The sequence below is a fragment of the Diadema antillarum genome, unplaced genomic scaffold, assembly GCF_040938485.1.
Source record: "Diadema antillarum isolate AM-2024a unplaced genomic scaffold, OU_Dant_1.0 scf00000058, whole genome shotgun sequence".
Taxonomy (NCBI): Eukaryota; Metazoa; Echinodermata; class Echinoidea; order Diadematoida; family Diadematidae; genus Diadema; species Diadema antillarum.
The window spans coordinates 97,089-155,000 of record NW_027270947.1 but is presented as its reverse complement, the minus strand read 5'-3'; the positions used below and the strand labels follow the sequence as shown (position 1 = coordinate 155,000).

Genomic DNA, 57,912 nt, shown 5'->3' with positions numbered 1-57,912 from the left:
CCTGGATCCGTCCCTGGTATGCCATGCAGAACTGTTGATTTTTGCTCTAAAATGTACACATATGCCTAAGAAATGCGTTAGATAACTCTGTCATAATATGATTTCAATCAGGTAATGACTAAAATGCGAAATATTAGCCAAAAGTTTCGCCGTAAGTACTTTAACCTCGAACTTACCCGATCGTGGTTACATTCAATTAAATCGATTACAATGTTTCGGGCTACAGCGGTATCCATCGCTCCCGAATCTGCATGCAATTTATGCAATGCACGATTGATCATCACGTACTATTTATAGCACCGTTCTGCATACCCATTACTAAACGGGGAGGGCGCGTCAGGAATAAAAGTCGATCGGTATACCGACTTTTATCATTTCACATCTTTATCTCAAAATACCACAAAAGTTTCTTGGTAGAACTTTCCAATACATTGCAAGCAACTAGCAAATGGTGGAGGAATGAATGTTTGAGCTCAATCAAGCACATAAAACGATGAAAATTTCACCAAGTTCACAGACCCCCACAAAAATCTGGTATTTCAAATGTCTCCAAGAACAGAGATCACTGAGTCGCAAAAGCAAATAATGGAAGATGACGGTTTTATCGCTGCGCTAGTCTCCCGTTCTCTTGCAAACAAATCTTCACGAGAGGCGTTTTTTCAGTGAAAACAAGGAATCAAATAGAATGAAATCTCGAGTTCAAACAATTTAGCATTGCCGACTTTGTAAAGGGATGAATGTTATCACTTATGGAATTAGTAATGAAAATTACGATTTTTTTATTGCGCTATTTTGTAAACCAACAAATCGGAAAGCTGTGAGTCGATGACATCATCAACTCATGTTATCTGAATACTGTGACTGGCCGATTTTACTGTTCTATATATAGGAAAGAAAGAGAAACTTTAAGATGCAGGGAATTTTTCATTTTCTATCTGATCTTAAACCATCACCGTTTGCATGACTTTTCTTTTGATGTACGAATGAACACAGTACTTTGAACACAGAGTGGATTTTCCCCTCAAAGGATCTGTGCAGTGGAAATCCATGTTGATTTGCGTTGATTCATGGTACCCTCAACATTACATATTGTGGCGAAACAAATATCCCGTTCCATACTGTTATATTCAATGATATTTTTTTCTATTTTTTTTTTCAGATTACTTGGATGGGCCCACAAAAAAACAACAACAAACAACAAAAACAAACAAAACAAAAACGCCCAAACCAAGATTCTGCTCATGTGACCTCAACTGTTAATCAATGGTTAAGTTCCAATATTAATAAAAGACGTTGGGATGCATCTTCCCCTATAGATCGAGCATAACTTGCATTTTTTTTTTATTCATATTAGTAGGCCCTACTTTTGTAATGACTGACAGACTGATGAGGTCACCTGAGTGGAATCTTGGTTTGAAAGTTTTTATTATTATCTTTTTTATTTGTGGGCGTATTCAAGTAATCTGAAGAAAATATTAGAAAAATTATCATAGAATATATGGAACGTATCTAGATTTTCATTTCCCCACATAAGTAATGTTGAGGGTCTTATAAATCAACACAAGACAACATGGATTTGCATGGTATAGTTCCTTTAAGTCTGGCAATGAAAGCCTCGGATGAGATGTCTAGTGGTTGACAATGGTGACTAATCGCCTTACATTATTCATTCGTCGTACTGAGGATGTGACTTTTATTCACGCCATGCAGCTACCAAACACATTTATTATGATAATCGTATCATTGAAATGAACAGCATTCGTAAAACAAACAAACAAACAAACAAACAAACAAACAAACAAACAAACAAACAAACAAACACCCCCCCAAAAAAAAAAACAAACAAACAACAATTTCATACAATTTTAGCATATTCCACATAGTCTACGTAAGGTGACAAATAGTGTTACTCTTAAACGTGTCTGACATCACAATAGCAATGCGTTTATTTAATTTCAATGGAATTTCTGTTTTGAGTTGATGGATTGAATGTCTTTTGTCGCTTGTTTTATGACTATGCGAATGTCTCCTTCATACCAGTATGAAAAGAGACGAAAAGCAATATCTTGTCCAACTTTTTGTGATCGTCTTAATCCGTATAAGATCTAATGCAGTCCAACTTGCCTTGGCGGCTTCCTGTCTATTTAGCGGCCACAAGCCGTATGCGGCCACTAGAAAATCCCTCCGAGAGAAACACCATGTCAAATAACCTGTCTATAGTGGCCACCTCAGCTGTTTATAACGGACATTTTCGTCCTTTCGTGGCCGCTCACACACAGGCTTGACTTGTTCATGCAAAAGCGTAATTCATCTGTTCGTCCCTTCGGTGTTTCAGTAATCTGAACCATTAAAGTTTATATAGAAAGTATTGTTATACTTCTGCAATATTCGTGTTGAATCACTCATAATTTTACATCACCGATTTTATCTCTGTCTTTCCAGTTGACATGGTTACCCTGTGCATGAATTCTTCATACGCGCAAACGTTCAACGCAGAGGGCAGCATATACCTTTCGCTTCCTCTGGATGACGAGGACCGAGGCCTGATGGAGGCCTCACCGCACGATTCGCCTTCGTGTTCCTTCCAGCTCAGCGGCCAGTCCTCGTCCGATCGAATCATCCTCGTTCTTCCAAACGTCACGAAATCCCGCCACGCCGCGTGCTCCGAGTCGACGGCCGAGGACGAGGTCCACCTCATACTGACGAGACCAATCACCAACGAGGTGGAGAATGACGATTCCGCGTTGGTCTGGGACTTGTGTACGACCGCGACCACCACGACGACGACGTCGAGGGGCGGCAATGGGACCAACAACACGGTTCTGAACGACGAGTCTATGGCATTCCAAAATATGTTCTTCACTGCAGGCTCCACCGTCACCGTGATTATTAATTACTCCTCCGTCGTCGGGAATAACCCTGCGTACTGGCTGGACTCTTTTGACGGGAGGGACAGTATTTCAATCTACTTCAAGTCTTTCAAGAGTAACGAACGTTTGGAGGAGGGTAAGAAAAACATTTACTGCTAGAAGAGATATGCATTGTCAGTCTGATTCTACTGCATTGATCTTTATTTGGCTCTAATATTCATAGGATCTGCTTCTGTTGCTGCTGCTGCTGTTAGTTATTTTAACATGTTGGAGTCTCTGGGTTTAGTGTCACCAATGTTGTCGGATCGTGGACATATACAATGGCAAGCATTCCAGACTATTAACCCAGAATGAACCAGAAGAACAGACTACAATTGAGTTTTCTCCTTAGTTTAGGTAATGAATCAAATCAGCAGGCTATTATAAAGTTTTAAGGATATATATTACGATGTAGGTGTAACATGCACTCACAATAAATAAATGAATTAATAAATTATTATTACTTTAGTTGGTAATCGACGGAAAAAACTGGACCTGCGCAAAAGCGAGCTTTTACAAATCAAAGTGGTTGCAACAATCAGTACCTAGGAAATGATAATTGTGATGTGGAAGTCAAAATTACTGTTAACATTCTTTTGAGCCTGCAGAGATTATAAAAAACGGTTAGAGTGCTGTGAGGAATACTAACAGCTGTCCAATCTGTCGTTCTTTTGTAACCATCAATAGCTATGATTTCTGCAGTCTGTAAAACTCTTCTGCATTCTTAGATACTCATAACAGCCGCATTTAAAAGAGTGGAACTGAACAAAGTACACATGAACTTCAGAAGACTGCTCCGGGTGTTGGAATAATTCCTATCCAACTGGATAGAATATCCGAATTATTCACAGGCATTGGTATCAAAACCTACTAACTGATTTTGATAGGAAGGGACAATGAACAGTTAAATTGACGACGATGTCACACATATTCAAGGTCAAGTTTTTGTTAGACACTGTAACCCATCTTCCACTTTCATCTCCTTCCTTTATCAAAGTGAAATTATGTTGTAATTATCATCAACGCCTAACTGCGCCTAACCCTTTGTTTGCCGTCATGCAACAATCAGTATTGTAACAAGAGTGAGGAGGAAAGGTCACAAGATGGCGCTCTTTCACTCCAATGCGCATCTTTTCACCTCTTGAAACGCTTGTCGGAGGTGGGGATGGAAAAAACGTAAGACACGAAAAAAGAAACAGGGAAAGCAGATGAGATGCTGGGCAAGTTAAGGAAGTCAGTGTAAAGGCTAACCATGAAAACTGTCCAGAAATGTCCTCAAGGCGCCAGGTCTCTTCGAGTTGAAACCCCCTGTATAATATTACTAGTATGTGATTGTTACAGTAGCGGTATTCATAGTATGCGTTTCATTGAGAAATCAACGCCTGCGAACCAAAGGGAAATCCTAAGGACGATCACTAGATGGCGCTATTTCATACATATCGGTGATGACAGATTGGGCGGGCGGATTTCTCTGACTTACAACGCTTAGTGATTCTCCCCTATGTTATTGTAGTAAGTATTCACTGTATGTACTCATCTGCCGGTGTCGCATTGCACAGCAATGACATCAAAATCCACTGAACAGACAAGAAATTCGTTTGTGAGAATACGCATGAATCCAATGACAAAAGCATGGCTTGTTAGCTGGTTAAATGATCGAGTTGCACGCAGGTTCCAAACTTTGCAGTAGAAAACAAGGGATGAAAACGACGGTGAGCGACGGAAATTTTTTATAGAGATACACTCAGGCCTATGACCGTGAGTTAGTGTGTACCATCATAGTGACGTAGTTTCATATCGGCAATGTTGGCTGCACATCAAGTTATTTCAAGTCAACAACCCCCCCCCCATATCCAATATCTAGATCTCAGTCAGTTGTCAATATGATGTCTTCGTATACAATTGTTATTCACATTGCATTTATGCGCATGATCATGCATAAAATTTGCATTCATGAGCACACACTTAATGTAGAGACTAATATGCGTGAATACGTATGTATATGTCCAGATGTCCAGTACAAATTAGATTTGATCTTAAAACCGGACACATTTACAAATTTTGATTGCAGATTGCATGTAAGGGTATTGCTCAATGAAGCATATATTTGAAGAGTTTGTTTGCAATAACCGATATTGACCTAAATCCATTTTTGAAGATTTTGAAGTACGGTCTCTGTCATAAAGAATATTGGTCACTACATGTAAAGGTACATTTTTGAAGTTATGGTCAAAAGAAGCAAATATTTTCTTATTATTCTCTTTATTTTCTTGACCTTTAATCGCAAATATCTCCATTTGGCAAATATGGACGGTTTTTGAGAATAAACTCTTCATTTGTTTAACTCCACACACAATCATACATGTATGCATGTATTCTATCTATCTCTCTATTTTGTTCCCACCCTATATAGATCTATGCTTACAGTGCGACCAGAACGACTCATGGGCGTGGCACGCGGGCATTTGTTCGGACTTCGCCCTGGATTGTACTACGTCCACCCCGGAACCCACGGAGAAAACGAATGTATTGATCACATGTATTCCAACAGGTATAACGACGGTTTATCACACATGAATGGATATATATTCTTGATGTTCTGCTTCTTTCTTTCCTTCTTTCTTTCTTTATTCCTTTTTTCCCTTTCTTTTTTTTTCTTTATTCACCTATTTAATCTTGTCTATTTGTTTAGATTTCTACTGGACATCGAAATTCGTGTTGAGGAAAAAGAATTACCTGAATTGCAATGTGATTAGAAAGAATACTCAGTAAAATCATATTTCTTGACTTCTGACGTAAAACATTGCATTTATTGCAGCATGAAGTGATTAAACGCGAACCCAAAGAATAAGCGATTGATTAAGATAAACCTTATGATTCTCAAAGTGCACAAGATGCGCATTAAACTTGGTAGTTTATTTGTACTTGTAAACACACTTATTCAAATTTATGAAATTCCTGCGTCCAGATGTTTTCATTGCAACTGACTGACAAATTACCCTACATCGACATAACTTAGCAGTACCCGCTGCATGCTATAAGGATTCGAACTAGCAGTAGCTGTCGGGCGGAAGCCCGGCGTTCTGATGGATAAGACGCCTGTTCGGTGATCAGGAGATCGTAGGTTTGAATACTGCTCTAGAATGTATATGCCCATGACTTCTTTTGCCTTGGCTACTACTAAAACGCTGATCAATTATTATCTGTGGCATAGTGGGTAAGACTCCCGACTCCCGAACGGAGGACCGTGAGTTCGAATCCCGCCCAGTGCTTACATCCTTGGACAAGATGTTTTTACCCACAATGTCCCTCTCGACCCAGGTGTATAAATGGGTACCTGGCAACGTTAGGGTAATAATAATAGCAGGGCCCTCTGGTAGAGCAGTGGCAACACTGAAGAGGCTACCCTGGGTAAATAAGACCTTATTATTATCATTATCTATGTCGATGTAGGGCAATTAATATTATTGTCGATCATTTGCAATTGTATACACACTGCCACCACATTAAGTTGGTCTTGCATCCGATAAGGGGCATCAAAAGTTTCTTGAACGTATCTGTACAATGTTTCCTCACGTTCCTCGCTTCTTTTCGTTTTGATTATGATCAGGACAACTATATGTAGGTTATCCCTGTCAGTTTCATAATTTTGTCATTCAAGTTCATATTCCGAGCATTAAATTTCACGCATTCCACGCTCGAAGCACTGAAGGTTTATTGCCACTTGGTCTACTATCAGATGGTCTACTTCCCAGATCGTTTAACACCACAACGGCTAAACTCGCTTTGTCTACTATCAATTTCGCCTAATGCCCATTTGGTCTACTTTTCACTTGGTCTAATGCCTAGTTTGGCTACTTATTGTTTCGTCTGATGACCAGATGGTCTAATTGCAGTAGTGTCTCCTTAGACTTTTTACTATTTTGTCTAATAAGCTGTGGGTATTAGACGAATTTGACATAGCCCACCTGGAAGTAAACCAACAGGTAATGAGTCTAAGTGGCAATTGGACTAAATGGTCATTAGACGAACTGGTTGTAGTGAAAACAGGATTAGACCATGTGGGTTGAGACTAAATGGCTATAAGACGAAATGGGAGTAACCCAAGTGATAGATCACCGCACTGAATCAGCAATCAAATTCAAAATCCGGTCATTCAAATTTTACTGTGAAAACAATTGCGCCATTCAAATCTAAGATAGGAGCATGCATTTCTGCAATGAGCATTCATATTCAATTCAAGCGGGCAACTGAATCTCGTCGGTCATTCAAATCCGTGAAAAGGCAACCATGTTCCAAATAAGTAAATTCAATTTAAAAGTAGTCTAGCTTGTAGTTAGCTTGGAGTCGAGCAAGTGTGCTTTGTTCACTTACTTTGAATAGATTGGGCTTCATGATGAAGATTGATTATTTTGTCGTGTAGATCCACCCGTTCATCCTAAAAATAATGGCATCTAAGGTAACGCGAAGGAATATGTTTTCCTGACGTTGTGTTGTTTGGATTCACTGTTAATTGAACCTGATCATTCAAAATTTCTTGAAATAAAAAGAATACAAAGAAAAACACATAGAGCACCTTAAAACATTATATAATTATTTGCATAATCGTAAGCTTTTCTAAGTTGTGCATACCTATGCGTTTGTTCAACACTCTTAAAACATCCGAGTCAGAACTGACCCGGAACTGGGTCCGTTGGGGTCACACACCGTTCCGGGTCAGAAATGACAAGGAATGGGGTCAGATATGACCCATTCAGTCATGAATTGGGTCAGAGTGATCCCATTCGGGGTCTTCATGACCAAATTCCAAGTCATTTTTGACCCGGAACGGTGTATGACCCCAACGGACCCAGTTCCGGGTCAGTTCTGACTCGGATGTTTTAAGAGTGAATAAGAAACGTTCACCCTATCTCCCCCCTCACCCTATTACCCCTCCCTCAAAAAAAAAAAATCTATTCTATTCGTTTCATTACATTGATTGCACGAAGTAGGAAATTGATAACCTGAAAATGAAAAAAATAAAAGCTCACTGGGACTATCGCGTGAAGTTGAATGCACATGGAAATGTAATGCTCTCATTTGAAAATTGAACGCACATGCGTAAATTCAATTTGACGGAAATGAAACAGAGCTCCTACAAAAGAATAATTGGGGTTGTTCTGGGGGTGTTTCATCAACGTTTGTCAGCGCTGACAATTTCAGCAAAATCCTTGGTTTTGATTGGATGAGATGCTCTGGTCACTGACTGTTACTATGGTGATTGTCAGCGCTGACAAACGTTGATGAACCCCCCCGAACCAGTTCCCACGGCGATGAATGGCTATGATATCACATTGTGGTACTCTAACAATCCTCGTTCCTTTTTTTCTTTATTCTGCCTGAAACATCGGCTTCCTTGACAGATATGGCGGAGAAGAAGAAGCGTTCTGAGTTATACAGCATCATGATGGCCGGCGCCATCGTCATCACTCTCCTCATCGTCTCCGTCCACTGCAGCGCCAGTCAAGGTCCCGCGACACGACGACCCGCAGCCATGGACATAATGCTCCGGGACGACATATCGCGGAGAGGAGGTGGCGGCGGCATGGGCGGTGGGCGTGGCCCCTTTGGAGGCGGACGCAAGCACGGCAACGGGCCAGTCGCACACGTATGACGACGACATGGGGAGGGGTCGGCGTCGAAATGAGGCGGGACTATTGTTTGGCGTCACAATTCATGAGCGCGCTATAACGAACGTGAGGATTTCGATGCAACCGCCATACATACACGTCAGTTTTGGGCGTTCCTTGGATGACTGACAGTAGTGATGAGCTGCCTGAAGATTCGTCATTCTTCAACCATTTCGAACGTTTTCATTATTCTACATACTATGAACTTCACACTAGCCCTGGGTCCCGGTCCAGAAACCACTTTACAAAACTTTCAATAGCTGCAGTTATCACCACCGTAAGGGCATCAAGTTAGACATCAGCCAGTTGTTGTCATACAGTAAACTACTGCTATTGCGATTGTGGTGGTACAGGAGAACACAAGAACAAACAACAGTGTTTTGTTTTTGTTTTGTTCTGTTTCTGTTTCTGTTTTTTAGTTCCAAACCATTCCTACTGTCGAAAGTGGATACTGGAAGGCGCCGTTGATATCACTTTTCTTTTACACCCATTTTGTGACAAACTCTTTAGGCACATTTTCCTGTCTCGAAGGCAGCGGCCAATTTATGTGCATGGAGCACAGTGCTAATTTTGAAACTGCCTATGGTATGACACTCTTGAATGAATATTTAAGTTTTAACACAACTTTGTTAAGTCTTCTCAATTTACATTTTGTGAGCTCTTTATCACCCTAAACAGGTCTTAAAGAAGTCAGAAATCCAATAAAGAGTTTGGAAACGAGGACTTCTTACATTTTGTCATAGATTTACTGGAGCGGGGGAGGAACTGCAGCCGACAGGACCGAAGTTTCGGTTCATCGAACAGTGACCCAGCTGCACCGGAACTAGTTTCATCATGATCAATGTGCACTCTTCCCATTGTCTCAAAAGATCTCCGTTGGACTGCACACTGTCAGGCTACGTACTAATTGCCAAGAGGCAATGGTCTTCTTTGCAGAACATTCTCCCCATGCTCAGAAGATGTCAAAACAGGGCACGTATGAAGAGCTTGTTCGCCCACAGCTAGAGTGTGGATCAGAGGCATGGAAGCCATAACACACCAAAACAGTACAAGGCCTTGAAGGAGTCCAAATCAGTGATCCAAAAAGCTGCTCGCTCCGCTTACCAGTCCCGACTACAAATGGCGTAGTATACCTCAGTCACGGCAGCCCTTGTATCCAGACTGGGATGGGATACCCTGCACACACGACGCTTCGCTGCACTATGCACCATGTTCTACAAAGTCCGCTACAATCTCGTCAACATTTCACTTCCGCCTTCCATTTCTCCAACCCCTTATAATCAATAAGCAGACACGACCACGAACCCAGCAATGCATGATATCCGAAGCTACCATATTGACCCCTACAAATATTCCTTCTATCCACGCCCTGTATGGGTCTGGAATCACTTACAGTCATGTACCATGGAGCGCCATGCGGTGAAGCGACATTTGCTCCTGCGACAAGTGCTCCGGTCTGATATTTCCCCCAAGTACTTAGGGTTAGGGTTAGGGTTAGGGTTGTGATAGCTAGGGTGTTTGGTTTAATTTGATGTGAAGATTAAAGGAGTAGGGTTAGGGTTATGTATTGTGGGTCAGAATTTATGTTTGGCTTAACGTGCATAGAATATTTCATGGGAGCATGTCGCAGGAGCAAACTATGGAACCGCGCCATAACATGCACCATGCAACGCTGTCACTGCACCTACTGCTGATCATACCTTTCATAGAGGGCTGCCCTACCAATCATCAGAAGGTTGCAGCCTCCCTCCTGTAGGATCCAAAACGGTGTAATCCTGACAGCTTGATTTCTACGCACGCATTTGCCATTTTATTGTAAGTAGTGAAAAAACTTCAGCCCAATGTCAGTAAAATCTCAATGTCGCCACGGCACAATCCATCCCAGTTAAGCTTTCTACGAGCTGCTGCAGGGGTTTATACCCATTCAAGGTTCAAGGTTCCCAATTTGATCTCGCCATTGATTGAATCAATCGCAGACGATCTCTCACAACGGTGATGCACGATTATGACGTCATGTTGGATTGCAATGAAACCAGAGCGTGCACACACAATATCATGCTTAGAACAGTGTGTGCCGTGATTACTGACACTGCCTGTCATGTCCGTTACCTGTGGTTGTTGATGAGACCTGATTGTTACGCCTCAATGCACGATTTCGAAGCATTGTCGCGTGCAGCTCTGATCCACTTTGAAATGAATATCACATAATGCATTGAGTAATGTGATCGAAGTTACATCAGTCTGATATTGATCGATTGCCGTATGACGCCTAAAGCTGCAGGAACATGACAGGAATTCTTAGGCTGCAGTCAACGAGAAAAAAAAATGTGATGGTACGTAAGTCGATCCATGTGAGCCCTGAAACTTCAAAAATTTGGCGTATGTACACTTTTTCCAGCAGGTAGATGTGTTGTGAATTAGACAGTGTTGGCTACAAATCACACAATATAACGTTTTACGAAAATTAACATTTTGATGAGTGTTACGTGGTGTAAAATCAACGTAGAGTTAGGATAGTATGAAATCGTTAATCAACAGCGCAACGTTTTTCCAGTGTCTGTGTTGGCTGAAATCAAAGTTTCATATACACTGTACACGTATATCTGCCTGTATATATTTCAGTGAGCCAAGCATGTGGACCGTATTTTGCGAATTGATCTATGACCCAACCTGTTTTCTCTTCTTTCGACATTATTTCATCTCTCTTCCTCTCTCTCTCTCTCTCTCTCTCACTCTATCTATCTGTCTATCTATATATTTATCTATCTTTCTATCTACATACTTATCTGTCTCTCTAGATATTTATCTATATTTCTACCTATCTACCTATCTATCTCTTTCTACCTATCTATATATCTCTCTATCTCTATAATTCACTATCTATCAATCTATCCATTTGTCTGCCTATCCATCTGTCTGTCTATCTTTTTATCAATCCATCTATCTATCTATCTGTCTATCTATCTATCTATCTATCTATCTATCTACCTATCTATCTATCTATCTATCTATCTATCTATCTATCTATCTATCTATCTATCTACCTATCCATCTGTCTTGTTTTCACCATCAAATAAGTCCGAAGTCAGCGGTTAGAGTAAAATTATGATACGTAACTTTGATATGCTGCCATAAAAAAGCGCCGGCGTGGATTGCCTAGTGTATCGTGGAGCACGAATAGAAATATGCCAAATAAGCGATACAAAGTTTGAAATACCTCCCCCACACCAGAGCTCCAACATCTTTCATTGGAAAGCGTCTGTCAATCATTAGTGTTTCCATTTGAAATGATATATCATACTAGTAGTTGATGAGAATAGACACCGTCCTTCACATTGTTTTCGGATTCAGCACCGAAATTTTTACTGTGAATAATGACACGTTAGCATGGGTCAAACTTAAAGTGCACATAAAAATGTATTCATGTATTCAAACGATGGAAATGTGATTAGACTTTTGACCTCAATATTTCATTTTGTTTAGATGACTGAGGCGTTCTCCGATCATGTCATAACGGAATTGTCAAATTGTCAGTTGTCATACTCGTCTGGTATACCGATGTTTCTGGCAGCACGATTTAAAATTTAGATGTTATGTCTGTCTGCCACGTGGGTTGTATGTATAGGGTAAAGTGGAATGCCTAGTCAGCAGAGATTCACATGGCATCAAAGCGACGAACCGATATAAAATAATCATGTAAGGTACGTGCAAAACAGTATAAAAAGATTGATGTTGTTCATCTAATAAGGTTGGTAAACTGTGACTTAGAAAATAAAAATGGTCGTCTGGCTTTTCTGATTGTATGGTCGCCTACCTGATATTTCGAGGTTCCCATACGGCGCCATGTTGCATAACGTACTCGAGGTAATCTGCCGTGATTCTGCTGATTATTTTGCAGCAAAGGTAATTTTAAACGATCGTTCTTTTTAAAGCGACGATGGTCAGAAAACGGTAGATCGCGCCTGGCCAGTACGGTGACAAACATACTACTAGTATGTACGAGTCGATCACATTCATACGGCACTGATCACATTCATTGCCGTGATGGCACTGATCACATTGTTGCAATAGCGCCCCCTTACGACAATTTTTGCACTTGGTGTAGGTTTGCTGCAATTGAAGTTTACAGCATTGTGTTAAGTTTTTTTTTTCTTTTTTTAATATGAATAGTAAGTGATAATGATATGTAGCGAGTTTGTACTAATTTATTATATCAAATCTTCTTTTGTCTCTTAAAGCAACACAACACATCATCACACACACTTTGCCAGCAGACATTATACCGCCACTATACTGTACTACTACCACGAATCCTGCTCTTTGCACAATATCGATCCCTGGGGAGAATAATGCTGATCCCACTACGTCCCTCTCGACAGAGGTGTGTAATGAAATACCCGGTAATGTGGTGGCAATGACAATGACAGCGTTCCTTGGAAGAAGGATACACCCACTTGATAATCTCTCCAGGGAAAAAAAATAAGACCACAGTTTGATTTTTATCATTATCATCAGAGCAAACAGTGTTTAAACTCTGCTTCGAAACGGGCTGTGAGCAAACAACTTCTCAACATAAAACGAATTATTTCGGTCCGGGGCAGTCCGTCCACTTGATGAAATTCAGAAGATGGGAATAAGTAGCGTTTATTTCAATACGAAGAAGGATCCCATTAAGCCAAACGTCAAGCCAAACATAAGAATCCATTAGAGCCTCACAGTAACTGGGAAGAATTTGCTAGGTATACATGGCTGTGAGCGAAAATGTTGGTATGACTGAAAATAATTGTCTGTTCTTCTAGCTATATACATGTACAACCGACAAATTAGTTTGTATACCCGAAGTTAGTGTACATTAAATTGTATGTGAAGGGGTGCGGAATTGTTATTATGATTTGATATTGCAACGTGATTGAGGAAATGAGTACATTATGTTCGCAGGTTTGATGAACAGTTTCAACTGCTCGACCCCATAGAGCCATCACAATTTTCTTGCTTGACAGTAATTGTTTTCATGTTTTCAAAGAAATACCAAATCGTTGTGTGTGTGTGTGTGTGTGTGTGTTTTTTTGCTGTTATAGGTGTCCATCCTTTACCAACAAGTAATACTTCTTTTACTTACTTCCCTACGTTAAGTAGCACCCATGGTTTTATTGTGAATTTTGACGTGTTATGTTACTGCAACATTGAACAAAAATAATTTGCCTTATCCTGATGCAATATTGTAATTTGATTGACTTTATTTCATTGCAACACTGGTGAGCTGAAATTCCCATCTCATTGTGTCTGTGTCCGTTTCAAGACTGATATCAAATTTAATTCCTATACTATACCGTAACCATGGTAACATAATTTGGAATCAACAAAACAGAAGAAGCTTCCATATTTTCTCTCCTTTCTAGTTTTTCTGGCTTACGTCATTATGATGTACATTTATAATGAGTACGATGGTTTTGAGAAGAAAACGCCCTAAATTGCGAGAAAGTTGTCTATTTACTTGTTGATTTGTTGATTATTTGGTATGGTTTAGTTTGTTATTTCAACATGATTATTATTATTGTTTTCTCAAAGGCAATGAATAAGGAACTATTGATCAGTCGTGATTTTATCAAATCGTGTAAGCTATTAGAAAACAACCCGCACACTCACCTCGTAATGATGTCTTTTTATAGTCGCCCTGAATCCGCGACAGTATTTAGATTGTTTGCACCACAGTAGTCTCTGTGTAGCTTCGTTGAGGAATATCTTTATTTCTTCGACACTAATGCGTTGTTATTGTCTCGTTCAGGGGAAAACTGTATAGAGCGGTATCCATGCATGTGTTTCAAAGAGTATATCACATCATAAAAGGCGACATTTTTGTGTTTCTTCTCTCCGAGTTACTTTCAAGAGATTAGTTGCTAGTGATTACTTTTTCGCCTCACAAGGGATATTGGCATACAGCCAGAAAAATACAGCAAAGCCTCCTACATTATTATTTACCATCGATCCGGAGGGCATGCATGCAGGATTAGAACTAATGTACACATATAAATGAATCATGACTCCAGGTTTTCAGGGTATTTTCTTCTTTGTTTCTCTATTTTTTCTCGATCCTACAGGAAAATATCGCAACTGATAGAGATATGAATCTATAGATACAATACAGTGTATCCACTGTTCGTAACTTTGTTGGCTTTTCCAGGTGAATATTTTTTGGGGCATTTATGTACGTATTCTAGTGTATAAAACTAATATCATTAAATATCCTGCTGCATGAATACCAGTATAGATAGTGTCCCTCTACATAAGGTTACTTTCATTAGGAAATGAATGATAATTTGTCAATTCGAAGGCTGGGTGTTTTTTGTTTCTTTTTTTAATCTGCCTATGAATTTCGTTTTTCTTATCCTGATACATGCGACACGCATGTTAATGCAGCAATACGCCGTATTCGTGCTATTGTATTTTTGCCTTATTATACGCGGGAAAGTTCGCCTTTTGGGGGAGTGTATTTCTGACCTTCTGACATAGACACGCAAGATTCTTTCATCTGCTGTCTTTATTTTTTTTCTCACTGTACTATTGATTTTCTGTCTGGCATTGTATATGTGTTATTCTAGTTTATTTTTTATTAATTCACTTGAAATAGCAAATTGACATGGGATATTGTATTATTGTATGTAGCTGTACAAGGTGCCCATCTACATAATATGCCTAACTATGCCACATTGCTTACGCATATACATGTAATTATGATTACTATGCTTCATCTTTATAATCGATAGTGCAGTGTAATGTCGAACAATGTTGTAAATCTATATCCTTACGTGAACACGTGCGTTGGATTTACAAGTGCAGTGGTTTAACCTATCAACCATGTATGATATTGCACCAGAAAAAAAAGAAGCTTCCAAGACTTACGTTATTCATTACACAGTGCAGAGTTTGGCTGGTATATATTGCGACTTTTTGCACAATGCAATGCATATATATACTACGCAAAATTATGATATCGCCATTGTGAATTAAAGTGAAATTTATGATGTTGCAAGAAGTTACGTGTCATGTGTTGTTCATTTAGCAACGTCAGGACTAACGGCCAAGTCGAAGAGACCTTTCTTAATTGTTTACGCTGGAATGCCAAAACCAGGGAGGTGAGACACTAAACCTAGCTTGATTTCCACCAGCCACGTCTTATGCACTGTGCCAATAAAGCGATCTCTGTTTTGTGTGTTCGGGTGTATACAAGCTTTATGTATGTGTGTGTATGTGTGTGTTTGTGGGTGTGTGTGTCCGTGTTGTTCGTCCCGCTTGAAAGGAGCAGCTGTCAAGGCAGTTTGGTGGGTAATTCAAAGTCACGCACATGATCTGTAACGTGGACCTAAAATACAAAAATGCAAAATGATGAGTGTGACCAGGGACCATGGACCTAGGTAGGTCCATGGTGTGACTGATCATTATCCCTGTCGAAATAGAAATGACAAGGGCTACACAGTTCACTGATTATACTGTTTTTCGTTAGTCATGATTACAAAGCGGAGGGAATGACGACTTGAAGACTCTCGTTCCTTGGACATAATCTCACCCCTACCCACCCCCCCCCCCAAAAAAAAAAAACAACAACAACAACCAACTATCTAATAAACAAACAAACAAAAAACAACACCTTAAACCAGTCTTCCATACCCAGTTCGTCATTGTAATTAATAATAGGCACAAATCAAGGGCTCTTCTACGATTATTGTGAAACGGATAGACAGAAAAAAAGACAATTCAACTACAGGTATGTTCTTTGATATAAACTAAACATTCAATACATGTATGTGGGTATCTTTCAAACATTCATAAATTAACTCGCACTTTTGAAATAAAACGTGTTTGATAGACTTCCTCGAGCCTTCAAGGTTTCCAGTAAGTACCAGACGTGTCGCAGTGTATAGACCATACCCTGTATACGCGTTCACTTCAGTATACAAGTAACTTATGAAACTGCACGTCTGACTCAAACTTATACGAGCTCTGAGCTCCATGCTTTGACTAATTGTGCTTCGCTACATGAGTGCAGTATTTACTCGGACAGGTCTGCGCTACTATAGCTCCATGCATGGGTCACACTACTATAACACCATTTCACCTGTCGAGGACGTCCGATTTTCAATTTCCCGCCACTTCCTCCGCTGGCGCGAATTGGACGCGGGACTCAAACAACACTCACGTGTGTGTGACCCTAGAACGAACTGATCGATCGGTGCCCTCATCTGGTCAATTCAACGAGTGACAATACAAGAACCCGTCGTTCGCGAAGTGTAAATACCAGCAATTAGCATGACAAAAGACTGGCAGGTCAGAATATCGCGGGAACTGAAAGCAACAGAGCAAGAGGAAAGAGAGGGAAAACAGAATGAGGAGAGAGGGGGAGAGAGAGAGAGGGGGGGGGGCGTGGGAGAGTTGGGGGAGGGAATATAAATAGATTTACACTGATATGATAGCGATGCACCTGACTCATTGCATCAACCACTGAAAAAATCTTCTTATTTTGGAAGCGCCACCCCCCCCCCCCCCCCCCGTTGCAACTCACAGTGTTTTAAACCCGAATAGGTCTGTAGCGAAGAAATTGGAAGTAGGATTGCACAGTGTAGTTATGAGGCTTACTTCATCACCACTGTTACTCCCCCTTCAAGAACGAGTTGGAGAGAGGGAACGTGACTTTGAACTATACACCCCTCTCCCTCCACCTCTGAGCTAGCTCATGGCGTTACGCCAGGTATATGATACACCATAGTACTTCTCTGAAGACAAAGTGCGGAATGGTGTGCGTCCTGTGTGCTTCCTACGTGCATTGTCTTGAACACGTGAATGTCACTTGATCTAGGTCACACCAAGGAGCTTCAATCGCAGTTTGCTTGTTATTTCTCATCAGACATCATTGGTTTTTGAATGAAACTTTTCCTCTTCTTCTTCTAGGCCTACTTATTTTCTTCCTGTTTTGTCTTCATCGTTTCTCCTCCTCCTTCTCTCCCACTTTCTCCCCTTCCCTCTTTCTTCTAAATCTTCCTCCCCGATTCTATACAAGTCATCGTTGTTACATTCTCTTTCTTCCTTCTTCTTTTTCTAGTTTCTAGTCATCTGCTTCTTCGTACATGTAAGTTTCTTTTAACAATAGCCGCTTTCTTTCACAATCACCATATATATTTAATTTCTTACTTACTTTCTCTTTTTCATTTTTGCCCGTTTCGATCAGAGCTTCAGTGATTTTTGTCCCCTTGATTCTTTTAAGGAAACGTATCTACACTGGCAGCTAGCTGTTTTCCAACATTTTTTTTTTTTCCATCACGATGCTCATATTTCTGTCCCAGGTCTTTGTATCTCCACCTCCAGTTAGAATGTATGTGAAACTACACTGCAAAAAGTCACACCGAACTGGTGTTAAATTTCTGGTGCTCAGGTGGTGTTAGATTGACACTTCCAGTTGTCATTTCAAATCCTAAAATTGTTATTTTCTAAATATTTTCTTAGTTATTATACTGTTCTTGTTGATTTTCAACTTCAACAAGAATTTTCCGATAAAGCACTCGATTTTTTTTTTGAAGTGCGAACACATTCACACCACAGTAACACCAGTTGGTGTGGAATCCTATTGAAGGTGGGTGGGTGTTATTATACTCATTGACATTAACACCAGCAATTATATCAACACCATGCGGTGTCATTGTTGAATTAACACCAGCGCAGTGTCAAAAATATCACCAGTTACAGTGTCAAATTAACACCACGAAGTGCCAGATGAACACTTTTCAACACATCACAATATACTTTCTACACCTGTGGATGTGGTCCTCTATAAACACTTGATCCGCGGTAGATTTAGCACACCTGGTGTTAAATCTAACACCGAGTTTTTGTAGTGTAAAGCCCCCAAATACGTCAAACAATATGCATATAGACGACACGAACTGACTGTCAGAAATCAACCTAATCCGACATATTGACTGTTCTATGTGAGAAATAAAGAAAGGTGAAAGGCTGGCATATAATGTTACAACAATAAGTTATACTAAATTCCATATGAGATTCACGCTTTCACTGAAAATTCACAAATTAAGCTGAAATATACATTTACATCACTATTCCTCAGGATCTACTAGTATATTTTCATAATACGTATGATATCCTGCAGTCTGTAATATATCAGTATACATGTACAAAGCGAAGAATCTATGTACATATCTATACATACATATCAAGAACTCCTATAGCAAGCTTGAACAAAAACGGAACAGTTAGAAAGGGACGTGTTTAAAGTCTTTATTTGAATATTGCCACAGTTCGGATTTCCTGATTTCTAATATATTCATCCCACAGCGTGGGGCTATAACAGAAAAATAGTGCTCGATATCCTAATGTTATTTTTGTTTTGCACGTGTGTATGTGTGTGTGTGTATGTTATTATAGGTTTGAGTAGTAATGGTAGGCCCCTACTGTAATAGTTAGGGGCTTGATGAACAAATTAGTGCCCTTACTATGATAGATACACACACATAGATATAATTCATTTATACATAATGCATTGTATATAATTATGTATAAATATGTAATATATGTATGCCATATATATATATATAATATATATAGAGAGAGAGAGAGAGAGAGAGAGAGAGAGAGAGATAATATATGTATCTTCTAGTATACATATATAATTACATGTATAATTACATACATATAAAATATATACATATATCATAGTAATATATCACAATCATAAATAAGAATAAAAGATAGAATGATATGAAAAATCAAAGTTAAAGGGATCGTATAGTTTTGGTTGAGACCTGATTTCAGGTTTCTAACATTTTTTTTATGAGATAATGAGAAACCTCTTATGAATTATTATGAAAGAGCATGTAATTCCATGAGGAATTCCATGTTTATTTGATGAAAATTGGTTTTGAAATGGCTGAGATATCCAAACCAGGGCGATTCTAATAAAATGTGAGACCCACATTTTATTACAATCGCTTTGTTTTACTTTGTTTATTGATGTTTAGTCATTCCAAACCCGATTTTCATCAAATAGACTTTGAATTCCTCTTAAGATGGTATGCTCTGTACTATTTGATAGTGTTTTCTTGGTATCTCGCAAAAACTTAAAAGCCCAATTTTCATCCCCACCATATTGTACCATCGCTTTAAGTAATTAGAATTGCATCTAACAGAAGTAAAGCGAAGTTTAACTTAGTGTTCGACTAATACATCTCAGTAGTTCTTGGTATTGATCAAAACTCACATCTCTGATATTGATAATACCTCCCGTGTTGGTCTTCTGCCAAAAATGCCCGGTATTATAATAATGTAGAAGTCACGAGAGCTTGGTGCATCCGTGACGACGCTAATACAGACGCGGCGTTAACTTGCATGTAGTCTGGCTTCTAGGCGTTAAAGTGTTTATTGCCGAAATATTGACGACTGGATAGATCGCATACTACATGCGGGCACAAACAAGAGACGTCCCAACAGATGGAGTGATCAATGTCCAATGCATTATGTTCCCAATGCAATCCTAGATGTTGCATGATTTCTTCTTTCTGAGAAAGATATGATTTAATATTTATACATGTATACCCAAGAAATTATCTAGACTGTGAGAAACAGTTTTCTTTCATCTGGCGGTCATATTGTACTAATTACAAGGGAATCAGACATTGAGAGAAAGCTGATGATAGAAATATGAAATTTTAGTTTACTTTTTGTCATACTTTTTAAAAATGAAATGAGGAATTGTTTCGGTCTGATCTGCATATCGTAATGAAATAAGGTCTGAAAAAAAGACTCAATTTGCCGTAACCCTGGACGCCAAAATGCCCATGCTGCCATTCAATACGTGTTGTATTATTTGAAATACAAAACAACTGGGGTGCGTTCAATCAATAACAAAGCTATAGGGTTGAGTGCGCAGTGCACGAGCGGACCTTAGGTTTTGTGTTTGACGAAATCACCCTATACCATCGTTGTGTGTGTGTGTGTGTGTGTGTGTGTGTGTGTGTGTGTGTGTGCGTTAGAGGAGAGAGAGAGAAAGAAAGAAAGAGAAAGAGAGGGAGAGAAGCGGTGAGAATTGAAGGCAGCAGAACAAACAGGAAAAATCGACTTGGTTTACGTTCATTCAGAAAGACACAGAGTAGATTACAGACTCTAATGAGTTTCAAATATTCGGTATTCCTTCAAATTCATCTTCTTCTTTTTTCTTGTCCGTACAGGAAGATGTAGAAAATATCAACAAGACTCATGATCACATGGCAATTCACAAGGGAATATGAATTCCCTATAACCCCTCGCTCACAGTGGTTTGAATATAAAGCAAGGCGCCCAGATCACTCGTGCGATACACAAGTAACGTGGCGGAAAGAGGTCTGCGTCGGTAAGAACTAGAGTCTCGCCTGGCGTACATGCGCACTCAGCCGCCAGGCACTTCCCTCCAATCGCTGCCAGAGCGGGTCCGAGCGGGTAGCGGGTAACGTCACAGCTTCGATAGAAGTCAACAGATTATTGTGATGAGGGCAGACAGAGGACAAGGGGGAAGTGGGCGTTGTCATTTATAATCTCCACGTGTATTTCGACAAGTATTTATAGTTCAGCTATATCTTACGAATTACTATCTCTCTCTCTCTCTCTTTCTCCACATAATTATTCAGTACATGGACATTTCAACCTCCGTACAATAGGCTAAATGTGATATTGACAAAAACAAAAATAGTCTCATCAAGACTTGTCAAGCATAATTTATTTCAAGGACAAGTACGTAGAGGCGTATCTTTCTCTCTCCCTACTTATATTTTCTTCATGATAATCATGACGATAAGTATCACAATTTTTCCATCCTATTTCTCCCTTATACCAAAAATCTGTCCTTCGTCAAATATGGTGAGATGCAAACAGGAGTAAAATGATGTAAATGAAAGTCATTATCAACACGAATGGTAAAGTATAATATGCATAAATAAAATAAAAGTCTCTAACCTGATAGTCTCAAAGGGAAATAAGACCTATACGTATCCAGAGGCAATATACAGACAACATTCTTCATGGCAACAATGGCAATGCTCTGCTAGCCACCTCAAAAAAACTTCATTAGCAGATGATATTTGGTAAGAGCAGCAATTTGGCGGCTCATCGGGAACAGTGTTGAGCTCACCGTGAGTTACATAAAATATTGTATTATCCCCAAGTTACACAATAAGATACGCCTACGGGAGATATGTCTGTTTTGTATCACATTCGGGAAAGTATAATATACCTCGGAGGAAGAGATTTAACAATCAGCTGACATAGTTGCAACCTTCGCCTTGTTATAAATCAATTTCCGGTGTCATCTCAAGTGCGTGTATAGCCATAGATGGTAGCATATCAAAACGTCATCTGGTGCAAAATATCCCAAAATCCTTTTAATGTTGAAACCTTGTGATGGAGGCAATGACGTGACATAAGTAAAGAGATGAACTCATAATAATAATCTATAGGGTCTTTTTTTACCCAGGGTATAGCCTCTTCAGTGTTCACTGCTATACCATCGAGGGCCCTGCCATTATTATTACAAAGAAAAAACAAACAAAAACGTGTATTCTCTCCTGTTTATTTTTCGTTCTTGCTTGTATATCTTTATACCCATAATATCTAAACAAATTTCTTCTTACATACCCATATCGGTACCCATTGCAAAATTATATGCGTATACATTTTTTCAAAGTTTGTTTGTAAACACGTGATTGTGTATATCAACCTTATGCATGTACATTGTATATCATATATCCATCTGTTCCTGTAGATATAATAGTATATATATATATATACATATATATATATATATATATATTCATATATGTGCGTGTGTATGTTCAAGTATGCGTGTGTCTGCCTGTATATATATCTGCACATGCATGATGTCACTTTTTTGTATTCTCAGTTGAGTTGGAATGTTTATATCATTTACCACTGGTTATTTCTTTAAACACTTTTCAATGTTCGATTTTTTTTTATTTCATTTGGAATCATAACAATATTTCAGACCTGACCCTCAGAGTGCTCGCCAGTGACACAGATTAGAATTACTTTTATAGCAAAACTATGTTGAGTAATAGCCTATAAATCAAAGTGTTTATTTGCAAATGCGTTTTTGTTAGGAATGAAATAAATGAAATGAAAAGATATGAAATGAAATAAAAAAAAAGATCAGCATTTGACAAAGTGACAATATTCTGGCAGTGACACCAACCAACTTATTTATCTATATTTCATTTTTGAAAACATTCATTATGTACGTTTATAATATTTATGGAGAAATGTTTAAAATCTAGATATGCCTCATGCACAATCATATCGATACGCTTTAACTGTTATGATCATACAAAGTTATGAAAGAAATCGTATGAGTCGAACAACTCCTTATCGTTTTTACTTTAGAGCATTAAATCTATACTATCAATCTGTAGTGAAGTTATACCTGGGTCACACCGATGCTGGTGAACAAACTACTCAAACGCAGTCGGCCGTTTCTTCTTGTTGGGCAAAGCAACGATTAATTTTCTTTTTAGACCCATATAAACATAAGACTTGACAAAGTTGTATGTAATATAATGAATGCTGAAAAAATAAACAAAAAAATAATAAGTGTGATGCTTATTTGCTTGGATCTTGCATTTCATATTAGGCCTATAGGCCTACCTAAACGACGAAGACCTACACTTCAGTTCTGACGTGGTGCACCAGCTGTTGGCGAGACCGATGTAATCTGCTTTTGGGTGCATACACACCAAAACAGGCAGTGGCGTACAATCTTAACTAAAAAACTGGCTACTTGTATCAAAAAGTGGTTAAAATGAAACTCTGTACGGGAATTCCAAGGGAAGTTCAGTGTCAATATCATAAATTCTATGAAACTTGGCAGGATCTAGTCGTTCTCATAACACTCCAAAATGCATTACGTAATGCTTGGCGTACAGACGCGACGCTGTCTCCGTGCTCTGCCGAGTACTTTTCCACTCAGAAAGAGCCTGATAAAGTGGGGAAAATGCTTGAATAATGACTCGATGTTTGAAAATAATCACAATTGAGACATATTATCACATATTCATGTGAAGTTGGAGAGATTAAACTCGACTGAACAATAAAACATGACAAATACTAAGCCAAATCAGAGGGCCACTATGAAGTGTACCACGATCGAGGGAGCTTGATTTTCGTGATCACTGTCTTGCGACTGAATGCAAAATACGCCCAAATAGCAATCGGCGAGAATAACTCGGTATTCCAGTATCGAAAACTTGCCAAATTTCAGGAGAAGATACATTATATTAATATTATGTCATAAGGTGTGTCAAAATGAATGTAAAAGTCCTTTTCCGATAAAAATATGTCATTTTAAGGCGTTTCTGTTGGACAACACTGGCGGGCAGAGACCGTAGCAACCTATGAATCGAGCGGGATTTCTAGCGATTGCTCTGTGTTGCACCCCTAACATTTCGCGCTTTGCAAAGTATAGAAATGGAAAGTCTGCAAGAAAATATTCATTGATATCGTAAGAAAAGTATCTATTCTCAATGTTTACATACTTTTTAAGTTGGAAAAAACAATATTTATATGATTTTTTAGTGGATGTTTTGCATGTTTCAATTCCAGTTCTGAAATTTCTAGTTTGTCACGGTATTTCCACGAAAATAACATCCAAAGTACCTAAATTTTGGTATTAAACTGAAGCTCAGATGGTTTTCTATCTAGTGATAGCAATGTTCTTTCCAGGGCAGGTCTCAGCTGAAGAGAAAATAAACATTTTCAAATAGCATACTAACACAGTTTATCACACGAATGCCAACATTGTGCGTACACATAGAGAATCAGTGTACGTATGGCCGCACCGAGGGAGAGGCTTTCCCCCACGTCCGCATAGAGCTTACTTATACCATGGAAACCGGGAAGTTCAATCAATTGTTGTATCGCACTCTCAGCACAAGCAACGAAACACTCTTCAGCCATGGCCCAGGTCAAGAAACCCCGTGCTAAGCCAGCACACCCCAGCTCTTCCGCTATGGTGGTTGCCGCCATCACAGCCCTGAAGGAGCGTGGTGGTTCATCTCTGCAGGCAATCAAGAAGTACATTGCTGCCAACTACAAGGTTGACATCCAGAAGCAGCTTCCTTTCATCAAGCGCGCCATCAAGACCGGAGTGGCCAAGGGAACCCTCGTCCAGGTTAAGGGCAAGGGAGCCAGCGGTTCCTTCAAGCTTGGCAAGACGAAGAAGGCCGGAAAGAGCCCAGCCCAGCTCGCAAAGGCCAAGGAAAGGAAGGAGAAGGCCAAGGCCAAGGCTAAGGAGGCCAAGGCAAAGAAGGCCGCCAAGGCAAAGGCCAGGAAGGAGAAGGCCAAGGCTAAGGCTGCTGCAAAGAAGGCTGCAAAGAAGGCAACAAAGAAGACCAAGAAGCCCGCCAAGAAGGCAGCAAAGAAGCCCGCTGCCAAGAAGCCCGCAAAGAAGGCAGCCAAGAAGCCAGCAAAGAAGGCCGCCAAGCCAGCCAAGAAGGCAGCCAAGAAGCCAGCGAAGAAGGCCGCCAAGAAGACCACAAAGAAGGCCAAGCCCGCCAAGAAGTAAGAAGCTTGCTTCCTTCTGGCTTGCACCCTTCTGCAACAAAAACCCAACGGCTCTTATCAGAGCCACCCAAATACCCAAGAAAGAATCAAAGAGTACTCTCTAAGTCTGTATACCAGTACATTGTATAGTAATTTTACTGTTACACTATTCCTATCCTATCCCTCTATTACTATTCCTATCTACTATCCCACTTACTTTCTTTTTTAAAGGTAGGATTTTTTTTCATGAAAAAAAATATTTTTGGGTTGAAATATAGAACTGCAGTTGCAGAAGTGCAATACAGTGCTATGCAGGTGCTTTATAATCTCTGAGACATAATGACTGTATAAATCAAGCAGTCTCTAGACTTATGCCTCTATAAAAAGTGACCTTTTTAAGATCCGAGAAAAGTTAACGAAGCACCCAAAGACACGCCACAAACCAGGGAGGTGAGTCTCACCTCCTTGCACAAACCATGGAGGTATCAAGTTCTACCTCCATGCACAAACATAGCAGTCGAGGCCGAATAGTGGTACGAAATACATGTACATGTACGTACGTGCTTTTATTACAGTAGACAAAAAAAAAAAGAGAAAAAGACTCGGACACGGTACAAAAGCGAGCCACTATTCAAAGCGTGTGGCTAATTTACCATGTAGCTGTGATCTTTACACTTTACTAGCAGGTGTCATACAGCTATAATGTAACAATACTGTAAACAAAATGGGAAGGTTCTCTTTATCTTAAACTTAAAGCGCGGTTAGCACCTGATGTCATGACGTATCTAATAGGTGTACTTCCACTTTCTACATGTCTATCAAAACAAACTTACCTCAGCTGAAAAACACAGCAAAAAAACATCTGCCAGGTCTTGAACAAACGTCAGGTCGTTTAATCCAGCTGAATACTCGGTACACGTACATTTACATACCCTGTACAATTTAAGGCATTACATGTACATGTAGGGCCTCCTTTATATACATGCATCGGGCAAAATTGATGCCGAAACCATTTCTGTACTGCCCTCTCAAAACGTTTGACATGAACATCAAAATCTGCTCAAAAAAAAAAGACCCGAAAATGGGTTGTGTCGTGATGTCTTCTTTAAATTTATTACATTTCTCATAAACTCATTTCTCGCATAAACGCATTCGAATTGTTATTCTTTCCTAATATAGTTTTCCCCTTTGTTTTGTATTCATCACTTGTTTCTTCTTTTTTTCTTCTTTTTCATACATTGTATTTGCCCTACAAATATGCTATAATATCACTAATCATTTCACTTTATTCCTCAGTCAGCATTATCTCCACAGACATCAACATCCACACAAGGTACTGTATACTAGTACTTCAAGCCTTCACAATCACTCGCCTGATCGTAACAGCCTGCATTAATGAGCAGTATACATGGGTCTACTCCATGTTTGAATTGACTTTGATAAATAGACTGATTTAGTAAACTAAAATGGATAAAATCAAAGTTAACTTCAACGGAGTCAAATAAAACCAGATGGTAGAATGCTAAAAATTTCATGATAATCCCGTTTTGATTCCAGTTTACATAAATTTTTAGATAAGACTTGGGTGTCTTGTAGATGGAAGGGAGACTTGTAGGGTGATGAAACTACAACTGTACATTGTATTACCTCAATTCAATGAAAATTGTGTACATGTAGTTGCAATACATTGTACTTGCACTATCATTGTTAAGGGAAACATAAAACTATAAATTTTATAACTTTACAAATTCTCTCAATAATGTTCGACATTGATTTTGTTGATGATTTTTGCACTTGTTGATTGTCGATTGATTGTACTGTACCTTATTCAGCTTTGTTCCTAATCAAGGTCAATCTCTGGTATGACCATCGAGTGGAATCATCCTTTCAGAACTTTCTGCCAAATTGATTGGCTCCTAAATCTGTCTGAGAAATGGTTCCATTACATTTTGCACAGCACACCATTCGCGGCAGTGAAACAGGGGAATCAACAGCTGAATAGATTGACTACTTACCGCTGCATTCAAACCTCAGAGCACTGTTGCAATGTTTTACAGTGTTTCTGCATACGGTATGTAAACTGGCGTTGCTTGGCAACATTCTCTGGTAACGATTTGAAAAAAAAAACACTTTGGAAAGCTATATGCCGGTGTACATAGGTAATAAAAACAAAACAGAACATAACTATACATTCTCAATAACAGTCAAGAAACGTTTTTGTCGTTTTTTATTCAGTTTTAATACACAAAGTCTCCTTTCAAAACAGTTGACAAATGAAAGCATTGAATGCTTATATCAATTCATGAATGTAACATAACAACAACAGAAATATTCAAAACAAACATCAATCAGCATAACACTTTTGCTCGTGCATTGTTCCAACTTGATCAACCATTCACATTCTCTCTATGATATATTGTACATCGTACTGTGATTTTGGTATACGAGCAATCATGGTACGCAGTCTGTACAGCGCTGCCGAACGTCGTCTTGTCAATGTAAATAAATCACAGGGGTCATAAATAAGTTATTATTTACATTTCATTAGATTGGATATACCTGAAGGTATTTGGGTCACTCAGTAAAGTGAAGGGCGTTAAAAGACAGGCTTTCATTTTCAGAAACAGGCAGAGAGAGAAAGGTTAGGGAAACGGACGGTTATTCCTTCCATATCTTATATGCGACAGCGAAAATCACTTTCACTCATTTTCGTTCTTTTTTCATTAGTGTTTTCACACGACGGTGCGGGTGATTAAATTCACCATGCGGATATATTTTGTTAATTAGGCCTCCTTGTACATATAGGATCTGTCATTCTGCCAGCAATACACAAGCACAGTACATGTAGCAAAACAAAACACAACAAAGCGCAAAGATCATCCATACACAATCGTTACATTTGACGATTAGCTTAGTCACAGAATCAACGAGAATATCAACTGATCCTAGTACAGTACTATAGTCATTACTCTTTCCCCGGTGAAAGTGATCGGTGATGATGGTGGTAGTAGTTGTTGGGATGGGGAGGTGGATGCTTATTTAATCTTCAAAATACATGTATCCATCTTAACACTCCACTAAAGTTGCTGGAAAAAAAAATATAGACGAGTGTTTTCGAATGAATTGCGTGTCCTTTAACTTGACATCGTTCCCTTTACAGTGTAATTTTACACATTGTTCAAGTGAACTTTCACAACATGGACAGCAAAAATAGGATGAACAGAGTGGTTAAATCTAGTCTGAATCAGACTTAGCACAATAATGTCGTGGGCTTTCAAAGTTTCCATCAGTCTCTTCACAATCCAACCCTTCCATTGGTTTGTACACAAACAATACAGTATTATCAAAACCATATTCTTCTTCGACGATCTAGCAACTGCATTCAATTTCTCCCTTAACCAACATCACAAGACAACATTTTAAGATTTATACTACATCAGTGTACAAGATTATCATAATTCAGTGCGAAGAGTACATCTCTTTCTTATTGATGTCATTTTAAGAAAAGGTTAGTATTGGAGAAGAATTTAAAAGTTTCGGTTGTTTGAATGCAAAAACAAACACGTCATTTTCAAGGGTTTTGAAGAAAGGACATCGAACTTTTTTTAAGTAAGGACATCAAACTGTTTCTTTAATGACATATACAAAACAAACTTTTGAATGCTACTGCACTCGCCCATTACAAGAAATTGTTTTTAAAGGTATTGTTATAATGACGTCAATATACATTTCGATTATTTTCTTCGATTTTCAGCAGCTTAGATCAATCTAAAATATATCAAGTTGATAAAAATAGATATATCGGTATTTGCATTAAACTCATGACTCGTGAAAACACACGAAACTTTGAAATTTCATGACTCTTTTAGTTTAGATCCGATTTAAGGAAATCTCTGTCATATACAGGCTGTTTTGATTTCATTCAATTTTTGAACACGATGTCGAATTCCACTTTTGGCCCTGTACGGCAAGATTGAGTGTGTATTAGACAATAATTGATAATACAACACACAAAATATGTGATTAAGAGTATATCATCATATCCCACTCATCCCTGGTCAGATTATACACAATAATCTTACTCCTCTTTCAGCACAGGACTATTATTATCAAACAGGCTACTCAGTTGATGAGAGCCTCGCAACCACACTCCTATCAGGTACCATATTCGAGAACTGAATCGCATCGCCATTCGTTCTTCCCAAGAACTGTAAGGAACTGGAATTCCCTGTCGTCAGAAATTGTGTCAGCGCCATCTGTGGGATCATTTCGAAACCGTCTAACGGTTGATCACAGTGGCTAGTTATTTTCGTCAAATTTTCTATGTGCTTGTAAATATCTGTAAATAAATTGTATTATAATGTAAATAGCACCAGTCTGCAAGAATCTTCAGTCTATTGAAGGAGGCAGACTTAATAAGAAGAAGTAGAAGAAAAAGGAGAAACGTTTATACATAAAGGTGTAACTTGTAAGCTTTAGCCAACTTTTTTTTTTTTGGGGGGGGGGGGGGGGGTCGTGGAAAATATATGAAAATAATGGAGAGGCAAAAGGATTTCAAACTCCCATACAATTATTTCTTTCAACATTCAGTGCTAACAAAATTAAAGGAATCTGTATTGCGCACGTCAATTCCATTCACATCTTGTAAAACTTCACGAACAAACAAAAATATAAAAACATATTCGCCATGGTTGTGGGTGGCCAAGGGTAACTTTGAAAAGGATATACTGGTACATATTATTTTTCACCTTTACATCACTATACTGGCCAACAAAAATACATTTCTGTCATTGTAGCGGTCATTGTAGCAGTCTCATACACATATTTCATAGCTAAAACACATATACTTTAAAATTCAGTCAGTGATAGTACGTGTAAATGGTTGACGGGACATTTTTTTTTTCGATTAATTTCACAAACAACAATGTTTGTTTCGATTTTTAAAAACATGACTATTTTCTATGCGGCCAATGCATCGGACAATCATATCCAAGTCCATTGTTAGAGACGTATGGGAAGAATACGTCTATAGATAATAACACACATATCAAAATTAGCCCATAAAATTAGCGCAACTCATTGCAGATTGTCTCATACAGGCGGTCATTCAAATAGTGTCTGCGCAGGCAGAAAAAAAAACAAAAATTTTGAGATCAACAGATGCCGAGCTGTCGGTGTAGGGTCAACCACATCTGCAGGTTGGCTTTCACGTTGAGCAGGTCGAATTCCGTGCAGTGCGCCCCCTCTTGTTTCAGACAGTGCCCGTAATGCAGTAGGCCTTCGCAGAAGTCGTGCGCGTGCCTCTGTAACTTCTCGTGGAACGCCGCCGAGCAGGCTATCATAGTTGGCATGGTGCAGTTTCTTTCCCCGTTGCCAGCAGACTGCGCTACTTCGGGGTCATCTGTTAGTAATTTTCACAGTAAAAACAGAAAATGAATGAAGGAAACATTGCACTTTAATAGCAAATTCATCTTCATACATTTTACTTGCACGCAAGGTGAAAACCTATAAAGGCCGTGTCACACCTTTTCGGGCAAACCTTGCGTACGACTTGCGAAGAACAATTTTTACTACCCGGAGGTCCCCGCAGATGACCCGCACATGACAGTACCTAGCACGTATCTCATCCGTAGTCGCCCGGAGGTGCGCATGTAAATCTTTTTACCCGCAACTATGTTTAGGCCCTGTCACACCTTTCCGGGCAAGTCACGCGGGCTTGTTGAGTGTAGGGATTTTCCAGCATACCGGACATTCCTGAGGGCGGACAAGGATTTGAGCGAGTCAGCGTATGTATCTTACTTGCTGGACGCGTTCTACCTAAATTCTACTTGCGAGTATACTGTGTGACCTTTGTACCAGTCGCGTGGGGGCTGACAACTCAGTGAAGGAATGCCTCTGAAGGAATGGCTGTAATTCCACAGAATGTCATTATCTTGGCTGCATACGAGACTGCGAAGTACCTGCGCGGGAGTTGCCTGCGAGGTGCTGCCGCTAAGGGCCTCCTACTGGCGTTCTGCGTGGACCTCTCCGGGCATTTCCGCGACTCACCTGGAAAAAAAATTTTGGTCATGCTCAAAACTTGGCTGCGGTTAAATCGGACTTGCGTGCGCACCTCCGGGCAACTACAGGTGAGATACGCGCTATATGAGGTACTTGCAGGTGCGGACCAACTACGGAGAGCTCCGGGTAACAAATTCGTTTCCCCGCAAGTCAAGCCGCAAAACTTCCCCAGATCTGGTTTGACAAGACCTTGAGCATGCTCAAAACTTGTTCCGAGTGAGTCATGGGGATTCGCTCGCCGAGGTACACGCAGAATACCAGTATGAGACCCTTACCAGCAGCACCTCGCAGGCAACTCCAAAGCAAGTACATCTCAGTAAACCTGTAAGTTGTTGTTCATTTTTGTTGTTCATTTTTCCATCTGTGCAGATGGCTGGATAGCCCATATTCAGCTACACTAAGCTGGTCTTCCATGGGGTCCAGTTGGATGTGGGGTGGGACCACTTCACCGGGTTAGACACCCTGCTCTTTGCGATGAATGAATGAAGCGGGATCTTTTACGTGCATGAGCTGTGACACTCTCATACACAGGACCTCGATTTTATGTCCTATCCGAGGGAGTCGCTCGTAACAGAAAACGGATCGGTTTCAAAGCTCTCACGCAGGTCACACAGAATACACGCAAGTAGAAGGTAAGTAGTACGTGTCTAGTAGGTAAGAAACAGGTGCAAAACTCGCAAACATTCTTGTCCGCCCGCGGAAAATTTTCCTGCGTGCGGAAAATCCCTCCTTGCAACAAGCCCGGTTAGCTTGCCCGGAAAGGTGTGACACGGCCTTCATTAGGAAAGGGTGACAAAATGAATATACATAATCGTTTTAGGAAACCTCTATTCAATGACGGTGCTCGACCATTAATTTCAACGGCGATTTATCAGTGATGGCGGCAATTAAAAGGTGGTACAATTATTTAACGCATTGGGAAATCAGTGCTAATCATATCGTATATGGAGTACATTCAAATATTAGCTTTATCTTGTTTCATTGAGTCCCAATCCATATTGTAATACAGGCTAATTCCAGTCAAGCGAGCCTCGTTACTTTTACGACGAAACAGGGCTGATTCTTCTAGACCAGTGTTGGAAATGAAATTGTCCATACACTGATGCAGATTGTTCGGTGTTATATAAACCCATCGTTTATTAACTGAGAACTATATTTGTTATTACTTAGGTTTTGATTACTTTAGTTTTTTTTTCTTTATAACTTTTCGCTGAAGTTGTTTAGTTCTATAGAGGTGGGCCCCCAAGTAATAATTGCTTGTGATCGACATATCATTTTGTAATTATTTTAATATTTTCAAATGATGTCAAGTTCAGTTCCGCGCATTACATGTTCAGCATACCCCAGTATGGAGTCCCTTAGGCGTTCACTCTCACTGACCTCTCATTTTTCATCAGGAACGAGTTGCTGGTAAGTAGTGTCTTATTATGATGGCAATCTATCATTGATTATTAGTGTGTGACGGATGGAATCGACTCACCCCATTTTCAACGATATCATAGTGTCAGAATAAGAGTTTTGTTTTTGAAACTAAAATTTACTGTAAATGATTATGAGCGTCAGAGAATGGCAGGGAGGAGGACAGACAGAGAGACAGACAGATAGAAAGACAGACACAGAGGGAGGAGGGAGAGAGAGAAGACGAGAAATTCAGGTATAATAATTATATAAAACCTGTCTTATTTACACAGGGTGAAGTCATTACACAGAGGGTCCTGCCGTTGCCATTACCCAACCACTGCAATGTAAAAGGAACACAGTAGGCCCCGTCCGAGGATCTATGCGCGCTCTCCTTTAAAGTGATGGTATAGTTTTGGTTGGGATGGGGTTTCAGGTTTCCAACTTTTTGTGAGATAATGAGAAACCAATTATTTAATACTAAAGAGCATACAATTCTATGAGGAATTGAAAGTTTCTTTCATGAAAATTGGTTTTGAATTGGCTCAGATATCCAAAAACAAAAAGGTCCTAATAAAAGGTGGGACCTACCTTTCATAAGGACCACTTTGTTTTACTTTGGGTTTTGATACAATGTATCTCAGCCATTTCAAACCGATTTTCATCAAACAAACTTTGAATTCCTCATAGAATTGTATGCTCTTAACACGTGGTTTCCAATTTTCTCACAAAATGTTTAAATCTGAATTCCCCATCTCAACCAAAACTATACCATCCTTTTAGATATGCGTCGATAGAGTCTTATCCATGATAAGGTGCACCAACAGATGTACACCAATGCAGGTATAGTACACGCGTTCATGATGGTACATGCATGATTTACCTTCGGTATCAGCCCTTTTCGGTCTGTACTCCACCAAGAAATCGTCATCGGCGTCGTGTTCCTGGTCTGACGAAATGAATTCCGACAGGTCGGCGGGAACTTCCACCGGTGTGGCGATGTTGGCCGCGACGTTGTCCCCGTCACCAGCATCTGCCCCTTCGTCGTCAGGGCTGGGGAGGGAGAGGACGGGCATGGGATCGAGGTCGGGGCAGAAGTGGACGGTGCGGTAGGTGATAACGAGATCGAGCACGGCCTGTGAGTAGGCCGTCATGTCACATGACACCTGCTCGTGTTTGATGCAGTCATAGTATGTCTGCAGGGAGGAACAATACATGGCTCGATTTGATTAAATGTCTTTTTTTTTCCTTCCAAGCACACTAACAAATGGCAATTATCATGTCAAAGTATTCAAAATGATACAACGTGATATGAATATTAAAACAAAATATGCTTATTCTCATGATAATGTTATCACTATTGTGTAGAATACTAAAATAATGTTATGGTACTGAATACAAAGAACTCAAATCATACACTACATCACAATAATGACAGAAAAAATATGGAAAACCACTGTCATAGGTTGATTTTGACCTCGATATCGGCCTCATTATGGATTTAGGAAAAAGAAAACATGCTAAATGAACGAATGGGACATATATTATCAGAGTGTATATACGTCAAAAAAATAAGATGAAACAAATGAAACAAACCACACATTACCAAGGATTGTGTTATCATAACCATCACGCCATCTCATTCCTGGGACAACTTCCACGACTTTTTTTTTAAATTTGTTATTTTTCTTTCACTTTTGATTCTGACGAACGTTGAACTCTCTTGTTTGTTTGCTAAATTCTTTGAGTAAACTTGATCATGGCGTATTATCAATTTTTCACTCTAAGATATTGCACTGTACCTGGAATGCTTGGCACAGCCGGCTTTGTTGACCTCCCTCTGCACTTCCGGTCGGCTCGGCAGCTCGTATCAGGTAGACGAACTCGTCGTCGCACCGCTGGACGGATTCTAGCTCGCATTCTGGGTGCACAATATGAAATAAGTCACAGGTAATTTCAGGTATAGGGAGGGGCTACCTCCCTGATTCAGGTACATAGCTGCTCTAGTATTCAAGGAACAATGTACCTTTAGCTTATACATACAAGTCTAGTTAAATCACTTCTTTTGAGTAGTATTTATAATACTTAAAGATATAAGATACCACTCTTCTAAGTGCAGGTCGCTTCTCTTCTGAATAAATCAAAACAACCCTACCAATATCGATGTTGTGGTCTTATCTGATGGCCACGTCTCTTAGTGTAGGCACTGTAGGTTGTACAAGGGAAGTAGAAAGGCTCTTCCCACCTCCGTGGTTGTGCCAGGGGCCCTGACAATATCATTACTACCCCATGTGACAGGTAGGCATGTATTGACCTGGACCCCATTTAATTTGTAAAGATAGCAATTCTTCAGAGAATGACAACTTCCCGTAGCATCAGCCAATCAGGAAGCTGGATTCTTATCGTTACCATGACACTTTTTTCCTTATTCTTTATGAAATGGGGCGCAGGACCTCCTGCTTACGAGTTCAGAGCCTTTGCTCACTTTGCCTCATCACTTTGATTACACATTCACACACACACACACACACACACACACACACGCACACACAGTATACTGACACACACACACACACACACACACACACACATACACACTATAATCGTCATAATCATGAATACTTCCTCCCCTTCACAATGTCCCTTCCGTTCTGCAGTGAATCACCCACCTGGGGCAGCAACCCAGAGGAACCCGTGTCTGACGAACTCGTCTTGGGACAGGCTGAAGTCCCCGTCGATGTCGAACTCTCCGAACAGGATGTCGAGTTCCTCTTCCGTCATGTTCCCGTTGCGCATGACGTATTCCCGCCGTGTCACGAGGCCGTCACCGTTGAGATCCGTCTGCTTAAAGACCCGCCTCCGCGCCGCCCGATTGTTCGTGTACTCTCGTTTCACCCTGCGAAATGAAATGAAAGGTCAAGTTCACCATTATTATCGTTGTTGCCGTTGACAAGTGATGTCCCACAGGACGGTACGCCCGCCGCAACGATTGTGGGGAGAAGGGGGCAGGTTACTTGCCCCCTTGGAGGTTTCAACGTGAGTTCCTTTTTTTATGGGACAAATACTCCAAGGAAAACAGAAGTGTGAAAATGGTTATCTGTTATCTTATATCTCATCTTATCTTATCTTATCTTATCTTAGCTTATCTTGTCTTGTCTTACATAATCAACAATAATTGCCCACGGTGGTGGTATCCTGCATTCAGTAATCTCTGTTATTTACTGGGATGCATGTTTATGTATATGACTGTATACTGCTCAATACAATTGCTTATGTTTATTTATTTTTGTAATTTTATATTATCATTTTAAATCATTGCACTTGTTATTCTTTGTTTTTGTGCCTTTGAAATTTGTACACTGAAGTTTGGGATAGTCTCATTGTTTCAAAATTATATCATGACTGCGCGCAATTACCACGAATTTATATTTAGACGATTAACTTGATGGAATTCTAACTACACTTGTACCTGTTTCGTTTGTTTAATTTCCTATTTTGTAATAGTTGTTTTTTTCCTACAAAAATACATAATACATGACGTGATACCTTAAAATCACTTACACTTGAACTAACATTATCGTGAATCCAATTTAATATCATGGGGGAAATGGGTGAAAAATACAAGATCATGCGCCATCATAAGCACTTTCTTGATTCCGATGGCGGCCTCGGGAAAACAAAGAGTGTGGGCTTTGAGTGAATATGTGAAATAATGCAAAAGGATGAGGGAAAACACGTGAAAAGAGAAGAGAAAAATAAATATAGAGAGAGTGTAAGCGGGATTGGTTCGAGTGCATCTTAGTACCAACGTGTCAATTTATCATGGAAACAATTGAATTACGACACGTGTCAGTCAGCTGTTGGTGGTTGGTATCCCTTAGTGAACCTAATGTCAGGACGCTCATGTTTATCTTCAGCTTTACACGATGTAACCATGGTAAGTGATACATGGGTTGTCATGCAACCCGGAGGTATGTGTTATATTTATCCTTTACAGGCCCACATTATTCATGACCATGGGAACCGCGTGCGCTGCAGAAAGGAATATCACCGTTCAATATAGTAGTGTTGTTATCCATTCTGAAACTCATTTTATAGCCAAGTGCATGATTTGTGTCCGTTGTGGCGCCATCGTGCATGCATGGGGCGCGAAGGGTATGATGGCGTGGAATTTTAGTCTCCTCCTTTGTACGCAGCCGTCTGCAACAATCTGATAAATTTAAGTACAATCATATACGACTGGCAAGCTGCACTCGTGCAGAGAGCGCATAAAAACACATTGTAACGATTCAGGTCATTAAATAGTGTTGATGCTAGTTTCACATCACATACACACATTCTGCCTTTGTTGTCAAGCCATTTGAGGATGAAAATGACGATGATTAATTAGGCGCGAGTTTCAATTTTCACACCAGCAAACACTCATAAATGAAAACACCTCGTTTTACCAATAGAAAGGCTGCACTATTAGGAAGTACTGACCGAAAAACGTCAATTAGCTTTCAAAAAAAGAATGTATGAGTAAGGGACATGAAAAGTAATGGATAACTACTGTAGAGTTCAAGAAAGCTGAAATCAATTCCATGTGCACCATTGCTGTCGGACAGTGTAATTTTAAGCAGGAAAAGACAAATGGTGACATGAATTCTGCAGAACATAGGCCTAATTATGGATCCATAAATATGATTTTTATCTACGCCTCCTTCACTTTCGAATGACTTTACGTAAGGATGCCTTTCTGAGGTAGAAAGGTCGAAAATCTAATAGGCATGCATACTGCGTTCTGAAAGAAGATTTGATCACCACGATTTTACACTGTACGGATTTTTTTTCTTACACTGATGATTTGAATTAAATCTAAAGCATATTCGCCGGTGTTTTTTCCCTTCTTCTTCTTTCTTTTTACCGTCTCACGTTCTGGAAATGTGGAAATATTCATTTCCACAAACGAGGAGCTGCAAGATTATTCATGTGTGTTCAACCTCATGGTAAGACAATTCAGCAGAAGGTGCACATTATTCTATATTGTAACCAAACAAAATGTGGTCGGCGCATTGCAGAGTGACGGAGCCTAGGGAAGTCACATTATAACAAAGACGCATTGACTTAAGTCATCATTTCCCTTCGAAATTGCAGTGATGGGGTCTTAACACAAGACGTCTTCTCCTTTCTGGCAAAGATTTGGAGGCAATCAAACCATTTCCTGGGTATTGCCAAAGGCTGGATTATACAAATGTTATTTCTCTCTTAACAATGTTTGAAGAGACGAACAGGTGAAAACCCTGAAAACTGTTCGCTTCATCCCCCCGAATGGTCGTAAAGGGGGATTTTATCTTGTACGCCCTGGATGTCGTGCAATTAGCCATCATTAAAGTGCCGCGAAATTGGCGCGAAAGGCGTGATGGAATATCATTACTCAGTCGTGTCGCGGCTGTCATTGTCAAGGAGATAATACAGCGAGTTTGCCATGTATTCACTTCTGTACACAGTCCATGCATTTCATTTCTGTATGGGCGTTCAGTTTGTGTGTTTAATTAATGTGTCTCATCTCAAACACATACACGCATACAATCACATAATGTACCCACACACATACACATAGGCCTACTAGTACGTGATATACGCATTCACGACTAAACATGGAACTCATTTCTTGTATTAAAGGGGAATTCCAGTGCGATTAGGAGTCTGAAAAGAAGGAGTAAAATTTTCCTAGAAAAACAAGGAATATTTGATCAGAATCGGATGAAAAATAAGGAAATTATGACATTTTGAAGCTTCGCTATTTTTTCAGGAAACAGTTCTTGAACAGTCATTATGAAAATGCAAAAAGTGAAGTGATGACGTCGTTGACGTCATTCCTTCACGACTTGCCACAAAGGTTTAAAATTTTTAATTTTCCAGTTTTTCATTCAAACGAAATTTTACGCCCCAGTTTCAAATCTTGATATATCTGACTGATCATCATTTTGAAGTTATTCAAGCAGGAATAACATCATGTTTTACCCTTTGATAACTGTCATAATCAGCTAATCATTTGTAATATTCATATCGAACTTTTCTGCAGAAATTAGTAAAACTTATTTCGTAATTTTCCGTAATTTTCCTAATTTCTATCCGATTTTTTCACCTTTATACTCGTAAGATTTTACTCTTTCTTATCAGAGTAATCTATAACTGGACTGGAATTCCTCTCTAATAGTTTAAATACGTGATGGCCCCATACATATTCCCATTTTGAATAAATTATTATTTTCAATGGCGTCAAAATCTGCATGCTATATAGCATCGCTTGACTGAGATCTTGTTCTTCAGGATAATAGCTAAATACATAAGCCAATATGTATTATCCATTATAAGGACCAGCCAATTCAAAACCTTGAAGTCATCGAACTTTGCTGAAGGGAAATGGAAATGAAAAAAAAAAAAATATATATATATATATATTGACACTGACTGATCGAATTCAAACGCCAGTTTCAGGTTACTTTTAATTCAAACTAATTTAACACATCTCATGCTCAACGTTGGACATGAAACAAAAGCAAATAATTTTTGCAAAGTTTTCTGTGATCGTTTCCTTAAAACCTCAAACGGCAACGTCTGGGTATTGTCTCCTCAAAATGTTTTCAAGAAAAGACTGAAGTATAAAGAGAAGATTGCGTCATTTCAAACAAAGATGTTTCTTGATTCTCAAAGCAAACGGAGCTACATAAACAACATATTTCAGGTGTAGTTTGATGTCACAAGGTGTTTACTACGATTTTGTGTATAAAGAATCAATTGGAGAAACTTTTGACGTCGAGAATGCTACTTGGCGGCGCACTATCGAATGCAACCGATGACAATGACAACAATTTTGTACCCGAGAAACTCAAAGAAAAACGATCGTCTCATTTGACGAGAATTAATTTTAGACAAGGTGACTCATGATATGGTATAGGATTTCATACCAGCAAGAGATAAACCTAGACACAACACACAATTGTTTGTTTAAAAACATTCCCAATTCTTTTCTGAAATGGGGTTGTCAACAGCATTGGTATTTAGGGTCGTCTTATTTTATTTTATTCATTTTTTTTTCGTAAGTGTCAGTGCCAATGTTTCAGGTGCAAAAGCAGGGAACATGGTTTATTTGTTAGTGAATCAAACAATGACAAACATCCTTGAAGAACCACAAAATAAAAATGTAAAAATTTGTAGAGTTTCTTGGGAAGGCAAAGAGAATCCCATTTCCCTTTGAGGCATATTGAGTCAGCACGAACACATTCTTCATTTATTTTCGGACAAGGGCGAGATACATGGTGCGCTTGGAGTGGGTAATTCGTGTGGGGCACCGTGGATATAACGAACCCCTCCCATAACCCCCCCCCCCCCCCGCACACACACACACACACACACACACACACACACACACACACACAAACATACACATTCCGACGCACAAATTGTCAACGATAAATGTTTACCAAAATTCAACGCGACATGGCTTGAATTGTTCGGCAACATCTTCAGTGCTTGACGCATTTTATCACTTTCGGATCATCGGTAACAGCACCCTATTTTTATTGGTGGGTCCCGCCTTTTATTAGCATCACTCTGTTTGGGGATATCTCAGCCATTTCAACACCGATTTTCATCAAATAGATTTTTAATTCCCCTCAGAATTGTAGCTCCTTAATATTTCATGTAAGAGATTTCTAATAATCTCACAAAAAAGTTAAAAGCTGAATCCCCATCTCAATCAAAACCATACCATCCCTTTACGTTTGGTTTATTATTTACTTGTGATAAATGTATATGGGGTTTATTTCACTACCATTTTTTTTAAATCAGTTTTCTTTCTTGTGATTTTTCCCCCGGTATCTGGCAACATTGACCGGAATTTCGGCAAGGTCAGTCGTCCGACAGTCAGCTGATGTAAGTAATGGTTGTGATACGTAATCCCTTGCTATCCCTTGAGCTTATAGTGAAGAGTTCTCTGGCACGCGTAGCTAATTAGGGGAGGAAGGAAGACGTTGTATCCTTATAGCAACGAGCAAATTGAGGTTTTCAGTGGTCGAAATTGAGTGAGTGACATGTGTCTTTCTGTCAGAATTAGCATGTAATCAGGTTCACTCTCTGATCCTCCCCCCCCCCCCCCCCCCCCCCCACCCCAAGCGTCTCCCTGGATGCTCCGCGTTGGCTTGTGATTATTGATTCATCAAGCAGCTGCGCGCGACACTCTATCAATTACGCCATCATTCGCCGCAACGACAGACAAGAAGACGCGCCGGAACGCGCTGCGGCCACGATTACTTTTCGTTACCTCGAGCGGTGTATACGTAGTATGAGAGAGGATATTGATCACAGCCGTAGCTATACGAATACTTTCCACACGCTTAAAGAATAAAGTATTATTTCGGAAAACATTTCCTTTAAGTAATAACATGTCACTAAAGTTACTCATTCATTTCAAAGTGGGTTACTAAACTATCAGATGAGATCTTCGTTTGCGGGGAAATCACTCAAAAACTTGCAGAACCTCGTTATACAGGAAATTCTAAAGTGCATGTCGTCAGGTCGGGTGCTGTTCGTTATTCCGAAGGTTCGTTATTCCGAAGGTTCGTTATTCTGAAGGTTCGTTAATACGAAACACACAAATTTCCTATACCTAGAGATTCGTTAATCCGAAAATGAAAAAGGGTTCTTTAATCCGAACATTTGTGGCGTTATTCCGAAGGTTCGTTATTCCGAGGGGTTGGTTAATCCGAAAGTGAAATAGGGTTCGCTATTCCGAAGGCTCGTTAATCCGAAAATGAAATAGGGTTCGTTATTCAGAAGGTTCGTTGATCCGAAGTGATATAGGGTCCGTAACGAACCTTCGGCACAACAAGCTTTGCTTCATTTTCGGATTAACGAACCTTTTGAATAACGAACCTTATTTCATTTTCGGATTAATGAAGCTTTGGAATAACAAACCCTATTTCATTTTCGGAATAACGAACCTTCGGAATAGCGAATCGTCGGAATAACGAACCTTCGGAATAACGAACCTTCGGACTAAAGAACCTTCGGAATAACGAAACTTCGGAATAACGAGCTGTAACCGTCAGGTCACCTTGAGGAAAAGAATAACGCCCAACAAGTAAACTGGTTGAGCTCAAATGATTTAATATCACTGGAGATATCATTATTCTTACATACTTCTTACGAGATCGCTGTCTGTAGAACGTTTTTGTCTGTTCTGTTCTTTTCTATTACGTTAGCTTTGCCTCATTTTGTCTCGTCTCATAGTCAACTCTCCATTGTATTGTTACGCCTACTCCAGTCTCATTTCATGTTTATTTGTTTGTATATCTGTCTGCTTTTGTTGATCTATCTTTCTAGTGGGCTTCCAGACTATTACTTTTTTTCTCAACTGATGTTTTTCCTCTGAGGGGCCCACAATCTACAAGCTTTGTCTTTTTAGTGGGTCCCTCCATTTTTCGAATTTTGCATACTGTATAATTACTTCTAGTCACTTGAGTTATATGATAGTGTATAATTATTATAAGGTGGTACAATCATTGTATATACATTCTTTCATGTTATACTTTACGCACCTTAATTTCTGTTATCAAAAAAGTGATGTTCATATCTTTTTTGTCGAAAAATGAAATAAAACATTGAATTGAACTGAATTCGTTGTCAGAATTGTCTGCGGGTTCGTAGAGAAACAATGGTAAACTCAGGAGGGAAAACTTACTGATTTCCTGTCCTTGTATCTTTTTTTATAGACGATCGTGAACGTTGATTGGCTGCTCAACTTTTCCAGTATTATCCCGTTCTGTGAATCGACCACTTGAGACACATCTGTCTGCTTTCAAGATGGAAGTAATTTACGGCTGATTGACTATTCTGGTGAATTTTCATAATAAATCATTACAAAATCTTTCTTTTGTTCTAATTATTTATCTTTATTTTTTGGTTAATCCTCGAAAGAGTTTAGTAAAGTTTGGTATAAACAGGGAAGTGAGACGTAACCTCCCTGGTCTACACCAGGGGTATGACACCTCCTCTCTACACGCAATGAATCTCGCGAAGAATTGGGGGGGGGGGGTAGACACACTGACTAATGTTAGTTTGATTGACGCAGCAGAGTGGAATGATGTCTCAAAGAGGAAGAAAGATCTCATTAACATGATAAGCCGATGATGGACTGATTATGTGCCGTGGACAGTCGGTGCGCTGTTACTCCAACCCTCACTCCACGTAGAAAAAAAAATACAAACAACAGAACAAAGTAGAAGAAAACAAGAGACAATCCATGAAATATACAGCTGACTGAGAATGAACAATGAATGATATAACGAGGCAACTATAAGAAAAATGAAGAAAATAACGAGGCAACTATAAGAAAAAAAGAAAAGAAAAAAGGGGGTGGGGGAGACAAAAAGAAAACACGGATCAACCTGGTAAGAAGCTGTCACCTCCCTGTGTGAATGCACTTCTGTCTGTTCGCACTCTGTGAGGAACATGGGTCTCCGGAATGGGGAATTGGATTGACAAGTCGGAAATAGCTACATCCAGGAACGGAATTATCCGAGTTTCATCACTGCATACGTTCGTCACGAAGGGAACGATGGGTCTGTGCGAATGAAATCATGGCACTCACCAACTCCATCGTCTTCAACGATTGGCTTAGATTCTTGGTTCTATGGATCTTGCTTCGTCTTGGTTAGATTTATTTTATTACAATAAAACAACAGCAACCATAACATCCAAGATCAATAATTTTCGGGATCTTGCATCAACGCAAATTGGCAGAATGAAGATAGCCGCCAATTTTACGATCATGATCACCAGTCAGTGCCAGCAGGTACAAAAATTTCCGCTCTTGACGTAAGTTGAAAACATTTGATAAAGTACGCTCAACCGTCTTGATACAACGCTTACATCATAACTGCGGCTAACCCATAAAAACTTTCATGACAAAACGAATCTAAAGAACTTGCCAGATACGAGATACAGGAGAGAGTATTGGATTTAATGCGTTTTGTTTGATTACAAAATCTTTACATTTTGAAAAGTAAAACGAAGATATCTACCGCACCAGAGAGATGTCTGTCCTTCTTGCCAATTCTTATCTAAAATTTCACAATAATAATAATGATAACGATAATAATAATAATAATAATAATAGTAATAATGATAATAATGATAATAATGATAATAATAATAATAATAATAATAATAATAATAATAATGATAGTAATAGTAATAATAGTAATAGTAATAATAACAATAATAATAATAATAATAATAATAATAATAATGATAATCCATTGTTTGTAACATGGTTCCCCTTTCTATATGCTTCAGAAGCGAGTCACACATTCACGCTGTTTCATTCTCAAATTTCTAGTTTGGTGCCAAAGTCATACACGTCTCTTTCACCGGGTGCACGTCACGACACCACGAATCATATACAGCCTACGAATCATACAGCCCATGAGTCATACAGCCCACGAGTTATACAACCCACGGGTCATACAGCCCATGAATTCGACACTAAGCTAACAAGGCCCACGAGACCGACACATAAAGCCCCATGTCGTATAATGTCGAACTCGTGGGCTGTTTTTACCTTAAAGTGTCGAACTCATGGGCCTTATTTGCCTATATAGTATCGAACTCATGGGTTGTATGTCTCATGGATTTTTTTCTTTCAATGTCGAACTCGTGAATGACTCGTGGGCGTCGGTCTCGTGGGATGTCCCCCTTTCTCTCCCGCCTCCATGTAAAGGAATATCGGACAGCAAACAATCGTAAACCACGAACTCTGTTTGGGCAGTGAAATAACACACATGACCACTTTTATCTATTCTCCTGATTTTCAAATTTCTTTGATTTCTTGGCGCGATGGACTTCAAAAGGAAGCGCAGTGCTTGTATGTTTTGTTGAGGCGTGAGAATAATTCCATTTTCCACTCGATGTCGATGTAGGACGGAATATCTCAGAACTTCTTGAATCTCGCAGGGTCTAATATTTCCAGAAATATCAGGGTGGCGATTGATGTGCTCAACAACAGCCACCTACAGTCAACACAAAATTCCTGAGCAAAGCTACCCGCCTATCTAGATATCCTCGCTTGGGGACCACCGTGTTGAAAAGCTCAGTCAAAATAAATAGCCATCTTCACGAGAAACTGCGCACGCCATAAAAATAATAGTAAGTGTAAGGGTGTTCTTAAACCAGTGCTGCTCGTGTGTTCGATCGATCTTGGCATTCTCAAAAGTAAAATGGCACTCCAATTTCACGTTACAATTGCCTTTAAATAATCAAGCAAACAGAGTGGTCAAAGTTTCATTAATATTGCTCATCTCAACTTTATATATATTTGTCATATAGTTTGTAAAATGACCCAAAGTCGATCTATGATTAAGTTAAACATGACGGTGTCATGGCCAATTCACAGATATACATTTCTGTGGGTTTCATTATCTTTTGACCACGGAGATAATGTAGACGAGCCTTGAAGCTCCATGAACTGACAACGGATGACCTCAATGTCTCCACTTCCTCTAACCTTGAGACGGGCCTGGTCGCGGAGCACCTGACAATCAGTGTTCATATTTGCGAGAAGCGCCGCCCTGTCTCCATTGCCGTGACGTCATCAATCACGTGGTAAAAGCAGTTATACGTGTCCCTGATTCCTTCGCAGTGTCTCCGCGCACATCCAATTAGACTCATTGGCTTGTAATGTTCCAAGCAAACATTATTATACCATGGGGATTTCCCGAGGACGGAAATGGTTGTTAAACAGGCCGTCGACATCTTGACTAATCACGTGACGCGTGCCTGTGCCATTCCCTGTCATATTCCATCTCTTCCCTCCATCTCTCTCTCTCTCTCTGTTTATATCTTTCTCTCTCCTTCTCTCCCTCTCTGTCCATCTCTCTCTTTGTCTCTTTATCTCTCTTTTCCTTTGCTTTTTTCTTTTTCTTAAGTCTGGATTCCTTGATCATTATTTCAGGCAATAATCCTCCCTTGCGGTCAAGGTATAATGCATTGCTGGATTACGTGGTGACCCAACAAAGGAAATCTGAGGCACTTCGATGTGTTGTGCTCGCGACAGTCCGGCTTGATTTTGACCTCTATATAGTTGGATTATGATCTGACGTAGGGTGCAGGATGTGCGCTGGCAACGTAGACCTCGGTTCCTTAAAGACAGCACCAACATTTCATTGCCAACATGAGTTAGATGACAGTTTTGTATCAAAGCTTCAAGCTCATCTCAGTGATTATAGAAATTTTCTACTCGTAATCATAACATTAATAGCGCCCTCGGGAAAGTTTGAATAAGTGATGAGAACAGCTAAAGGGAAAGTCTGCACTCTGAACATTCAATCCATGTTGCCAATGATGTATTTAGGAGATAATGTGACCCCTTACATCTGAATGTGACTAATACATGTAGAAGTAATCGAGAATGACAGATAGGAATCGGAAGGAGTACCAAAAAACGTGTTTTTTTTTCTTTTTTTTAAATAGCTTTAGATGTGACGCATACCAATTCTATGCCAAATATCATCAATAGACAAGTTTTGGGAAGATATTCTTAAATGAGAGCTGATGTGTTTCCGTTCCAGTCACGGTCACATTCTCTTTAGCATTCCACGTGGAGTCAGACAGACTAGACTGCTTTTAATGTGCTTCTTGTTTCACAGACTGCAGATGCATGGGGGACACTCCGTCATAGTCATGGCCATAGTCATGTTTTTTCTTCTTTACAATGAAGAAGAAACCGCAACTGAGTGTGATCCTCTGTGGATGTGCGTGTGTGTTTGTATGTCTGTATGTGTATGTTTGTGTATGTCTGTGTGTCATCAATCATAGAGACAGAATGAGGTATGTTCTCTCTTCCGTACGCAGTTGTTTGGGACAAGACATATAGTGACAAGTTTATTTTCTTGAAGTTTTCAAAGATGACGCACATTGGCGATGGACATCAATGTTGCCTGTTGGTGGTCTGGAAGCGGAGAATAGAATAATAACGGGGTCAGCTGCAGACTGAAACCACGGAGGTGAGACGTCTCACCTCCATGCTGAAACGAAGGAGGTGATAGTGGTTCCAGCGGTCAGCGTGAAGAATGTGTTACTTCTCGTTTCTGAGAAAAAGTCTGGACATAAGCCAGAACGTCTTGTGTTCAGAAGCTGACCACATCATTAACTCTCTCAGAAGCGGTAAATTAAATACAATGTCATTGGCATTATATACGGAATACATGTAAAAGGCAATAACATCAGTCAAAACAGCGCTCGCCATTTTGTCCGCGTTAAAGGATCCCTAAACCCTTTCGGGACCGCCAAAACCCACTGACTCTGTCTGTGTACAAACAAGTTGCCATTAATTGTAAATGACAGAAACAATCGTTTATCTCTTTGTATGTTTTTGTTTCTGCATCGTCTCTTTTTTCCCTTTTTCTCTTCTAGGAATAGCTACGGTAAGCAGAGTAAAAATGACCCGGTAGAAGTTGCATTTTCCCGGTCAATTTTTTAGCTGGTATGACCTCAAATCCATTGCATGTATCATACATCCTCGGTGAACAAATCCCGAATATGATGATGATAATGATGATCCACAGCATTGGAGATGTGTAATGGACATCTGGAGAGTAAGGCCAGATGAACGAAGGCCAGGGCGAGGCTGACGACGCTCGATTACGGAAGACAGGTATCATGGGGCCAGACCATGAATGGCCTTAAAAGTGAGCAGTAAGATCTTGAAATAAATTCTGTTCTTGATGGGAAGCCAATGCAGCTAAGCCACGACAGGGGTGATGTGGTCATACTTCCTCAGCCCAGACATGTTTAATATAGGTCTATTCAAATCAATCCCATGTCCTGTGCAGGTTAAACGCCTATAATGTTTATTGTTGCAAACATTAAATCGCTATCATGTCATTTTATCAATTTAGAAATAACAAGAACTGACGTGAGTAACACTACCATCTCGCTACAAAAAAAGAAAAGAAAAAAGAAACATACAATTTATGCAAGAAGGTCCGAAAGAGTCACAGTAAATTTCCCCCTTGCTGAGTGAGACAATGTATTATGCTGTCACACCCCATCCCGACCCCAAACGCATCAAATTCTATTGAATTCGCGTTCATGCTTAGATAGAAGGGGCAATCGTGTACAATCCTGCATGTTGACACTTTTCACACCCGAACATATTTCATATACGGTGTGATGGTATGCATTGTATTTGTAGCAGGTTATTTTGTCTAGTGGAGGGAAGTATCTTATTTTCATCCAGGTTAACACGTGTGGAAGTTGAGTCCCATGACTGCCGAGATAATCATATGTTGTCACCCGAGGCTGAAAAAGCCGTCACATATTTGAGAACATAGATCAAGTTGCGACCCATGATTGAAAACGTACAAAGCTATAGTGTACATACCCAACTCACTTACATCAAGCCCCAATTCGTCAACCGAACTTGATAGCAAGAGAACACGAATGCCGTGTAAGATAGCATTGTCACCTCTTGGGCTGTTGTCTGCCACTCTAAAATTTCACTTGTGTCTGAGAAGGATAAATGAAATAAAGCGGGGTATACTAACAACATGATATCATTCAGAAGACCCACATAAACACGATAAGGAGCTGCACACCAACTGCTTGTCATGTTCTCTGCCAAATATTTCACAATAAAGAAAGAGAGAAAGAGGAAAAGATGAGTAGAGACAAGACAGCGACAGAGAAAATCAACAGCAACCAAAAGAAAAACAAGGTTGTGATGGGTACATCTCTCTTATCAATTGGAATAGGTCGTCTATGATCAAACCATGAGGCCCATTACATTTACAACCAGGCCCATGCATGTATAGATGAACACTGATCATGTCAACCATAGCAAACTGTACAATGTACTTACTAAATGAAGTATTCGAGGTTATAGCGTGTTGCTAATTGCCTCAGCGCAAATTACAGACAGTTTACAATGAACCCCAATACCATTTTTTTTTACTTTAAAGTGTTATCAAGGCTATTCTTTTTATTTGCGTTAATTTGTATGAAACCCATAAAGCCTGTCGACAGTTTTTAGGCAATCGATCTTGTTTTTTCTGTTCAAGAAGCAGATAGCCTGCTAGCATTAATGCTGACGACGCATTGTGGAAACTCTGCAGAGTAGGCCCTATATGGAAAAATATACAAGAAATCATATCTTTACACGTTTCTGGAATGACTACAGTGATGGAGAGAAAGAAATGAAAAAAGCGTCACAGCATCCTGTTCAGTATCCATTCTATGTAGCAGAAAGAAATCAACTAAAGTAAAGTGAAGCTATTATGGATTTGGCGCGGTGGCCTCTTTGGGTAACTAAAAACAAAATGGTCTGAAAAAACTTTCAAGTAATAACTATATCATATGCGATGTACACCAAAGGAGGTTATCTAATGGAAATTGGGCTTATACTAATGAGGCATCTCGCAATCTGTCTTGATAATTCGAATTACAATGGAGATCAAGCTTCTATGGGTAACGAGGATTTCTAACGAGAAAATAAGATCTACCCGGTTTTCAGTGACAAGAGAGGGGGCAGAACTTCTCCGTTTTTCTATCCCTTGAAGAAAAAGAAATGTGAGAGATACAAAGAAATAGGAAAGTGTAATGGGAAGAGTAAAACATGTTGAAATGAAAAGCAGCCTCATGCGGAGGCAGTGCGATGTCTGCTGATATCAGGCTTGTTTCATGTATTAAGAATTTTGAACTCATTATAAAGACATAAAAATCTCAAGAGAGGAGAAAACATCTACAGTTCCTACATCCACCACCGATTGTCATAAGTATATTCATTCTACACAAGACTGTGAAATCGCCTGCCGGGACCTGTAGTAACTTATAATACACCGTCGACCCAACATCATTCCGAGGAGCTGCTCTTTGTACAAATCCTCAGAACAACGCGGCCTTCTGTTAAATCCACCATGGTGTAGTAGGATCCATGCTGTTTTTACTCGCACAAGAGCACTTACTAACATTTTACTGCAGATGATATCGTGAGACTGATGTATATGCACCAAATGGTACCTCCTTATGGCACACCATAGGGCTACATGCTCCATGGGCGCATCATCCCAGCATGGCTTCGTATGTGAGCTGCATCAAAGGATTATTGCATCAAATATCAAGTATATAAAGAGAGAAAGAGGGGGAAGTGGGGGGGGGGGATCGAGGGTGAGCTGAGAGTGAAACGGTTTCCTCACATCATCCATCTTTCATCCATCCTCAATAGAAGATGATAGAGAGAAGGGAAGATAAAAAGAAGGAAAATAAGAGGAAGAGATCGACGTTCTTCTCACCTGGAGGACATCGAGTCTCCGTGAAGGAAGGTTGTCTCGTCTTCGTCGGCGGTGGTCACATCTCCTTCTAGGATCGTCTGCGACTCTGCCAGGAACCCGGCGATCACCGCAGCCAAGATCGCCCACTGGCAGACGGAGGATGGCCGAACTACCCTCAGCACGCTCATTTCAAAGCAGACGAAAATAACCTCCGTGTAGATACAAACCTTCTGCGGTATTTCTATTAAGAGAATTTAAAAATCCAATGGAAGATTCTTATTGATATTATGTCAGTAAACGTACGACAGCATGCAGAGAAATCTCCATGCAAGAAGAGTGCATGTTTAATACCGTCAACAGCAATGCTGTTCCCAACTCACTGTTTCACAAAACATAAATCTGATATATAATCGCAAAAGCCACATTTTCCACAATTTTCTCTGCTTGGAGCTCGATTATGATTACCATTAGTGCAGGCAGGATACACTGACGTGTTCTATATTTCTTTGTTACTATCTTGTTCCGGCTTCCTGAGGCTGACTTATCCAATTTGAGATGATGGCATCGTTTTAATGAGATTTTGATTACCTGCGACTAGATGCTCAATATTGCTCCAAATTTTTTCATCGTTCATCACGCAAAGCCCGCTAGCAACCGCCGCAGCGCTGCGGAGGAAATGACAACGGTGAAGGGCAGGCCCGTAGAAGGAAGGGGACCGCTTACCACAATATTGATGGAATCCTGCACTGCAGCGGTTATTGGCAACATCAGGTTGTCGCGAAACATTTACAACATGCGGCTGTGACGAACACGCGCAGTGACAATACTCATCGTTTCTGCCCCTCCCACCACCACCCCCCCCCCCCTTCCTCTGCATGCCATTACGCCTTTCCCGCAGGTCTCATATCAGGGAAAGCGGATGACATACAAAGGTAAAGTATGGAACTATGTGTAAAGCCATGATACGTGATTGAATCGCTGTCATTTCGAGTTTCCAAACAATAGTGGCAGGGGGAAAGCTTCATTTTCAATTTTACAATTACATGAACCGCAACATCACGTGTCACGTGGGTAGGCAAGGATGGGATACGAAAATAGTGCACGTTCAGACGAAGCCAATTACGACAAAACCAACACTGATAATGAGTTTCTTCTCTTTGTGTGTGCAAAGCGAAATATTCTCGCCCTTGACTGCCATAGCAACGGGCTTTTGTCATTGAGCACACTAGATATTTACCACTCAGCTCCGGTCTTGTTGGATTGTACGCATTGATCTGCATTTTATAATACGCCTCTTTGGACACTTCCCTTTACCTAGGCCAGCACTTAATCATGTGCCCCATGTCTATCTCTCAAGTCTCTCAATTATCATATTACTACAGTGCACTCCCGTTATAGTCCTCAGAACTGTCGAAACTTCGTTTCGGCCGAACAATTAAATTTAAAGAAATAAAGATTGTAATTTTGGGACCTGAATTTTCATTCTGTTGTAACGAGAATTTCGTTATAACTGTGATTGTTATAACCGGAGTGCACATCAGTACACCCTCCACAATGACAATGTTTTCGGTGCGTATTTTTGATGAATGAATGTAATCATCATTTTCGCACCATACCGTTCTCGAGTTCTTACCATGAAGCATCAACTGAAAGACAAGTTGCTAAATAGACTCAACACGACTTTGTATCATCGCTTTGGAAACAAACCACTTAATATGCAGACTTGTGATGCAATTATGACGTCATCACCCCACTTACGTGCGATTCTGACAGACATCGCTGATTGGCGACAACAGGTGACAAATTCCACTACTTTCTTATTTTCTGTCCGACTTTTGTCGAAGCTTGTCACCGCTGAAGCTCACAAAACTTTACTCCTTCTACTAATAAGGTCATGCACCTTCAACATGGGCTGATGGAATGTCCCGTAAATGATAAAAAGTAGGCACATGACTCTGAAAGTATGAACAAAAATCACACATTGACTGTCGCAGAACAAAAAGGACCTTGACCTCCACTTTGTCCACAAAAGCTGCGGTAAAGTATTAGCGCATAATATTATCATACATGCAAGCTACTTGGCTAACAGAAGAGTATGAACAGTATCTCTTGCCATTGGAAACCTCAAATGTAAAAAATTCTTTCGTAAAATAAGCATACTATTACGGAGGAAACAAAAGAATCCCATAAACTTGAGACACTATATTTTACTCGTCTTTTTTGTCCATACCAGGCATTTTTTTTTCATCACATATCTTCATATACAACATACAATTTGTGCCATAGAGAAAATGAGTACACCGAAAGCTTGTCATTACGCGACACCCAGATTAATTTGAGCACGTATAGAATTACAACAGGATCAATGAATTCAATCCAGTACACGAAATAATTTCGGTAGTCCAGTTTCCTTCTTCTTGCACATTATACAAACTGGTAGTTAGGTCTACTCTCTTTATCTGTCCTATACTTACATTTCCAAACATCAGACTCTCCGGTCGTTCTGTTTCTGTATGACATGACTGTTACTGCTTTCTTGTACGAACACTGTATTGATTCATGATCATGATCTTGACGGCTCAATAGAACAACCCAACTGCCCCGTCGTGTTTTATTGCGATATGAGACAAATTTGGACAAAGGTCTGTTGTTTTGTTTCTGTTATTTTCTAGTTTTTATGTGTGTATTTCTTGTCCTAATTGGGATTCGTTACTCCATGCCTGAGCGTTGTGGTCCCGACACCTTACAGTATACTAGTAGTCTGTATCCCCTTCTCAGCTTCGACTTAGTACAATCAATCCTGTCTTTAACGGCCACCAAAGGGAGACAAAAAGGTGGCTGTTATAGACAGGTGGCCGCTATAGACAGGGCCTTTTCGATGGCATTTTCTCTCATAGGGATTTTTCATTACTGATCTCATACGGCAGGTGGCCGCTAAGACAGGTTTAACTGTATTTCCTCTTTAGTATATTGTTGTATTTAACAAACCAGTGGTTAGACGTAGCTACTTGAAGACCCGGGAACTTTTTACAGAGACATTTAGCATGGAGCTCTCCATGCATTTAGTTTATACTGTCGATGGTCATGTGTTTCTTGTAAGCTTCTGTTTACACTATTCAATACGTGAATGTCAGTCCGAGACCCCCATCCGGCTTTCAGTCATCTGATTCTATCACGACATAGTCAAACAACACAAGCAAATGTCATGACGTTTGTGGGGGTGGGCAAAGATAACGCAAACATAATATACACACAATTTCACACATACACCCATAGTTGCAAAGGATAAAGCATACAAGGAAAGAAAACTAATATAACGATTCATTTATTGACTAATGAGACTGAGAGTCAAACATCTCATATACTCTAGAGACCCGCCAGGTAAAAGAAGAAGGCAGTGGCGGTAACGGGGGAGGGAGTTGGCGTGACGCAGCAACAGCGTTCGTGAAGACATTTGATTTGGTAATCCATCACCAAATCTCATCGGTCCCAGTTGTCAAATGCCTTGTCTGACCTCCTCTTTCTTCTCTGCGTGCAACCAGTTGTGCGGCCAACTCTCTGCTAACTCGGCGGCAAAAAAGGCTCAGAAAGAGCTGTGCAGAGTTTTGAGGGTTATGGATCAGGGCTGATGTTGGGTGGGACACACCTTTATGATCTGTGCTTGAGATGGAGGTCGGTCAAATTCATGACGAAGACATGACAGTACAGTATATTCAATTTTATGAGGGAAGTACTTTGAAAATAATTTCTTGTCAAGAAAATCCTATAGCTCAATGGAATATTACTTTTTTTAACAAAAAGAATTCCACAGTCACAGAGGAGAATATGGATATGCCATGATATATATCTCAAAATCGCTAGACGGAAAGATAGCCTCTTTGGATCAAAATAACACCAATTTTTTTATTGGACTTCCATTGGATGTTCATATTGCGTCGAATGAATGTTCCTGTTATATTATCCAGCCCTTCCCCGTCATCATTAAATACTTTGATTTATAACAAAGTTCTAACGACACTCACGACATCCAGAATCAAGAAGGAAAAAAAATGCTATAGACCTGCAAATATGCATTCATTCATCTCCTTACAGAATATTCGATGCAACCCAAGGGTAAGAATCAAGAAGAAAAATACAGAAAGAGGGAGTGAGGGAGAAAGAATTAAAGAGAGAGAAAAAAAATGGTACTCTTGGGCATAAACCATGCAAAACAGTACAATACAAAACAAAAAGCAATGCACACTAGAGAAAAAAAAGTGAGGGTTTTCCGTGTTTGAACCTGGTCTATACCTGGGTAAAAGCCGCTTGTTCTTTGATTTGTTTTTCACCCTCGTCTACCACTGCTCTGTTCCACCCGTACCTCTCGGCATAAAATACCCCAAGCCAGACCTCGCCGCTCCATTCTTTCTTTAATTGGCTTTCGTCCTGACTATTTGCACGCGTTATTATGACAAGTATTTAAACACGCTATGCAAAGAAACGAGATACTCCAAACGGCGAAGCCGGGTTCTTGTCCTAAAACCGATAACTTAAATCTCGTGTCGAGAACTGATTTAGGCCATTCCACTTGGCACAGGTAGTGTGTCAAGTGCTTTTGCGGGGGTTTTCTCTTTTCTTTTTCATTTCCACCTTTTTGAGTTTTCTCGAGTATTTTTTTAAACCTTGCACATTGCTGGAATTCTCCTGCACAATGCACTCGCAGTGATTGATGTTTCACGAACGTGCTCAAAAAAATCATGTTGCCTTTGTTATTTCCGAAATCAACGTCTTTGACATACCGAGGCAGGAAAGCCGTAAAACACCTATTGCCCTATATGATTGTAATCGCTGAAACAGTTCTCATCAAAAACAGAATTAAAGAAACGAAAACACATAAACTGCGAAGATTAGTTAAAAGCGTGCAAAGTGCCTTACATGACGTTTCTTTTCTTAATTAGTGATGTCTACATGACTGGAGGATGATAATTTTATATTATGAAATGTTGAAAACTTTTTGGTTTCGTCTAGGGCGCGATGAAATCATACATTATGGCTACTTCGCAAATCTATGAGCGAAGTCTCTGACGAATAATAGTATCAATAATGAAATAGGCTAGAATTTTAACTTACCTGCGTAATTCAACTTCGTGAGGACGAGAGGTCTTCCCTCCCGTCTACAAGCGAGAGAAGCAGACGTTCGGATTCTTTGGAATCTTACTCAAGGCGCAGTATTTCACACTCTACGGCGCCAAATTGCACTTGTCAAGAATGGCGACCAGCACAGTTTCATATAATGATTGAGTCTGCTCAAATCCGTTCCCAAGAATTCGCTGCAAAGACAGAGTTAAAGGGAGAAAGAGAGGTATAGATAAAGAAGAGAGGTGGGAGAGGGAGAGAGAGAGAGAAAGAAAGACAGATAAAAAGAAGCTATTGTCTGCTCTTCTTGAAAGCTTGAAAATGAGGTCTCGGTTTTTAAGTCCCGCTTTGATGTCAGTGACTTCAAGACTTTCACAGGGCAAACCAGCTCCGCTCCTCTACATCACGCGAAGCTGCTGAACTCTCCTCGGTACATTTCTACGTCTTCAGTTGAATCCTTACGACATTCAAGGCGATTGTCTCCTATTTTTTTCCTTCATCGGCAGATGTACAAGCAACGATTTGTCGTCCTTCCCGGGACTCGTTCGGTGTTGGAGTGCTCGTCTGGAAGTGGAAATAGCATCGTGGGGCTCTGTCAAACACATTCGGGACGCTGCCGACAGCATACTATACACATGACTTCGCACCGCGCACTACATCGCATCGCGGCGTGCTCTTTTTACACATCGCATGTGACGACTGCTCGATCCCAATCGCGTGATAAACAACTGACGATGGGCCAAGGGGGTGTCGTGCGGTCAACATCTGCCCGAGTGTATGAAAAGACGTCTACAGGACAGACAGAAATTGGCCTAAATAGAGATAGGGGTGTTTTCCAGAGCGGGACAGCAAGCGATGGTGATGTCTCATGCATCCCTCTTCCCACTTTCGTCAGCCTGTGATTAATCGAGCTTTAAACGGGCTAAAATTTACACGACACGAAGTCATTTCTTAACATGGCGTTCCAACTCAGTCAGCACCCACCCAGAGAAGGACGGGTGTGAGACCGTTTGCGGCGGTCGCCAAGTTGAGTTTGGCAGGACCATCCTCATAGTCATAGATCGATCTGCAGTGCTGTACTGATATCGAGGTGTTGTAACTCATAGCTCCACACTATTTTTTTTTTTTTTTTTTTTTGGTGACCCATTCGAGCCACTAAAATCTTTACATCTGAAATTTTTCTGGCCCACCAAAAAAAGATATGCAGTGGCCAAAAATGAAAGCAAAATTATTTTTTTTTGTCTGTTCATGGACCTACTACATATGGACATTCATCATTTCCGTAATTAATCAATGCCTCTGTCTATATGTCAAAAGTGTCACAAAAGTATTTTGGGCATTCTTCCCTGCTTTGATGGTATGCACTCCGTCGCTGGCAAGCCGGGGCAAAACACAACGCAGCTTTGAAAAATCTCTAAAAGTAAATTAAATGCGCAGAAGATAACAACTGTCTTAAATCAAGAAAAATGCATGTGCAGTTTTGGTATGTATTGGTATATCACCGCTCAGATATGTTCATTAGCGAAATGCAGGTACTTTTTTAGCTAATTGATCATTTTGTTATCTCATTTTCCACCTTTCCCGCATATTTTTCCAGAGTAAAAAGAGTTAACAAGGGAAGAGGATATGTCTGTCTCACTATCAGGCAAGTCATATGTGTGAGCGCCAACGAGCGAATCGGTAATTTCCAATCCAATGAAACGAGATCAGTCATGTTCTGAGGTTTGCTGCTTCTCATCATTGGCGTTTATTCAAAGACGTTTCAGTCTGAAAAGGCGCATCAGCCAAATAAGACCATGGGAAACAATTCTTTTGCCAGTGACGATGCATGATTATGCAATCATCATTTTTGAGACACCTGTATGTGCTCATTGAGATGCGCATAGTGAGGTGGCGGCGGATCTCGTATATACTTCAAAGTGGTAGGTTTATATGGTCTGTTTCAGGGTTAACTTGTACTTATGGTTTGTGGAACAAATTTTTTTTTTTCGTTTGAAATTTATACTCGGGTTAATTCTTCATTGCCTTGAACATATTTACATATAATCATACTTCAGCTGATTTATATGTGCCTATTCACACGTTGGTCATTTTAAGCATGGAATACATGAAGAAGCAGAATATATTAAAAGAGCCGATATAGGCAATAACAGTTTTGGTACACCATGTACATGAAGAATTTAAAACTGGATTTCACCAGTACACCCTATTCAGGATACGACATTCACAACAAGGCGCAAACTTACATTTGACTCTTCTCGTAGCACTGCAAATCTTAAAATAAGCCAACCGGAAAAATTCAGATTATTGATTTCAGTTGTTTGAAGTTGATCTTGATCTTGATCTTGATGGTACACGTTGATCAGCCCTGGTAGAGCAACACTCAACTTTGATATATTGCATGACAAATAATCTAACGATCCGGTGCCTTATAGATTAACGCGGAGGCAAGAGCGCTGAAAGCTCGTGCTGTGATACCAGTAATCTATAATTGAACAGATTGTCAGATTCCATGGACGGCAATTTTATATTCTTGATATCAAACCGGCACAGCAATCATCAAAAATTGATCGCAAGCAATTCAATCTATAGCAGCAGCACTGAAGGGGAAAGGCCAACTATGAGAAAAATGAAATATCTCTGAATTGTTCACGTTATAACCATGATTTTATGTTGAAAAATCGATGATTTCATTTTATCAAAATGATATCATACGCACGTCCTTGTTTTCTTCATTCCACAAAATAAAATTTAAGTAATCACTATCATGATAGATATTGTCTTTTTAGCAGATAAAGGCAACGTAATTGCACATAGGTGATTGCTTGGCTCTTAAATCGAAAAATGAATTGCACAAAATGGGCT

The 57,912-nt window shown here is 39.9% G+C and overlaps 4 protein-coding genes across 4 annotated transcripts; 2 read left to right on the top strand and 2 right to left on the bottom strand.

Moving 5' to 3' along the window:
• Window positions 1–2,438: 2,438 nt before the first annotated feature.
• On the top strand, window positions 2,439–9,429 carry LOC139715963 (uncharacterized). Its single transcript, XM_071627509.1, has 3 exons — window positions 2,439–3,006; window positions 5,323–5,460; window positions 8,312–9,429. The coding sequence occupies exons 1-3, from the start codon at window positions 2,448–2,450 to the stop codon at window positions 8,560–8,562; spliced, it is 948 nt and encodes a 315-aa protein (XP_071483610.1). The 5' UTR covers window positions 2,439–2,447; the 3' UTR covers window positions 8,563–9,429.
• Window positions 9,430–24,542: 15,113 nt separating this feature from the next.
• LOC139715962 (uncharacterized) lies at window positions 24,543–25,272 on the top strand. The gene has a single exon (XM_071627508.1). It carries the CDS (start codon window positions 24,576–24,578, stop codon window positions 25,182–25,184), a length of 609 nt encoding a protein of 202 aa, XP_071483609.1. The 5' UTR covers window positions 24,543–24,575; the 3' UTR covers window positions 25,185–25,272.
• A 4,402-nt stretch (window positions 25,273–29,674) lies between these two features.
• Window positions 29,675–34,634, bottom strand: LOC139715969 (uncharacterized). Its single transcript, XM_071627517.1, has 3 exons — window positions 34,423–34,634; window positions 33,504–33,816; window positions 29,675–30,563 (listed from the first exon to the last, which is right to left on the bottom strand). Exons 2-3 carry the CDS (start codon window positions 33,772–33,774, stop codon window positions 30,316–30,318), a joined length of 519 nt encoding a protein of 172 aa, XP_071483618.1. The 5' UTR covers window positions 33,775–33,816; window positions 34,423–34,634; the 3' UTR covers window positions 29,675–30,315.
• On the bottom strand, window positions 34,399–56,015 carry LOC139715974 (uncharacterized). Its single transcript, XM_071627526.1, has 4 exons — window positions 55,042–56,015; window positions 49,954–50,173; window positions 35,290–35,516; window positions 34,399–34,541 (listed from the first exon to the last, which is right to left on the bottom strand). Exons 2-4 carry the CDS (start codon window positions 50,118–50,120, stop codon window positions 34,399–34,401), a joined length of 537 nt encoding a protein of 178 aa, XP_071483627.1. The 5' UTR covers window positions 50,121–50,173; window positions 55,042–56,015.
• Window positions 56,016–57,912: the final 1,897 nt, after the last annotated feature.

What these genes read in the sequence shown, in the direction of transcription:
- LOC139715963 (XM_071627509.1), top strand. Translation starts at nt 2,448, where the DNA reads ATGGTTACCCTGTGCATGAATTCTTCATACGCGCAAACGTTCAACGCA. An exon ending in TAACGAACGTTTGGAGGAGG is followed by an intron (nt 3,007 to 5,322) that starts GTAAGAAAAACA and finishes CACCCTATATAG; the next exon opens with ATCTATGCTTACAGTGCGAC. An exon ending in GATCACATGTATTCCAACAG is followed by an intron (nt 5,461 to 8,311) that starts GTATAACGACGG and finishes CTTCCTTGACAG; the next exon opens with ATATGGCGGAGAAGAAGAAG.
- LOC139715962 (XM_071627508.1), top strand. Translation starts at nt 24,576, where the DNA reads ATGGCCCAGGTCAAGAAACCCCGTGCTAAGCCAGCACACCCCAGCTCT.
- LOC139715969 (XM_071627517.1), bottom strand. Translation starts at nt 33,774, where the DNA reads ATGACGGCCTACTCACAGGCCGTGCTCGATCTCGTTATCACCTACCGC. An exon ending in GAAAAGGGCTGATACCGAAG is followed by an intron (nt 30,564 to 33,503) that starts GTAAATCATGCA and finishes AATTACTAACAG; the next exon opens with ATGACCCCGAAGTAGCGCAG.
- LOC139715974 (XM_071627526.1), bottom strand. Translation starts at nt 50,120, where the DNA reads ATGAGCGTGCTGAGGGTAGTTCGGCCATCCTCCGTCTGCCAGTGGGCG. An exon ending in GGAGACTCGATGTCCTCCAG is followed by an intron (nt 35,517 to 49,953) that starts GTGAGAAGAACG and finishes TTCATTTCGCAG; the next exon opens with GGTGAAACGAGAGTACACGA. An exon ending in CCTCTGGGTTGCTGCCCCAG is followed by an intron (nt 34,542 to 35,289) that starts GTGGGTGATTCA and finishes TTGTGCACCCAG; the next exon opens with AATGCGAGCTAGAATCCGTC.